Source organism: Cupressus sempervirens, chromosome 1, assembly GCF_028749045.1.
Source record: "Cupressus sempervirens isolate cs-2001-9-10 chromosome 1, ASM2874904v1, whole genome shotgun sequence".
NCBI lineage: Eukaryota > Viridiplantae > Streptophyta > Pinopsida > Cupressales > Cupressaceae > Cupressus > Cupressus sempervirens.
Genome location: NC_143118.1, coordinates 508,232,581 through 508,303,827, shown reverse-complemented (window position 1 = coordinate 508,303,827; position 71,247 = coordinate 508,232,581). Strand labels below are relative to the sequence as shown.

The following is a 71,247-nucleotide window of genomic DNA, read 5'->3' as shown; positions in this document are numbered from 1 at the left end:
ACTCATTATACATGGCACTCTCACATTTTCATGAGGATGAGCAAGTATCAAACAAAAAAAATGAAATCCATTAGATGTGTGCAAGACATAAATAATAGGGGGAAAGAAGATCGAGTTAACATGCAATGTTAACACCCATCAAAAGAGATGTTAACCCCAAAAAAAAGTCATGTTATCTCTCAAAAAGATTCCAGCCCACTAAAGATCACTCAGATCAAATATCACTATTGGGTTCAATGGGGGAAAAAATAGGTCAATATTCTTAGCGACTCAGAGGGGATTCTTTCCTGCTAAGAATGGATCAATGACCTTAAGCAATCCATTGGGCATGGAGTCACCAAAAGAACAAAATGACATCCCACCTGCAACTCCACAAAATTCTACCTTTACAGCCAGCAAACTATAAAAGTTTCTATATCTAGGAGGGAATAGTTGTGCTTGTACAGTTCTTGGAAAGTAGAAAAAACACCTACTCTAATATGTACAATCATTTAAAAAATAGAAATCAAACAAAGCCATTGACTGGTTTGTTGAAGTAGTTGCCCCTTCACAAGTTGGTTTCTACTTTCGTGCATGTGGGAAACTAAATGAATCAGCAAGTGTGAAAAGCATACTATTGCATGGGACACCTTCTTCCCAATGATGAAAACAATGAAGCTTTCTAGCACCAGGACACCTTGATCTTGAGAAAGACCAATTTTCTCGCCCTCGTAGAACTACTCCTCATACTCAGAAATAAGCATGACTAGGGGCAACTTGCATTGTTGTAGAGCTAGATGCCTTATAGGACATCCTCTTGATGGTGCTAGGTATAATTAGTTAGCCTTGATCATGTTTTTCTCTACAACCATGGTATCTAGTTGGTTTGTAAGTGGCTCCTCCTCTTGTGAAGAAATAAACTCCACCTTTTACTCATGAGCCACCTCCTCGAAAGCTACTAGTATAGTGTGGATCTCCACTTGCTGAGCAATTGTAGAACATGTTCTTCATATATGGGAGATGATGGCTCAAAATCTATGAAAGAGAAGATAGCATCACATTCATCCAAAAGGTCATCCTCGTCATCAATCTCCTCCATAATAGTTGTAACAATATGCATAGGTTGATGGAAAACTTCATGCATATCAGCATGTTCCTCCTCAAGCACAGAACTATCCTTGAGGTCCTCTTTCTCATACTCCACATCATGAAGGATTTTCTACTACAACAAATGATTCTCTTCCTTCCCTAGCAGCAAATCCTCATTTTCTTGTCAAGGCTCAAAAGCCATAATTTGTTCCTCAAGAAAAGGAAAAACCTTTTGTTCTTCTTCTTCCTCAAAATAGGAGGGGATTTCTTCAAATAAGAGGACTGGATCCTCTTCTTTATGTTCACCTACTACCTCCACCTCTTTGAACACCTCAGAAGGCTGCAAAAAATGTTCCTCATACAAGGAAGAGGGCTTGTAAGATAGACATGAGACCTCAAGCTCATAGAAATCAATCTTCCCCATCCATTGTGATGTCCCCATGTCACAATAGTCTCTATGATGGCTTGAAGAAGAAATAAACTATTCTTCTAGGATTGTCTTCTCTATTGTGACATTATATGCAAGCTAAGGAGTAGCCTCATGCACATTAATGTGTATCTCCTCAAAGATAAGGATGTCTTTGTGAAGCTCTTTTCCCTCAACCTCCTACTACAACACATGTTTTTCAATTGGTGACTGCTCCATTTTTGTATTTGATATGGGAAAGGATCTATCTACCTCTTCATGAACCACAAAGAAGAGACATAAATCAACTAGGGGCTCACAATCATCAACATGGGGAGGTTTCTGAAGTGTAGGCTAAGATTTAGGGAAGCTTGAAATAGAGGTCTAGGAAGGTATACTTTTTATGAAGCTAGAAAATCTATGCCTTGGAGGTTCTTGTGTTTTAGCCTCTTGCACTTGGGCAAGCTTTAACCTTGCCTCCTCCTCATATCTCTTTTGTTTGAATTCTTCCTCTTGTTGTAAATGGAAGAGAGCCTCCTGGGCCTCTTTGAAAACATCAATTATCTTAGACACTACTTGACATGCATAAGGGTAAGATATTTTCATCTCCTTGTCGCTACACATCACATCAATCCAAGAACTCTTGAGGAGCATAATGAAGGAAAAGTTCCCACTATTTGAAAACTCATAAGGATTATGAACTTCATCAAAAAGTCTTCCCAAGTTAGAAAATCCAAGGCATAAGCCATCTATATGGTTGTAGAGCTCCTCTACCTTGGCCTTAGGATCATTATAAGGCTCTATGGGAAACTAAGTAGGCTGGTCATTTGATGTTGCAGGGGAGACCAAACCTAAGGAGGAATCAACATATGGGCCTAATTTTTTTTTCTCTCTTGCTACTCTTGGAACTCTTGTACTAATATGAACTTATAGGGGGAAATATCAACACATTCATGGCCAAAAATAATATGAAGGTTTCGAGTAAAATTGGACTCTTCATCATATGGGGGGAAATGGGAAGAGTCTCTATTTAGTGGGTTCATGATAAAGCATTTAAGAAAACAACTTCATAGAAATCCCAAGGAAACATAAAAATTGAAAATCATACTAGCACTTGGTTTTTTGATACTGATAGATGCATAGAGTCACCATAGTGTTATATGAATTCCTCCAAAGGCTGATTGCATTGAGAAAAGCACCCATTTTCTCAATGAATAGGTCATATATTGGCTGACTAGTGAACTTTTGAAGCTGAAATCTATGTCCCACCAAGCGTGCTAAAAATTGTTGACACAAAAGTTTGCACCCCTCCTTGAGGTATGACCCTCAAATGACCTTTTGTAACATGGAAAAAATCTCAAAAGTGTGGGAATTTGCAATTAGAGATTGAAGCTCTGGAGAAGGTCAGCTTCCTCACAATATGGGATACACCTAACTAAGGCTTAGAAGGAAAGAGGATAGAGATTGCAAAAAGTAAATTACTAAAGGGAAATGGGGGTGATGCACCGAGATTGATTTTTGTTACAAATCTACCTACAGCTAAACAAAACATGAATAAATCACCTAAACGCACAGATCTTGACTCAAATCTACTTGTTCAGAATCCACATGAAGGTAAAACTAATGTAATGTTACAAGGAAAAAAGTTCACCAAACAATATTTAGGAGCAACCTACACATGACATGCAAACATGAGAGAGAAGAGAAGAAAATAAACCATACAATGCAAGAGATTTGCACAATGCATCAAATTAGCAAGATGAGGTAAAACTAAATTTTCTATTCATGAAAGGCAAAAGAGTTTACAATGAAAAAACTGAAGGCTACTATTATGAGCTAGAGAAGATAGAGAAGAACCCTCAAAATTGATTGTAAACTTTATTTTAAAGAGTTTATGCATAAATTAGATGTCTCATTGAAAACCCTAGGCCTAACCACCTAACTAACTTGCATAGAAAGCGATAATTAAATTAGAAAGAAATTTTATTGTGGAGTGCCTTGCTGCTAGAAGTGACAGGAAGAGAAGAGAACAATGCACCAAGTCATAAGAGGTCAAATCCCCAAATATTTGATCATTTCATGCATTGAGGTGTGGAGGGCATTGACACTGTACAAACAAGGCCCAAGAAGTTGCTTAGCATTGAAGAACAGGCCCTGATAGCGTGCCATGGCCACAAGAAGCTAATTCACACCACTAGAGAAAAATGTGGGGAGAGATAACACGATGTGTTATCTGCCTACGAAATGCAAGGTTGATTGCGGAGAGGGGCGATCTAATTTTCCCTGAAAAAATTCAATCATCAATGTAGATCCTCTCTTCAAGATGAACGACCTAGATGCAGAAAGGATCTCCCCCCAAAGAAATATTAAGATGCATCTTTTGATCAAGATCTTCCTTTCAAAATAGACACCTAAAATGTCGTGGAAAATATCCAAGATGTGCCTGATCTAATGGTTGCCGCATCTTTGCAAAGGGAAATAGTGGATATGCAAAAATAGAAGAGTCATCAGATCAAGGTGATACTCCACCATGTAGCACAATTATGGGCTCTAGGGCATCAAGGAAACATTGTAGCATGAAGAAACATTAGAATGGAGATGTATGGCAACATCTTGTATCTTCGTGGAACCACGTTGAGCCAAACATGAAGACACATAAACCATTGATCTCGTATGCATGCATATGAAACCCTAGACCCTACTAGCTACTAACATGGAAGTACATTGACCAATAGTGAACAACAAAACTTTGTCACCCATGGACCCACAGAAGTTGAGCTAGCACACATTAATGAATCAACATCAACATAACTTTGCTAACCATGGACCCACCAGAGCCAACTCATTTGGAGCACTCATTATACATGGCACAATCTCATATTTTCATGAGGATGAGAAGGTATCACGCAAAAACATGAGAGACATTAGATGTCTGCAAGCCATAGCCAATATTGGGAAAGAAGAACGGTTTAACACATGATGTTAACACCCATCAAACATGATGTTAACTACCAAAAAAAAGTTGTGTAATCCCTCAAAAAGAATCTAGCCCACTGAAGATCTCTCAGATTGGATATCATTATTGGGATGAATGGGGGGAAAATAGGTCAGTATTTACCTTTCCAATGGTGTAAGTAGCATACATTTTTGAGCTATGTACTGAAAGTTATGACTTCTAGAAGTAGACATAAAATTTGAAATAGTTTTCATAGTTTTAATATTTTGTTATGTAATAAATATTATGTGAATTATTCATTTATTTTTGAAGGGATGTTGATGGCCCTTCAAATTCATCAAACTTTGTATAAACTTGAGTTTTGAATGAAATGAACCACTTTTTGCTTGCATAATATGTTGTACTGAAATTGTTCTATTTTCATTAGAATTAACAATACCATAGGTATCACACTAGGTGTTGTAATAAAAATATTTTACAAATGCTATGTATGATTGATAATTGCAATGAAAACCTAGCTTCAACATATGCTCCAATTGAAAACATACAATGTGATATAGAAGGTGACTCCCAATATTCAACATAATTTATGATGAGCCTACCAAACAAGCATCTTTAGCTATAGATCATTAAAGATTATTTACAAATAGAACAAGAGCCTAATGACATGGTTTTTCCAACCATAAATTCAACACCCATTAATGAGTACACTACTAAGGATTTGTTTGACATGCTCTTTCCCACATTTTCCCCAAATGTACTACACTACCCATGAAACCTTAGGCTAGAGAAGTTAAAATGCATTAATATGCAGTGCATCTTATGAATTTCTATGATAATAGGTTTGGCTAACATCTGTTAACTGGGAGCAAAGATCTTATGCAACTAGCTCTTATGCAAAGATCTTATGCAACTTATTAAAGATCTTTGCTCCCACTTAATTAACCTACCGTACAACCAACTAGCAGAAGAACTAGCGCATGTTTGGTCTACCTCATGAGGAATAAGAGAATTTTGGAATATGTATCACATGAAGTTGACAAATTTGATTACCCAAATAGGTTCCCCAACATATTTCTTTACATTGAGTGTAGAAGACACTAAATGGCCTAGATTTCATAGTGTTCTTTCCCCAAACATGACATGTTGGTTGGTTTTCAACATATAAGGCATTGGTAATGTGATTAATAACCTCCATACAACATCACTATATCTACACCAATAATTTATAATTTTCTATTAAGAGATAATTGAGAAGCTCATGTAGGTAACTAATTATTGGTATCACTCAAAATGGTAGGGAACAAGGCATGCACATGTACATGCTGTCATTTGGATGAAAATTGCTCCAAATATGGATGCACTTGATTGGGAAGACCCTGACAAAGTAGAATAAGCAAAAAAAATATTTTAAAAATGTCTTTTCTATGAACACTTGCTCAAAATATGAAATAGACAACATGCAACATAAAGCTCCAACAGAAGATCCATGCCTTTTAAATATAGCTGAAATAGTATCTACTGATCCTTTTGTTGATTATGAAGAGGTGTGAATTATGTGCAAAGTCACACTCAATGTATAGAGAGGATGTTCCTACGTAATAAAGGTAAAAACATGAAATGTACATATAAAACTCCTTGGAAAGAATGTGAACAATCATCATTACACCTTGATGAATCAAGATACACATGCTTTGAACCAACTAAAAATGATGATAAGTTGAACATTCATAACCCACATATGCTATCAATATGGAGAGAAAATATAGATTGTCAACCTATTACATCTCAAGCTCTAGCTCTCAAATACATTGCCAAGTATGCATCCAAAGCTGAAAAAAAATAAAAATTGTGTTAAGATGTTAGCTAGAATTTGTTTAGAATTAAATCTAGACAACACAATCAAAGTATACCAAAAGTTTGTGGCCAAAATTGTTGTGGACAGAGACATTAGTGCACAAGAAACATGTCATATGCTTCAAAAATTGCCTCTTATGAATTTTAATCGCCATTTTATGTCTTTGAATGTGGGGAGTGTTGGTTAACATTTTGTCTTCTTGATGCAAATGTCATTATAAAACCCTTCAAGAACCCAAAAATAAGCCATTTTATTTCCTGCTTAAATACAATTTATTCAATAATATAAAGGCATCAATACATATTTCCCAATAGAATCATTCACCAAATCACCATTATCAAATAACAAATCAATCTTGAAAACATTGACTCAATTTTGTCATTCGAGATAGGCCTACATACATAAATTTATATATTTTTAACCAAATATTATTTCTTCAATCCAACCATCCACATTATGCAAAATTAGGTGTCCAACAACATATCCAAAAATTTAAAAACTCCAACAATTGAATCTAGCATTATGGTCTCTACACCAAGACCCATTTTTTGTGACTCTACTTAAGGTTGCAAAAAATCAATTTTCACTAAAATGGTCATAACTTATACAAAACGTAACAAAAATGTGCCAAATAAATTTCATTAGAACTATGATTCATTCCTCTTTCTATAAATATAATTATAATCCCTTGAAACAAATATTAACTATTCGTAAATATTGCTTCAATCTGACTGCAATTTGAAAATCTGAAGAAAAAAATGTCATCCATAAAATGCTCATAACTTTCTAAAATCTGCATGAAATAAACTCAAACCAAAAGAAATGGAAATTTTATTCATTTTTATACTCTAAAATATCAATAATACATCACTTTTATGCTATACATGGATGTAAGAATCCTAAAAACAACAAGAGATCTAAAAAGCCAATCAAAATAACAAGTTAGAATCACTCTAAATTTGCTTCAAATGTTACTAATTCCTTCTATTCTAATTTGGCTCGACCTTAAAGTTAATTTTATATGTTCTTGCTTATTTTAAACTTTACAAATACCACCCATGACCTTTGGACTTCTTTTTACAACTTTAATACAATTTTACATTATTGCATTTTTTACAACTCTTCACATTCTTGACAACTTTTGAAACTTTTTAAAAATGTGGTGTCATGACTTCACATAAACATCAAAGACATTTTGAAATGACCATTTACTAACCTTTTACATGGTTATTATCCTTTCAAAGTTCATTTTACAACTTTTGACATATTAATCCAATTTGGACCTTAACTATGACAATGTGGACAACATTACATTTTTCTTACAACTTTTCTTTTCAATTGAATTATATTACATAGAATGAAATTGAAACATATATGAATGAAAATAAATCATTAAATAATAAATTATGATCTCTTTTTATTATATGATGGCTAGGTACTCCTGCACCATACTCTCGAGCTTTAAAGATTTCCATGTCCCATGAAAATGTGGTGGTGATAACTTGCAAAAGAAACTTTGCCTCTTTGCCTCCATCTACCTTTGATACCTTTGTTGTTCTTTATATCCAAGAACTATTATTTTCATCAATGGAATTTAAGTGGCTTCCTCCAAGGTGCTATAACTACCAAAAGTTCACTCTTCCATGCTGCATCACACACAAACAACTTGCCTCACCAAGGAGTCCTCTCTTGCCTCTCTCCCTAGGTCTTTTGCAAACCAAATGAACCTTCTTCTAATTCCCTTGGACCATCTCCTATGTTCCTTTAGGTATACCTCCATGTCCACCTCTTCGTGGCGAGTGAACATGCACCTGCAACTAAAACTCAACAACAAGAATCAAATATCCATCTTCTTTCCAACAAGGTTTTGATGTGAATCCTTCACACTCTCAAGAGATTCTAGATATGATACCAATTTTATGCAAGGATTAAAGGACTCATAAATCACATAATTAAAACTCCATAACTTATCACAATAATATTTCACATTTTGCAAACTTATAACCGAATCAAACTAGGATAGATTCATACCTTCAATCACAAAAATGGCCATAACTTCTACAAAACTTAATGAAATTAAACCAAACCAAAACCAAAATAAAGATAACTCAAATAAATTTCCAAAAATATAAGTTTCAGATCTGTATCTTCTCATATGAATTTGTACCAATAGAAAAAATAGTCAAGTTTCTAGAAATTTACACAGAAAATTGTCATAAAACTCTCTTCTCTTTATTTCACCTCTTCTTTTAGCTTCTCCAACCATTACATTCTTGAAATCGTGGCCAATACATAATATTTCAAAGTATTTTAAAATTTTATAACTAACTAATTACCCTTCATGACTTTTCACCTTCTCCCTTACTTGATCTTTACATATTCTCAATAATTTATGACAATTTTATTACCTATTTGAGAATTTTCATCTATATTCACAATGTGACTCTAAACATAATAAATGGACATATTACATGTCAATTAGGATTAAATTAATCCTTTTGCATCAATAATTTTTTGTTTAATCATGCTTGAATTGTAAGACTCTAATTGACTTTACAACATGAAATATTTCTTGAATCTTCATCCAATGTGTGCTCTTGCACCACTTAGATTTTAGTTTATACCTTGACTCTTAATATGCCCAAAGAAATGGAAGACAAAAATAGTTAATGACAGAATAGGTCTATATAGTAATCTATAAGAGACCCCTAAATTGAAAGGTACAACTCCTTTATAGTGTAAAGATTTGCAAAGAATTTTTTTTAGTAGATCAGCTAATTTGGGGTATGCTCTTAACCAAAGAGCAGAAGAGGTATAACCAGATTACCTAATACTTCAAGCAATCTAGTCCAATTTTAGATTATAACTCACAACCTCCACATGTATGAATGTATTTAAGGCATTGTTAAGCTCATCTAACATCTAAAATGCAATCTATACTAACCTTGAATGCAAGATGTAACAATGTGAAACTATATACTAACGCACACTGTATAAGAAGAGAAAGTTTGGTCAACTAGACAACACCTAGATTACCCCAGTTTCTAAAATTTTACAATACTTGGATTGTTTCCCATTCTGTCCCTTTTATTAACCAAAATTTGGACTTTGCATACAACAAAAAAATCCATATGAACTAATTTGCATAGAATAGGGAAATCGAGATAATGTTCTAAATGAGGAAAGTAGAGATTACAATCATTGAAAAGAATGAAACAAAAGCTTTTTATTTTCAATATTATAGTTTCATTAAGAACATATTTCATCCCAAGAACAATACAAGAGTTAAATGAACAACAAGATAAAAATGTAGACACAGATTCTCACAGAGTAGTCCCAGCTACAAGGGTTTGCCCACATAATAGTTACATTTGATGATTACATCAAAGAGAATCTTTGAACAGATGAATGCTAAAAATGGATTGACTGAGTTGTCATCTCTTAAAAAGTCAAAGCCTGTTAGAAGAATGCCACATATGGCTACAATATGAATGAGAGAGAGAGAGAGAGAGAGTAACACTTGTCACATTATAGGGAGGACGTATGTAACACTTCTGACAGAGCATCATTTCTTCTTCGAATTTATGGATTTATCTTTGTAGGTTGTCATTGCTTTGATTGCATTATTCAACTCCATAAAACTTGGAATAAGGATGCATTTCTATCAGATCCTCCACTCTGAAAATCTTTGATTTGAGCTTCTTTGTTGCACGTTTCAAGACGTAGTCCACTGCTGTGGGTTTTGAAAGCTTTGCCACTTTGAAGTTCACTGGATTAGAAGTTTCTTCAATGAATGCAAGAAACTTAGTCTTCATTTTCTCAATATCCACCAGATGATGATTATTGGTGACATAAGATTCAGTATGTAGGACCTTTGAATATTCAAATATTTTATCCTTTTCCTTCTTTACCAAATCACAAACATGCTTCAATTCACTCTCAAACTTCACCAAGCTCTCATATTTGAGTTCCAAAGATTGCTTCCAATGAAGCTATGGCTCTTTTTCAGATTTAAGTATCCCATGATTCATAGCTGCATTGGTCTTCATGTCAATCACCTCTTGTAACAAAACCAATTTCTTTGTTGAGTCTTGGTACTTCGACACTACTTCTCTCAATCTATCCGTGTCTAACAACAAATTACCAAGATTCTCTATGAGGGGAGGACCTTGGGCCTTGAGTTCATCTATCCATGCACAACCAATTTGACCAAATTGTCTCTCTTGTTGTAGCTTAAGAAATAGGTTCTTATTCTCCTTTGTGTAATCACCTAAAAATGGTCATCTAGACTATTAGCCCCCTTCTCAGCATTTTGGCTAAATTAATTTAATCATTTATCTAGACCAAATTGCTAATAATCAATTTATTTGATTATAACCTATAGTTTGACTATGCTATCCTAAGTTCATTATTTGATTAACAGAACATGTCTCCTTTTAATTAAATAAAACACCCCATTCTTCTAACCCACTTAAAGTGCACACATAAAGTCCTTTTTCTATTTTTCAATTAAAAGAAAAGGCTTTGTGACTTTTGTCTTATATGACAAGTCAACTTATATTCTATTGGTTGACTTGTGTGTGCACATGGATCACTCCTCTTTTTGAATTCCACCGTTGATCATCCACCATCTTCATCTTGATCTCTATCGTCCATACATCTTTAAAAGGGAGAGAGCTTTCCCCCTCGATCCATCCCTCATTTGAATATTGTTATGCTGCAGGTTTTCTAACAGGTTTCTTTGGAGCTTTGTGGAGAACTTCTCTTTCTTGTCTACATTCTCTCATCCATGGCATTTTCGCTTAGCTTAGCTTTCATTTTTATATTTAGCTTAAATCATATAGTCTAATAGTTAGATTGTAACACTCTCATACATGCTTAGCATAGCTGCATTTTGTATTCTCATCTTAGCTTAGTTTCCATACTTGTATTGCATTCTTGAGGAACTCCTTGAGACATTTGCATTCTTGCATCTTGTCTTTAGAACCTCCCATTGCATGGTTTACTAGCAAGAAGACTATTCCTAAGGCTCAGCTGAGAGCCCTTGAACTTGAAATACACTCTCTTGCACTCTATGGATAAGGAGCTCTAAGTCGGCATCCGAACATTTCAAACTCATGGAATCATTTGGATAGAAGGGTTTAGAGTGGGACACTTTCGAGTGTACACTTTGCACGTGGATCAAATGTACTTGAAGGTGTGCTTCCAAGTATAGTTCTAATGTAATCCATCAATTCTTTGTTTGAGGCCTTCAATACCTCTTTTTCAGATCTTAACTCCTCCATTTTATCTTCTATATTTGTATTAGTTAATTTTCAAATGTTGACCATAGATTCATGCATTGGAATTCCCAAATCAATTTTTTTGATCTAAAAATCATTTGGAGTTACTTCATGAAACTTTCCCTCCTTCTAAGGTTTTGAAATATCTACTACCATATGACTAGTAGTTGATTTTGTTGCCAATGTTGTAATGGTCATCTGCTTCTTTGATTTCTTCAAAATTGGCTAGGAGTGAGTTGCTTGCACAATCAGGTCTTTAGATGGAGCACTCTCCTCATATCTCCTCTTCATTCTGTCAATGGTCTCTTCCAACGAAGACTTAATTGGAAGGACATTGAGTGCTAACTGTAGGGTTGTAGGATCAAAGATCTTCCTCACCACTAGGGGTATCTCCTTACTCTAGGTGGAAGTAAGAAAAGAAGTTACCTTAGTTACTAAGAGGGCTAGAGTGTTACCTTATTGAGATTCCTCTTTCTCTTGACCATCCAAGGGTTTACTATCATTGTCTAGGTTGATGACTTGCATAGGGGAGGAGGGCTTAGCCACTGACTTCTCCTGTTCCTCTTTGTTTGTCTCATCATCTCCAACCTTTCATGTGTTTGGAAGAGATCCTCCTCCACGAGTTGGAGTAATTTGGACATTCTTTTTAGGAGGTTGGTCTCCTCCACTGACAGACTATGATGGACCAGCTAATGTTGAAGTAGCAGTAGTCATAGATGTAGCAGCAGTTGATTGAGTTATTATGAAAGCTACTCCACCAGTAGAGCTTTCACTTCCAATTCTCTTCTTTCTCTCTTTGGTCCATTCAACCCACTTGTTTATCCTTTTGATGATTACATGCATCAAGACTTTCATTATGTACTACAAGACCTTCAGGCAGAGTTGACACAATGGGGGTCTTCTTGACTTGCTTATAGGTTGAGGGATGCATGTAGGAGCCATTATCTGCAAGATCAAAAACATTAATAAAATCATTATACAATTTAATTTCATTTATTGTTAGCCTATACCAATACCTCTCCCTGGTCCGGTATTCATCATAACATCAAACCCAATAATCTTCAATATTTAGGACATGTCTATGAGTGTATCCAAGCTTCTTTCATATGATCTTTCACAAAGTTTGTTGGGTCATACTGAGGGCTTATTACTTCATAATCAATTAGTTTAATCTTTCTCTCAAAGCTTTTGACTAGATTCTGGGCATCAAACCTGGAAGCACAGGAGTAAGGTCCTAACACTATTGGGAAGGAAATCCCAACTATATTTTTCACATTGGAACACAAGGTATTCACCTTCAGTATTTGTCTACATAGTTCAACAAGAACAATCTTGTCCTCAAGATACTTGGGAAACCTATTGGGGAAACCATCAAATGCACCAATCCTCAGGTAGGAGAAAGATGGGAATTAGATGAAACATTATTTGAATTGACCTATAGCTAATATATCCTTAGGTGAAAACCTTCACTCAGGACAACCTTGCAATTCTGAACACAACCTCATTGTAAAAGCATCATTAACCTTTACATATTCTTCAAAGCTCCTCTCCATCTGTAGGTGGGGATAGATTTCATATACCCTCCTATTTTCATCATAGTCTTCAATACTAGGAAGACACGATCAGATGTGATGTGTGGCTAAAGCATATATTAAATATGAAGACATATAGAGTTGCATGAATGCCTTAGCCGAACTTAGCCAAGAAGCAAGCTCTTCACATATGATCTAAGCCCAATCAATTTGCAGTCCCTTAGCACATATGGCATGTACTAAATAGAAGTGATGTTTGATGAAATATGAGATTTCCTCCCTTCCTTGTAATTATAGCAATAATGCCAAGATGTCGACAATCTCTCTTTTCAAATTGGTTCCAAAAAGGGTTCGTGACATTTTACTCTTTCTAGAACGAGTTTTATGGAACCAAGTTCTCTGCATGTCCTCTCTTCTTAGAGTCTTATTTTCATTGAACATCATAGAGGTTGAGAAATCGATGTCACAGTATTCTTCTCTCACTAGGATGCCAAATGCAAATTGCATCAATGCTTTGTTTATTTATAGAAAGTAGAATGGATTGGTTGAGTAGAAATATTTGCTTTGTCTCTAGGTTGTATCTTTCAATACATTCCTTTACCAGCTCTAGTGCTTGCATGACCATGGAGAACCCGACAACTTCAACCAATCTAATTTCCTTCAATTTCTGGATTATTGGGTGAATAGGCTAAGATTTGAGCCTTCTATCTTGATCGCCTAAATCATAAAATTTGTACACAGTATCTGAAAAGTTTTTCAATTCACTTTCCAAACCAATCAGACAATCATACCCTACTTCTCTGATTGCCATTAGCTTATACTTTCATAAAAGGAATAAATTGTTTAAAATAGTTATTAAAACATTGAACTATGTTTGGGAGAAATTCGATCATATAGATGTTGGAATCTGAATGTTGGCACCATACAAATGAAATAAATCACAACTAATGGTTGTAACGATAGGATTTGTAATAAATTTTATGGTTAACAACTAGTTAAAACTCTTCACTTTCACCCATATGATGATTCATAAATTCGATGATCATATCATTCACTTAAATCTTATGTAGTAGCGAGATTAGCCACTTACCACATTATTTGAATTTGGTTTAATGGAAACTCCCCTCTTTACTTCAGAATCTAGAGCAAGGGTTCATAACACAACTTCTTATGTATGGGGAAGGAAACATTGACTTATCTTTCTGCAAGCTTTCCTTTTCCTTTGATTCAAGATCATAGTGTGAGCAATACTCCTTCGGCACCTTAGGTACTTATTTCCTTCTTTTCTACACAAGGCTTTCTCCTATTTCTCAACTTTAGCTTGGACAAGCTGCAAAAAGAATTTTTTTTTGTGAACACTTTATTTTCCTTTTATTAGGACACGTCTTTGCAACTGATTTCATCAGAAGCATCTTTCTGGCATCTCCACAAAATATCTTCATATTCCACTTAGAATTCTTTACCTATCTTGTCCTCTGCAAAGGGAACCTTGAATGTTTCCATTAGATGGAAAAGCACCATTGAGACCTTTGGTTCCCAAAGAGAGAAGTAATTTCAAACATTTTCCCTTGCCTTGGCCACTTTTCCTTATATATCTTTGAGATGAATTGTTGACTGTAGATTCATCATCCAGTAATGCATATCAAGGGCTTGGATTGACTTCTTTAAAACATAGCTTTTTCATGTGTAAATAGTAGCCTTTGATTTTATTGGGATATGATCTTAATCTTTAGGAAAGTTTTTTCTTTGGAAACCCATTAGAAGATGTGTGCTTCTAAAGGATGAGCAACTGAAAGGAATTGTTTCTCTACACAAATCTAAATTATGACTTCAAAAGTTTGATCTGAAAGTTTCTTAGCTTTATATCTTCATTTTTCTTGGTCTTTTAAATCATGAATGGACTGGATGTATGTCTATAGATGCCATTGTTTTTCTATTCTTCAGACTATTGCTTAATGAATTTCTCTAAAGATAGATAGCTAGTGGAATGGGTCAGTATCCATAGGAAGCATTCTTACTTGAGGTAGGAACAAAATTGTACCATAAATAGGACTTTCTTCTCATCAAGAAGATGCTTAGACAACAACCTGCCTAAACCTAGATCACTGAAAACCTTAATGTAGTGAAATGACAAGAATCTCACATGGAGGCATAAGGGGAAGTGGAGTAAGGAAAAGCTAAAAAGGAAATGATAGGAAAGCCTTGGGATGTTTGATGAGAAGAGAGCCACCTAGGAGCTACCTAGACAAGAAATTGAACATAATTGCATTGAAAACACATCAAGTTAGAAGCTCAAAATGAATGGATTGAAAGTTTGGCAATGGGGAGAAAATTGTTGCACCACCTTAAACAAACAATAGATGATGGTAGAATAGAATCTAGCTACATACAAGCCTACATGGAATGTCCAACTGGCCTAGAACTACTTAGACTAATTGAATCAAAGAGATTGTACACATTTGTTGCATCTCACAAGCAAAAAAAATGAAGAATAATAAAGGAAACAAAAATAGTATAAGTATTTCCAAAAAAAAACACAATTCCAAAGAAGACTCTGAATATTTTGAAATGTTTTGTTGGAGATAATTGCTCTTGTACAGACACTTTTGCAAGATCCACATAGTTATAGGTTTGGACAAAGAAGACATTATTAGATATTGGAATCAATTGGATATATAAATGTGTAATATTTGGCATGTGGATTGCACTAATTAGGTTGAAGATGTCCTAGATGAGGATAATGAATCAGATGGTGACATTGATATACATGATTGATTGCAAATAAATGAGTGGAAATTTTTGTCCCAGTTGGGCCTTGCCAATAGTTCTAATTTAAATGATCTTAACATGTTCAGAAAACACGACTTTAACAATAACCATTCATGGGAAGACCACAATGTTCCTTTGGATTTGCACAACCATGCCATTCAATTTATACGTAGAAACAAGATGGTTGGATTAGTTCTTCGCTCCTCCACATGTATCTCCACCAATAGCTACAATTTATCACATCATTAACCGATTGCACTTTCTATCATTACAAACCACTCTATATCTAACTTCTCCATGTGACCTTTATACATTGTTATACAAGGAACTGTTGAAACTAGGGAATCATTCCTTATTAGTTGCATAAGAAATGGACTACATAATTCAATTCTCAACATTCAATTCTCAATGCAATTAACCCACTCTTTGTTCTTGCACCAATAGGCATCGTAACTTTCAATATCCATGCATCAACCTACATGCAGCCCTCACATTTCCAATTTGGTAAATGAAATCACTACAGGAACAAGCATCGACAAAATACCAATACATGAAAAATATTCAATACATTTTAATAGATGAGATGGGCTTCATAGGTCCCAAACTACTACTAAAAAATGATTCTAGACTACGTGAAGCTATACCCCAAAAATAACACCTTTGCTTCGATGACATGATGATGATTCTTGTAGGAGATCTAGCCTAACTTCCACTTGCTGTGAATAAACCGATCTATTCATCTCACACTTAGGCAAAAAAATTGTGGCATGATTTTAATACAGTTGAAACATTGCAAATGATATTTAGATAGGAAGGTGATGATCCACTTCAAAATTAATTTCGCCAAGCACTAAAAAATATGTGCAACATAGAACCAATGCTACATGATTGGGAGTTGTTAATGACTTGCACAAACAAGTACCTCACTCCAAATGAACAGATTGAGTTTGACCAAGCAACACATTTGTTTGCTACCAATGAACAAGTTTCACTCCACAATAAAAAATGTTTAAAAAACTTAATCTCCCTATTGCACTTTGCACTATGATAAATGCACATCATAGTCTTGAGGAATCTATTGATGATGACCAACTATCTAGAGAAGTTTAATTAAGTAAACCTCAACATGTTATGCTTACAACAAACCTCTGGATCACTATTGGTCTTGTTAATGGATCTCTGGAAGAGCTAAAAGATATAGTGTATCCAATAGGCTCTAAACCTCCTTTTTTGCCTTCATATGTTACTGTAGAGTTCAATAGCTATATCGGTCCACCTTAGGATCCTAGAAATCCAAAAACCATTCCAATACAACCTATTTCCCAAGGAAGTCATACCCAAATACCCTTAACCACATCCAAGGATATCACTATACACAAATCACAAGGTCTTACCCTAGGTAGGGCTACACTTGATATAGGTAGAACTAAAAGACAAGGCCTCACCTTCACAACATTATCTAGAGTCAAATCCATCCAAGGCCTTCATATAGAGTCTTCCTTCTCTTTTGAACAACCCATACAATACTATTAGAGAGAAAGAAGAAGCATGTTTGCACTCAATCTCGCATATAAACCATATCTATGAAGTTACTTCTATAGAAAATGGTAATGTTTAACATTTTAAAACTCTTCTTTTTTCATTTATTGGTTTCTTTTTTTGGCTTTCTAAGTAATCCATTACTCTTTTGTACAAGTTGACATTTGTTGAATTCAAAGATGGTGTTCACACGCAAAAAAGGCTCAACACAATTTCAAGTATGTCAACTTACTTTTTCAATGTTGAAATTTTGTTAATTATAAATTTTAGAAAAATGACTCATATGTACTTCCTCTTATCAATTAATCTCATTTTTTGTTTACGTATAGATTTTTGTTGTCTGACCATGAATAGGACTCCAATTACTTTTGTATTTACACTAAAAAAATATTTCAAAAATTGTATAGTTCAAATTAACTCTTGAATTGGGGTGTCGAACAGTAAATAAAATATTGAAGTTGTACAATTTCTTGACCAAAGAGGTTAGTCATGTGTATATGCCTCAATTCTATATAAAAAATTCTATATTATCAATTTGAAATCCTTCCTTTAAGTTTACATCTCTTCAATTTTTATTTTTTAATAAAATCTATCAGTGTATCCCTTGCACCTCCTTCTAGTGCAAGTGCTAGTTAATAGCATGCATGTGTGACACCTGATTTCCTCCCTTGTCTGATTTGGCTAAGGTACTTGCCTTCTATGTAGCACACTAATCTCCAATTCATCCAACATGGCGCTTTTGCACTCATGTCTGTGGATGGTGTTTCTCACTAATCAAGGTAAGCATTTTTGTTTTGTTCTTTTACACTTTTTTCGCTAGTGTGACCAATGTTTATTTATATCACTTTGACTCTCTATCCTATGCTCAGTCATTGAGTAGGTCTTCCCTTAAGTAGGGTGGCATGACTCATGGGGAGGGTTGTGTCCCATCAAGTATGCATATGAGCAATATATTTAGATTAGTGTGATCATTGTTATTAGTTAGAAACTTATAAAGTTTTACAAGTCCTTTATTATTTGATGTAAAACTAGATATTAAATGACTAATATATTATTGATATCAATGATATTTTCTTATTCTTTAATTATAATAGAGATATCTTATGTTGAATAATTATTTATTTTATTTATATAATAATTATTTGGGTTGCATTAGTTATATTGCTTATTAACAATATTTATTATTTTATAATTTTTACTTTTTAGTCAATATTGACAAAAAATATTAGTAACATCAAATCAATTTTAGTAATGCATTGAATTCAATGTATCTATTATCAAAATTTGTATATACATCATTAGGGTTCGTGACAAATTACTATGTTAGTGTTTATGATTTAGATTAAATTGGCAATATAGGATGTAGTGCATTCATCTAATGATTGATTATTAAACTTATTTTGACATCCCAATGCATGCATCCTGACTAGTTAAGTATTTTTATGCATCTGATTCTATTGCACGTACCTCCTGGTGATAAGTGAATATTATAAGTGATTTCATGATGGTTAATTGATCTTAAAGGATATTATGTAGTTTAAGGCCCAATATCAAATCATCATAACATTTGATACATTTTCATATTAGACTCATTCTGTTGATATATCATGTTGATGTTTCATGGATTGCATCCCGATTAGCTAGCTTAATTTATTTACTGGTTATGCACCTCCTTTTATTATGTTTCATCTCATGATGATAATTGAATATTTAGTGTTGCATTATGGTTAATGGATTCAGATATATATTATGATGTGATGAATATGCACTATATGGAAGAATTTTTAAAGTGATAATTTAGTTCATGTTATGTGATTTTTGTTCAAATGTGAATTATTTATGTTGTGCTTTGTGTATTGGAAAGAATTGGATTAAATTGAATTGATCAAATGGTGGATTAAGTTAATGTAAGGTGATTATGGTTTTAATCTGAATCATTTATGTTGTATATCATATATTGGAAAATATTGAATTGAATTGATTTGATTGAATGGTAATTTGAATTATGTGATGATGTTATGTTTGCACATTGTGTGTGTGTGTGTGTGTGTGTGTGGCACTATTGATATTTGCATTTAGATGTGCAAAAAAGTCCATGGAAAAAAATTTGGACAACTAGGACCAAACATTTGTGAAACAATCAACCAAGTTTGCATCTATTGAAGAGAAAAAAACCTTGTTTGTAACAATATTTTTATTCATAATGTGATGCTTGTATGAGTGTTTAATTGTTATTTATAAATTGCTAATGTGTTGTTCTTGAGTGAGCATGTCATGTGTGATAGGATGTACTTTTTGTGCTGCCAATTGACATTTGTGTTGTAAATATGTAACAATGACATGTGCACTTGGAGATGCACGTGTCTTAACCTTACCATAGTACCATTTTCCCCATGTGACCCACTTGTTTAGAGAGCCTTAGGTTGGGTCAAATCACTTTGAACCCATATGCAAACTTTAGGTGGGTTTTTGCGGGGTTAAAAAACTCTTGCAGTTGAGTTTAGGTAAATGTTTTAAGGTTTTGATATACCTATGGGTAAGGAACACTCTTAGGCATGTGACCACTCCCATGTGAGCGTAGGATCACCTCAAAAGTTGGTTTTCCAAGATGGACGAAAATCTTGGTTAGACAATCATCCCTTCTATGATCAACTTGTTCCTTTTTCAAAGCCACCTTTGTTAAGACCCATTTTTAGGAAGCTTGTAAGAGATTGGGAAGACCAACCAATTGGATCTCTTGCTTTCTTCCAAGAAGAGAGTTGAGGGAAGTGTATGGAACCTTTTTAGAGGGGTCTCCAAAAGTTAGAGATTGTTCACTCGCTCTCCATCTTGGAGACATTCTAGGAGTTGGAGATTTTCGGTGGTTTTGGAAGGTGGCTCTTCATCATCTCTTGTCATAGCTTGGACCAAGGTTGGACTCCCTCCCACCTAATGCATTTTATGTTCTTGTTGAGAATTGGTTTAGTAAGATGTGTTTTGTATCTTGTTGTTTTGAGAAGATGTAGTATTGCAAGAATTTCTTGGAAGTTCTCTTCTTCTTGTTTTTATTTCTCTTATTGTTTTATGTTGTTATGGGTGTGTCAAGACTCATCTCTTCCTTGGGAGGTTGAGATGGCCTTCGGGGTGAAGGAAGGTGACTTCATTAGAGTGTAAAGTCTCTCCTCAAGGAGGAGAGGGATGCAACAAGGATGTTATGGGATCCTTGTGTCACTTTGCAAATGAGAGGCATAACAGGAGTTTATGGCTAGTAAGTCTTGTTGAGGGTCACGAGGGTTTTGGGAAAGTTACGAGATGACGTTGTGATATTGGTGTCTTGAGAAAGCATGTTTCTTCTTGGTATTATGTGGCATTCTCCTTTAATGAGATGTTTGCCTTCACCCCTCTTTTGGGCTACTTTGTGGCCTATTGTGTGAGCTTTGGAATGGGCAAGTTTACGTGATAATATATTGAATTTGAGACTACATGTATGTTTATGTGTAGAAGGAAAGATGCAGATTTGTAAGTGTTGTTTTGTGGTTGTTTGTACATGTTTGGTACATACTTCTCCTAGCTCAAGGGTGGCCTTGAAAAAGGCCTATAGCTGGGAGGTGAGCTTTTCATGACATTGTGTTTCTTATATTATATGCAAGGTTTATGTGGGACTATTAAAGCTTGGGAGTGAAGTCTTGTTGTTGTTCATGCATCCCCTTGTTCAAAAATAAATATGTTATTGTGTGGGATGTCACCCATCAAGATGTATCGTTTTGTCTTGTGTACTTTGTTAATGAAAAGTTCAAAGTTTAAGAGATGTTGTAAGGAAAGAAGAGAAGTGTGGAAATAGATCCAATCATATGTTATAAGAGAAGAAAAGAAAATTAATAGATGGAAATTTGCAGTTTTAAATATGTTTATAAAAGTTTGGCCAAATTTTCCTATGTTGCATTGTATTTTTTTACCAAGCTGATTTAAGATGGGTTATTTAAAATCTGATTATTAATTTTCTTATATTTTTTTTCAACTCATAGTCTAGAAAAGAATGGTTTATCATTATTACCAAAAAACAAGAGTATATTAGAAGATTTTAAATGTTATTATAAAGAAGGAAAAAAAGGGAGATTAGTTTTCAATTTTGTGAAATGAATATGGTGCATTGCATCTTATATCTTTCATTTAAATGTAATATTTAAATTTTTTTGTGAATGTCCATGTATTTTGCAAATTATCAAGTGTAGTTAAACAATAAATAAAAAGAAAAATATTTTTACTATTAACATAATTGAAGTGATTAAATGTAATTTAGTAATTTATAAAAAAAAATGTTTTATCTGGTTAGCTCGTCTAGTTATTTTTAATTTTATTTGTGAGACTATTTTTCTCTATTGCTTCTTGTACCTTTGTATTATTTGTGAGACTATATTTCTCTATCGCTTCTTGTACCTTTGTATTATTTGTGAGACTATTTTCTCTATTGCTTCTTGTACCTTTGTATTATTTGTAAGACTATTTTCTCTATTGCTTCTTGAACCTTTGTAGAATTTTGGTACAGGAACAATTATTATGAACACATAGGATTACATTGTACTACATTGTTTTTTTCAATTCAATATTTAAAGGTATTTATACAGTAAACGTCCTGATTACTAGGAAATATTTCTCCCATTCCACCCAACTCTCAAGTATTTCCCATTCTCTCCATGGGTATCGTTACATCCTCTTAATGACCAACAATATAACCTTTGATTAACTTAACAAACCTTATTATATTATAGCCTATGTTTAATCCTTAGCAACCTTGATGTCCAGCTTAGGCCATTTTTAACATCACTGGCATCCAAGTGCAGTAGATTACTCAAGGAAATTCTTTACAAAAACGATTATATGTTCAATGAAAAAATTCTTATGCAATTAACAGCCGAAATAAATTACATGCGAGTCTTTTTTTAACTCACTACACAGTTCAAATAATTTGTACACAAATTCCTAATACCAATGGCATTGCAAACAATTCCAGACAAGTATCTCCATATGGGATACAAGCCTATGCCATGTGATGGTGTAGATCATTTACACACTTGTCTCTTTCTATGTAGATTAGCTTAGGCGTGACCGAGAGAAAAAAGGTAAGGAAATTCAATGGATTAAAAATTAGAGCCTCTTTGAAATACAATACCGATGAAGACGTTATGAAATTGAAACAGTACACTTCCAGAGGGCAATATCACTATTACAAGGACCTAATCATATGACCATTAAAATATTGACTTGGATTTTCTGTGATATCTGGTACACTTGCACGCTATTTCATTTGTAATAACTTATTGCCAATTTGCCGTAACTCTGTCAATGCAGTCAGTGCTGCACTATCCTTTCTTAACGTGGTGTCTTGCAACATAGATGATTCAAGAACCTGCAAATGAAACAAACAGAAAAGTACTTTTGAAAACAATTTTTGCTTCTTTCCCTACTGAATTTTACAATATGAACAAAACTCGATATCTTTTTCAACGAGTCAAAATAGATCCAAGTCAATCTGAAGTGATGCTCATACCTGAATTTTTTGAATTATAGATTGTCCCATGATTCCCAAATTAATAGATGTGTTCTCACGACCTGATTCAGTGCTTAATTCTGCAGGGCTGTGTGATGTGTTTAGGACAGAACCATTAAGCACTTTTGTATCCTTAACATCATTGCCACAAGTGGTACCATCAATGTCTTCAAGAACAAGTTTCAAACAAGGTGTGGAAGAAACTTCTATATTTGAGGGTATGATCGATTCCTGAGTTGATTGCTTACCATCACAAGCAGGGGCACTCATCCCTGGAGGCTCATACCCCTCAAACAATTTCTTCCCACAGACCATATCAGCACTTGAAGTACAGGATTCATCTTTAAAACAGTCATCAATACTTTTCTCCTCTGGAACCAGGTTGTTTCCTTCAGTCTTCCTACAATCTATATCAGAATTTGGCTTTGAGAAATCACCATGAAGTGTGTTTTCCTTGGTTATTGCTGCCCCATTAACTTTATCTCCTTGAGGTACTTTTTCATTTTCAGATACACCTGTCCCATTAACTTTATCTTCTTGAGGCACTTTATCACCTCCAGTTGAACCATTACTATTTCCTGCTAATCCATCTTTAGAAGGTTCCTTAAGTTTTGCCCCAGGAATATTCTTAACAAAATTCCACATCCATCGGGGCCTACCAGTGTGTGCTACTGCTGAAGGCTTTTGTTTTCTCCAAAAAGTCAAAATGCCGCCCCCCTGGGAAGCATTACCTGTTGTGAATTTTCCTGATACTTCCTTTAACTCGGCATGTGCTTCTTTGCATTGATTTGATTGACATAATCCATTACTTGCACCTTTACTCTGATTTGGTAATTCTGCTTGAATTGTCACTTGTAATTTACTTACATCATTGATGTCACAATCCAAACACTTCTTCTCCACAGATTCAGTCACTGGATTTCCCTGTACCGATTGAACTGAAACAAGTTGCTCATTTGTAGTAGGCATCAACAATTTATCAACATTAAATTCAGCCTGTGAGTCTACTTCCACCTGATCATTAAACAACTTGTGCCCAGATGTTTTCCCAAATGTTTCAATATTAGAGTCATGAGTTCCACTTGAAATAGCATCTATTTCAATACTTTTGTTACTTGATATATGTTGCTCTGTTGCTTCATTTGAATCTAAAGCAAGGTGTTGTGGGTTCAAAGAATCTATTGAAACGATTTCACCACCATGCCCAACTGAGCCCATGCCATTATCATCCTGAACTTCATTGCTGTTAGATTTTTCAGGCATCACTTTTTGTAGTATTGAAGTTATCCATTTTTCTTCCCAGTAACTCTCTGGTAATGTTATTCTTGATCCATCAGGTGAGCATGGACTGGAATTTTGGTTTTTAATGTTACTTGTATAAGAAATTACAGGTATCTGAGACATAGGAGAAACACTTGTACTTCTCGAGTGTTTACCGATCCTAGTGTAGTTCAAATTGCAGCCCATCTTTGTAACATAAGGAGTGATGCAAACAGAATTCATGGCAAGAGGTTGGATTAACACAGCATTTTCAATCAACTTTCTAACATCAGAATTATGTGGAAAATTAAGCAGTTTCTTAAGGCAAGTTGTAGCATCTGGACAAGCTAGCAATGATGATCTTAAATGCAAGAGCATTGATACTGCCATTGCTGAAATAAATGCACCACGGTCGCAATATGCAATACTAGTTACATAGTTAGCATCTTCAGATAAAAGAGATGAAATGTTTTGTGCTGAGAATATTGCATCCCAAACGAGCAAGAGCTCGTGGAGCACAAACTCTCGACCAAAAAGCACACGCAACCACCTCAAAGCAAAAAACTGGGGCTCAACATGCAGCTCAACAAGATGACTGTATAAGGAGCTATCAATGACTGAAAGCAAATTATATAAATGTGCAGATGCTTCAATAACAGGAGACAATCCTGACACCAAACCAACTTCAGGGTAGTTCATGAAATAGTCTGCCATAGCAATTGGTCCACCTTGTCCACTCAATAATGCATCAAACATGCAATATGCATCATGTTCGATGAATCTTCCAGACAGAAGAGCCCCTAATTCCCCTTCTGCACCATATGCATCACTTCCTGAAAATATAGATCTAACCTCCGGGTCAAGTTCATCAATGCTGCTAATCCTCATCCTATCTGCTTGGCACTTAAGAATGTCCACCTCCCCATAATCACTCAATCTCCTATCATCCTCTAGATTGCCTGATAAATTAGTACCAATAGGAGACATTTTTGTTTGTTTCTCAAAGTTCCTTCTTGGACTTGAATTATTTTCTAAGAGTGGTAGACCATCAAATCTCTCATCAGAAAGATTTTCAAACAGGTGTTTCACATTAGAGAGGTGTGTGACATCAACATGAAGAACATACAAAAGAGGAGCAAGAAGCTCGTGCATTCCTGAAAAGTAATAAAATGATATTAACAGATAAGTTTCTTTGAAATAAAGAAAAATTCTCCTTTGAACATGTTATTAGATGTCTATAGTGATAAGTAGGAGATAATTTCCATAGCAAGTCAAAATGTGATATTGCTATCAGGATTTAACTGTATGATTTTGAGTCAAACTCATTGACCCATATTTCATGAGTAGTGATTTGACATGAATCCATCTCTCATGAGAATAAATGGAACACTTAGCACTCACTGGATCTAGGTGATGCTCACAGGGGTGAAGCATTGAGACTTCCCGGGAGGTCACCCATCCCAGTACTACTCCAACCTAAGCACGCTTAACTACGGAGTTTCCTCCATGGTTAAACTCAAAGCTTGCAACTAGATCCAATGAGTGCTAAGTGTTCCATTTATTCTCATGAGAGATGGATTCATGTCGAATCACTACTCGTGACATATGGGTCAATGAGTTTGACTCAAAATCACACAGTTAAATCCTGATAACAATATCACAATGTCTATAGTGACCGTGACATTGTTTCTAGCAACAAAAAGTTCCCTACAATTTTATTCTCTGACTTGCAAATGACAATTTACCTTGTCGATAACTATATTCTGGATGTCTCAATGACCATACCAGCAAGATTCGTCTCAACATAGCCTGGCATGCAGAGGTTTGGAAATAGCTCCCATGTTCTGGATATAACCTTGACAAATCTTTGTCAATATTCTTTTCCAATTCAGCATTTCTGAAGAAACGTCCCCATATGCTTTCTGTAGTAGAGCAGTTGATAATCATCTGTTCAGAAAGAGAGACAGAATGTCCCTATAAAAAACTCAACCTTCTACATGGAATACAGTCATACGAACACTAATTAAACTTTCACTCACCTGGGTCTTGAGATAATGGATTGTCCATGTTAAGATGAGCAGTTTTCTGCCCTTCTTCCATCATGTGGGGATCAACAAGAAATCTCCTCCTTAAGTCAGCATACCTGCCAATAGTATAATCCTGATATTTTACTTGCAACAAAGAGTTACAATGTGTTTGTTAAATCGCTCCTCCAAATCTAGTTGTGTGCATATTATAATAGCATAAAAAGTCATCATCAATTAAATGTTGTACTGCACTGGTATTCTATAAAAGTTTATATGTAGGATACAAATATGACCCTAAATTATCCTAAAATTGTTAACCACATATGTAACAATTAACCACACACCCATTCTATATGCCTTAAAAAATAGAAAATTAGCCCATATTTTTTAAACCATTGTCATCCCTTTATTGGGAGACTTTATGCAGGATATAGCCTATTAGCCTCCACTCAACTGCTACGATTGTCAAATTCCTACTCCCATCTCCCTTGATCTAATTTACTATTCTAGTGCTGTCCGCAACCTTTAAAAACCATGGCTTCCTCTACTTATCAAGCTTCAAAGATGTAGCTTTTGGCAATCAGAAAATTTGCCAAATTTCTTCATGTTATATGCACACAAAATCATAATGAACCTTTTTTTGACAAAGGTGTATAGTTGTTGCCTTAATATATACCCTCCATCACATGTTTTTCCCAAAGAGGATATGAAGAACAAGTTATGACATTGCAAAGGGAAATCCTTCGTATGCAAATAAATCAGGTGACATCCAAGACCTAAAACTCTGAAATTTGCAATAATCAATTATGTTGAGGAAAGTAAAGGACTACAAGGAGGAGGAACAGCAAAGGATTCCCTACTAGGTACACTACCTCATGAGAATGTTTAAGGATCGCATGAGGCCAAAGGTTACAGAGTTTCCACTTTCCACTCTTGGGCCTAGGTTTGAGGATCATTTGAAGGGCACCCGATTGCAATGTCCCTTATGAACCCCATATTGATCAATTGCTGAAATAAACTAGAGAGGATCCTCAACCATAATAGGAGAGGATGGCATGCTAGGGGGGAATGGCATATAGGGCTCACTAGGTACACCGACTCATGAGAATGGTTGAGGACTGCATGAGACACAGTGGGATAGAGTTTCTTCTCTTGTGCCCAGGGCAGAGGATATTTGGGGCACATTATCATGTCTGCCATGTCAACCCTCGTTGTTGAACCCCCACATAATCACTTAGATTTATTATGTAGATATACATATTTCTTAACCCTAGAAAACGATGTATCTCAGAATTATATCTACATTATTATCTAACTCGGTTGCAGGGTTCCTAACTAGACTTATCTCATCTTATGCTTGAGAAAGGATTACATCTCTAACTATATTACGCTCTTTATTTAGTTGGATCTGTGAATATAGGGAAAAGTACAAGGTGATCCAAGAAGGGGGCAATGCACAAAAGAAGAAAATAATTGAAACAAGCAATCTGACAAGGTATTTCAAATTGATTGTGATGCAAGTGGCAATGCAATGGGAAAGCTATTAAGCTAGGAAGGAAAACCAGTAGTTTGTTTCAATGAGAAGTTGAATTATGCAAGGGGGAGATATTCAATTTATGATCAAGAATTTCATACCGTAATCCAAGCTTTAAACCATTGTGAGGCTATTTGTCTCCAAAAGATGAACTATGGACAAATCATGCATAGCAATACTTGGTCCATAAATTTAAGTTGAATCAAAGACATGTGAAGTGGGTAAAGTTAAAGCAAATTTATTCTTATCTATAGCCAGGTTCTTCAAAAACCAGACTTGCGCTTGCTCTAAAACCTACGTTACTGGATTCGCACATCTGGCCCACAGACCAGATCTGGATTTGCGAACCAATGTGTACTAGATTTGTGCAGGTTCCGGATTTGACCCTGTGGGTTTGTCTAGATTTGCAGTACATAAATTTGGAAAAGTCCATAAGGTCAATTTCGGACCCTCTACAAACCCAGCACTAATCCACGTGGACCCGGGAGAATCCGGTGCAAATCTGCGCAAATCCCCAAAGACCTACAGGCCAAATTTGGAATAAGTACACACGAATCCATATAGATATAAACACGCACACACAAATCCATACGAATCATAATGGGGAAAAAATTCACAAATCCACGAATCGGATTCTTGTACCTGAACCTGTCCCCAAATCCTAATCGGCAACTTAGTCCAAAACACTCCAGCTCAACAATAGGAGCACCCTAGGAGCATCCCAACTACCCACATAAAACCTAAGGTGGCTGGGATGCTCCAAAAGATCCACTGTGCTTATTTGATCCACTTTATTGGTATTCTGAGCAAGGCCTATTGTTGATCAAAAGTATGCTCTGTTGACAATATTTGTGGCTGCAATCTTTATGTTGACTAGAATTCCTTGTAATTTGACCTGGCAGTCTGCTGTTTTACCTAGAAGTTTAAGATAAGTTGACTAATTTAAATTGCTACTGATTCTTTTATAGGTGCTTTGATATTCTTTAACTAACTGAAGTAGCAAGTGAAATGCCTATATCTAGGTTTAAAAAGGAATGTCTCTAAAACAGATCTTGTGGGTGGGAAATGCCCCTTGATTGGCCCAAGAACAGCTAGACATCCCCTTGATTGCTTTAAAAACAAAAGAAAAATGGCAACAAAAAGAAAACAAAAGAAAAATGATCTTCAACAGATGGGATAATTATAAGGGCAGGCTGCAAACCATGAACGATCATTTTAGTTAGAATCATGTAAAATGATCTCAAAATGAAATGGGCTTATATTATTCAGACATCTAAGCCATATCATTTCGGAAACCATCCAATCTTTGGTTCTTGTCAACTTGCAATAAGAAAAGAGGTTCCTTCATTTTGGCTTGTGTGACGGGGTTATAAAAACTCAATTCTATAGTATTTGAAGAAACAGCCTCCAAGGATGCAAAATAAGATCGCTGTGATGACATGGCAGCTGATGAACACCAAACGTGCACAGACTGAGAATCTAAGTTGCTTGCTGGTGGACATGGAACAAGTGATATTTTAGTTCTCTTATGTATAAAATCTTCTTTAAAATGTCATTAATGACAAAATAACTATGCTCCATGGAGTTTCTGGGACGGGGACGTTTTAGGGGATGGGGACGTGTTTTTGGTACAGGTACAGGTCGAAGCCAAAATTTAGGGGACAGGACCTCAAGGGACGGCAACTAAAAACATAGGGGATTATTTATATATAGAGAGACAAAATTCAAATATGCATATCATAACATTAATAAACCATTCACCATAGATATTTTAGAAGATCAATACAGGGAATATAATCAAATGGCAAATACTAAGTACGTCCATTATAACAATATCACATACATATATAGCAAAAATCAAAATGCCTAAAGGCTCCAAGTATGATGCTGAAATCAAAATGAAATAAAGATAAGTCCAACTAAAATAGTTAGTAAATACTAAACACAATCTTTCCTCACTAAACACAATCTTTCATCATTGCTGCTCTTGCTCTTATGCTTTTTTCTTCCTCTTAACAAGCATGTCAAATCTAAAAATGAGTAGAGGAGTTAGTGTTTTAATGGACCAAATATGGGTTGCATATATTTATTATGTCTTTAAGATGACTAGGAGCCACGTGGACAACGAAAATTAGAACATTTTGATTTTTTGGGGGTGTTTTACCTTTATCAGATTGGCTAGAAAAAAGGGGATGGCCAGCAGTTTCGGGAACAAATAGGGGACGGCAAAACCGTCCCCAGTAATGCTGGCCGTCCTCAAGTTTCTTGCCAAAAAAAAATGGCCATTGCAAAGACGTTTCCAAATTTGCTAAAAAGGGGGCAACTCAGGGGACGGCCAAAATCCATCTTCACATCCCGATTTTGTCCCCGATATAGGTACGACCCCAAAACCATAGGGTACACATCCCCGTGGAACATAGAGGAACTATCACTAACTATTACAAATACCAAATTTGCAATAAATGATAATAAGTGACATTTAAAACACCCCATCCCCAATCCACCCCCTTTCAAAAAAATTAAATAGTTAAATGAATTAATTTAATGCATGTTAAGTACAAAAGTAAACCATTGTTGTAGAATTCAAGATGGTCAGCCCATTGCAACATGATTGCTAATGTAGACTTGATAAAGTGTGCATTTAAATGTCATAAAGGAAGCAATGAAATTTAAAATTTTCTCACAAAGATAATCACACAACATACAAGATGTTGGTTACGCACATGAAGTCTCCAATAGACATGCATTAAGATTGCATGATCAAAGTTCCTAGGATGTGATGCTTACAAACACATCAAGCTCGAACTCTAAAGAACACCATACAATCTGCTTCAATAAATATGTATTGTGGAATCAGACTGAACCTTGACAAATGCAACATGCAAGTCTACTATAAATGATTCTCAATCCATGTGCAAGCTTGTACCTACAAATAGTCAAATAAGCACATTTTTTGTGATAAAAAGATAGTTAAATTTAGAATCAAAATCCATTTCATGGACCTCATAAGTGCAATTCTATTGTCACTAAAAATTCAAAATGCTTCAAAAAAAAATTTGTGCGAAAAAAATAATAATCCCTCATGCCTATTGTCCAGCTCTCGCTTGTCAGATCTACACAAACCAATAGCTGTTCCTAGCTAAGTTGACTGCTTTCAACAATTGTGAGCTCAAAATTGCTCCTGCCCATTCACCACATATTTTTTAACTTACATCTGCATGTTCCCATTACCCAAAACAAGACAAGTCCTATAACATCACAACTCTAATGCCACGTTAGAATTTTGTCATAAACAATAATTAAACCAAAGATCCAATGCTTATGAACTAACCACAAATTTAGAAGTAGAGAAAGTATTCAATCACTTGGAGCATAATTACAAATACATAGGACTCTTATATCATCAATCAAAGAGATGACATTGCCAAGAAGAGTTTCGATCCAAATCACTACCGAGTAGGAGGGAGTTAACCTAGGACAAAGGGAGTTAACCTAAGTACTACTCTGCCATCAACCCTCATGTTAACTTTTCTTTTGGTGAGATTCCCATGAATAAATATCATGGGACTCTGTATATTGAAGCTATAGTTATTGATAATATCAGTTGTGAATTTCTTGTAAACCTAAACTATTGTGTTAATACTTAGTACAACAGTGGCAACTTAGGGTGTGTTATTCTAACCATCAAAGTCGGTAGAAAGGCTTTATAGGTTCTGTCCTTAAGTTGTCGGTTCAGAATCTGGTACAGATGCAGATTCAAGATTCAGGTTCAAAATTTGTCCAATTTTTTTGGGGGTTCGGTGGGGGTTCATCTATATATATATATATATATGCTTCAGTAAAAAAGTCCATATACCACTATGCTAAGTCTGCTCCAAACAATCTTAAAAAAGAAAAGAAAATAGAAAACTATTTATTAATGAATCCAATCCAATATTATAAATAAGAAAAAAACTTCCACTTTCCAATCCCAGTTGTAAAGATATTTTTTAGCTTGGTTTTAAATATTATATTATTAAAGATATTTAAATTATTTGAGTTGTGTGCGTGCGTGAATGCCTCACGACTCAAGTACTATGAATTTGTTCGTTCATGAAGTGGTATTGAAGAAACTTTATGAAAATTGTCATGTCTTGGCTCTATTGTTGGCTTGAAATAAACTAACCATATTCGGAATCAATAGAAGTTGGTCAGGTTGGGAGGATTAGAAGAGATTCATCACAACTCAGTTGGGGGATGTCTTGTCTTGGAGGGGACATTACTCTGATTGGTCTTTGCTGAAATTTGGAGACACCATGGGGGAGCAGTATCATCTGATTCTATTTGAATGGAGGATTTAGCCTTTTCTGGAGATTGAAATAGAAGGATGTATGCCAAACAGTGGAGATTGTAGTTTGAGTCGTCCCTACATATCTTTGTGGCCAGTTAATGAAGTCACCTCTAAGCTGCTTCTTTGGACCAGTATAACCTTGATTTGGTCCATCACATGTCAGTCATGTGCACTTACTATGACTCCACAATCTGCATGCATGTATATTTTTTCGTATTCAATCAAGGACGTCATGAATGGCCTCCAAACAATGTGTTCATTACCAGAAAATGCCCTACGATACCTAAATAATGATGTGTGTTGTGCAATTACAAACTAATGTTGTGTGATAACAATGTCCTCATTATCAATCATTCACTGGTTATACGCTTCTCAATAAAAATAGACATTCGCTTCTCAATCGCTTTGGGTTCGTTTTATATTTTCCTCATTTGACAGAATTCAACCCAAAGTCAACCAGGGTCCTTCACAACAAATTTTGACCAAATGACACAGTGTGATGCGGACTTTGGATCCAATTCAAACTGAATTCAAATAACTGACAAATCTGTTAAGGAATATAGTATCTGTGATAGAGTAATCTGATAATTTGTTTCTGATATATCAACTTGATTATCTTATCGATTTCTCTCCCTAGTACTGTAGTTTGAATCTACAGAACTTATGACTGATATTGTTTCTCTGAATTGTGTTTGCAGAATTACTAATGCTTACAGTGTATATGCAGTATTCAATGGCTGAAGGAGATCACAGTAATATGTTATACAATTTCTGAATAAATCGCTGAGGATAGCAGATACAATGAATAGTAATATTTCCTTGTTATTGATATGTTCTTCATTGCATTTGTATCAATAAAAATATGAGATGGAGTGGACATGTCACCGTACAGACATTACTCTATGTGGCATGAGCCACATAGGGTCATGTCCCTATGCGGACATGATTTATCCATAACTAAACATATGTTGAAATCACCATATTTGTTAAGGCCCGATTACAACCTGGGCGATAATAAGACAGACCATATATTAATCAAGGCACTCACATTTGATACAGACCCAATTACGATCTAGGTGATTGTAATGTCCCCGTTTTGGCTGGCATCGTTTTGCGTGCCAGATCAGTCTATCACAGACTCTCATAGACGGGTGGTTGTGATGAGAGAGTCATTCTGGCGTTTATTTGGGAATTGGATGGGTTTATTATGCTCTTGGAGATATTATTTATATTTTATCATTACTTCTTATATTGGGCCTACATGTTATAATTCTAAGTTGAGTTGCACTTTTTATTTTTATAAAGTTATTTTATTATAAAAGTGCATTATAATGGGATTTTATAATGGATGTTTCTAAAAGTTCTTAGTAACTTCTTAGAAAATGATGCTTCTAGAAGTCCTTAGTAACTTCTTAGAAAAGTAAATAAAATAAGGACTTGGCCTCTCATTTGGATATACGGGATTTAGTAACTCAACTACATCTTCTATGAGCATTTGTGGAGCTTGATAGTCTGCAAATATTCAGCATAATCCTTGAGAACGATACCTCTCAAGAGATTGCATAACTGAAGAAGTGAAAGACCTTCTGAAGGGTTGCACTTTGGAAGTGGTATTCAGCCATTTCAAGTTGAGCTTAATTTGTATACTTAGACTACCTGAGGGTTTGAGCTTTTGGAAGCAAATCCGAAAAAGCAGTCCAAAAAAGCAGGTCCAAAAAAAAATCCAAAAAAGCAGATCCGAAAAAAGTAGTTCGAAAAAGCAAAGCGAAAAAGTAGATCCGAAAAAGGCAAGTGAAAAAGCAGAACAGAAAAAAAAAACAAAGTAGAAACATAGCATTGGAAAAAATTATTACAGCCATCTACAACTAGGTTCCTTTGTTAGCATTGCATTTTAGGTGTTATAAGTTTCAGCTGTAGGTGTGCATTATACCAACATTTTTGTAATCTATGTAAATGCCAAAAGTCTTGGCCATATTTCATACTAACATTGTAGTTGACATTTTATGTGCAATGAATGAGACATAAGTTGCTGGTCTGATATAGTGTAATTGAATATGTATTTATCATTCATGATAAGCATATTAATTTGCATGCCAATTGTTTGACAAAATGTCAATTCGCTGTAGGTTCTCTTTTTTGGCATAAATAATGTTATAATTTTGCATCCCAAGTGTTTGTCAAAATTATTAGTTGTTGTAGCTGCATATTGCAAGTAGTTTCAGTAACATATATGCATTGAATATTGTCAAAATAAGTTGCAGATTCATGTTAGGTCATTGTTTAATCAATTCAGAGTCTTCTTACAAGCACTCTTATTGATGCTAAGTGAAGGAAAAAGCCATAAAAGCAAACTGAAATTTTATCAGTCATATGACCCTTGTATGCAAAGTGTTTTCTTAAACCTTTATCAGCATTTTGGGATCAAATTTGAGCAAGGTCATGACAATAGTATCAGAGCTATAAGTCCTGCCATCCTGTGGAGGTCTTATTGGGAATTTGGAATAGCTAGATAGAGAGAAAAATGTTTGACAAAATGTATATCAGTCCAGATCAGGAAAATATAATGTTCAGGTTACTGGATATATTAGAGGAGCAAAATAGGCGAATGGATGTGACGCAACATGAGCAGAATAGTCGAATGGATATGATGTTGTAGCTTATGGCTAGATAGATGGGCATCAATACTGATGATTTGTATGTTGCTCCAATGCAGGAGGTAGTTGATTCCTCAAGTGGGATCAAGACACGTATAGAGCCACCCAACTATGATGTTGGTGTTTCAGCGGAGTCAGTCAATGTGGGTTTATGCTCTAGTATAATTGATTCACAATTTGGCATTGAGTCATATGTGCTGAGTCAGGAGTCCACGTATGAAGCTTTGTCAGCAGATGACGATGCAGCAATAGTGAGATTAGGAGAATGCGAGGATACTGTCATATCAGCAGCCACTTCTATGTCAATTGAACCATCCAATGAGGAGTTTAGTAGTATGCATGCAGTGGTTGATGTGTGTTCTAATGATGACACACATGTTGATTATGAGATTTCATCAACTCCAGATTCAGTTAAGTTTTCTATTGCAGTTGCTAGTGTTGTTCCTATGTCCATGTATTTTGATACAACTACACCTATTGTTGATACAATTAGCATGAGTGCATATGGTTCACCTGTAGCTACATCTTTTTCAATGCATGTTGGTGATGACTAGGATTCCAATTCAATATATATTATGTGGGTGGATACAAAGAAGAAGAGATTTCTTAGATCTTCTACGGAGTTGCTTTTCGGTGTCATTCTGACTTCTACATCACCCGCACAAGTTTTGGGTGCTATGTTACAGGACATCCGGTTGGTCTTGATGATGTTGATTGCAGTTGGTTTAATGTCCACAAGGATGTCACATACTACTTCATTTGGGATCCAGGTGGATTAATTGGTTTATTGTTCGGCCATTGTTTGGGGACAAGCAATTTCAGGAAGGGCGGACTGTACTGTCCCCATTTTGGATGGCATCATTTTGCGTGTCGGATCAGTCTATCACGGACTCTCGTAGACGGGTGGTTGTGATGAGAGTCATTCTGGCGTTTATTTGGGAATTGGATGGTTTATTATGCTCTTGGAGATATTATTTATATTTTATCATTACTTCTTATATTGGGCCTACATGTTATAATTCTAAGTTGAGTTGCACTTTTTATTTTTATAAAGTTATTTTATTAGAAAAGTGCATTATAATGAGATTTTATAATGGATGTTTCTAGAAGTTCTTAGTAACTTCTTAGAAAAGGATGCTTCTAGAAGTCCTTAGTAACTTCTTAGAAAAGTAAATAAATAGAGGGCTTGACCTCTCATTTGGATATACGAGATTTGGTAACTCAACTACATCTTCTATGAGCATTTTTGGGGCTTGATAGTCTGCAAATATTCAGCATAATCCTTGAGAGCGATACCTCTCAAGAGATTGCATAACTGAGGAAGTGAAAGACCTTCTGAAGGGTTACACTTTGGAAGTGGTATTCAGCCATTTCAAGTTGCGCTTTATTTGTATACTCAGACTACCTGAGGGTTTGAGTTTTTGGAAGCAGATCCGAAAAAGCAGTCTGGAAAAGCAGATCCGAAAAAGCAGGTCCGAAAAAAGCAGGTCCAAAAAAGCAATCCGAAAAAACAGATCCAAAAAAAAGTAGTTCGAAAAACCAAAGCGAAAAAGCAGATCCAAAAAAGGCAAGTGAAAAAGCAGAACAGAAAAAAAAACAAAGCAGAAAGACAGCATTGGAAAAAATTATTACAGCCATCTACAACCAGGTTCCTTTGTTAGCATTGTATTTTAGGTGTTATAAGTTTCAGTTGTAGGTGTGCATTATAACATCATTTTTGTAATCCATGTAAATGCCAAAAGTCTTGGCCATATTCCATACTAGCATTGTAGTTGACATTTTATGTGCAATGAATGAGACATAAGTTGCTGGTCTGATATAGTGTAATTGAATATGTATTTATCATTCATGATAAGCATATTAATTTGCATGCCAATTGTTTGACAAAATGTCAATTCGCTGTAGGTTCTCTTTTTTGGCATAAATAATGTTATAATTTTGCATCCCAAGTGTTTGTCAAAATTACTAGTTGTTGTAGCTGCATATTGCAAGTAGTTTCAGTCACATATATGCATTGAATATTGTCAAAATAAGTTGCACATTCATGTTAGGTCATTGTTTAGTCAATTCAGAGTCTTCTTGCAAGCACTCTTATTGATGCTAAGTGAAGGAAAGAGCCATAAAAGCAAACTGAAATTTTATATCAGTCATATGACCCTTGTATGCAAAGTGTTTTCTTGAACCTTTATCAGCATTTTGGAATCAGATTTGAGCAAGGTCATTACAGTGGTATCAAAGCTATAAGTCCTGCCATCCTGTGAAGGTCTTATTGGGAATTTGGAATAGCCAGATAGAGAGAAAAATGTTTGACAAAATGTATATCAGTCCAGATCAGGAAAATATAATGTTCAGGTTACTGGATACATTAAAGGAGCAAAATAGGCGAATGGATATGATGCAACATGAGCAAAATAGGCAAATGGATATGATATTGCAGCTTATGGCTAGACAGATGGGCATCAATATTGATGATTTGTATGTTGCTCCAATGCAAAAGGTAGTTGATTCCTCAGGTCGGATCAAGACACGTATAGAGCCACCCAACTATGATGTTGGTGTTTCAACGAAGTCAGTCAATGTGGGTTTATGCTCTAGTATAATTGATTCACAATTTGGCATTGAGTCATATGTGCAAAGTCAAGAGTCCACGTATGAAGATTTGTCAGCAGATGACGATGCAGCAATAGTGGGATTAGGAGAATGCAATGATACTGTCATATCAGCAACCACTTCTATGTCAATTGAACCATCCAATGAGGAGTTTAGTAGTATGCATGCAATGGTTGATGTGTGTTCTAATGATGACACACATGTTGATTATGAGATTTCATCAACTCCAGATTCGGTTAAGTTTTCTATTGCAGCTGCTAGTGTTGTTCCTATGTCCATATATTTTGATACAGCTACACCTATTTTTGATACAATTAGCATGAGTGCATATGGTTCGCCTGTAGCTACATCTTTTTCAATGCATGTTGGTGATGACCAGGATTCCAGTTCAATATATATTATGTGGGTGGATACAGAAAAGAAGATTTCTTAGATCTTCTACGGAGTTGCTTTTTGGTATCATTCCGACTTCTACATCACCCGCACAAGTTTTGGGTGCTATGTTACAGAACATGTGGTTGGTCTTGATGATGTTGATTGCAGTTGGTTTAATGTCCACAAGGATGTCACATACTACTTCATTTGGGATCCAGGTGGATTGATTGGTTTGTTGTTAGGCCATTGCTTAGGGACAAGCAATTTCAGGAAGGGCGGACTGTAATGTCCCAATTTTGGTTGGCATCGTTTTGCATGCCGAATCAGTCTATCACGGACTCTCGTAGACGGGTGGTTGTGATGAGAGAGTCATTCTAGCATTTATTTGGGAATTGGATGGTTTATTATGCTCTTGAAGATATTATTTATATTTTATCATTACTTCTTATATTGGGCCTACATGTTATAATTCTAAGTTGAGTTGCACTTTTTATTTTTACAAAGTTATTTTATTATAAAAGTGCATTATAATGAGATTTTATAATGGATGTTTCTAGAAGTTCTTAGTAACTTCTTAGAAAAGGATGCTTCTAGAAGTCCTTAGTAACTTCTTAGAAAAGTAAATAAATAGAGGGCTTGGCCTCTCATTTGGATATACGAGATTTGATAACTCAACTACATCTTCTATGAGCATTTGTGGAGCTTGATAGTCTGCAAATATTTAACATAATCCTTGAGAGCGATACCTCTCAAGAGATTGCATAACTGAGGAAGTGAAAGACCTTCTAAAGGGTTGCACTTTGGAAGTGGTATTCAGTCATTTCAAGTTGAACTTAATTTGTATACTCAGACTACCTGAGGGTTTGAATTTTTGGAAGCAAATCCGAAAAAGCAGTCTGAAAAAGCAGATCCGAAAAAGCAAGTCCGGAAAAAGCAGTCCGAAAAAACAGATCCGAAAAAAGCAGTTCGGAAAAACAAAGCGAAAAAGCAGATCCGAAAAAGGCAAGTGAAAAAGCAGAACAGAAAAAAAAACAAAGTAGAAAGACAGCATTGGAGAAAATTATTACAGCCATCTACAACCAGGTTCCTTTGTTAGCATTGCATTTTAGGTGTTATAAGTTTCAGTTGTAGGTGTGCATTATACCAACATTTTTGTTATAGCTCAACTACATCTTCTATGAGCATTTGTGGAGCTTGATAGTCTGCAAATATTCAGCATAATCCTTGAGAGCGATACCTCTCAAGAGATTGCATAACTGAGGAAGTGAAAGACCTTCTGAAGGGTTGCACTTTGGAAGTGGTATTCAGCCATTTCAAGTTGAGCTTAATTTGTATACTCAGACTACCTGAGGGTTTGAGTTTTCGGAAGCAGATCCAAAAAAGCAGTCTAAAAAAGCAGATCCGAAAAAGCAGGTCCGAAAAAAGCAATCCGAAAAAGCAGGTCCAAAAAAGCTGTCCAAAAAAACAGATCCGAAAAAAGCAGTTCGAAAAAGCAAATCCGATAAAGGCAAGTGAAAACGCAGAACAAAAAAAAAACAAAGCAAAAAGGCAGCATTGGAGAAAATTATTATAGCCATCTACAACCAGGTTCCTTTGTTAGCATTGCATTTTAGGTGTTATAAGTTTCAGCTGTAAGTGTGCATTATACCAACATTTTTGTAATCCATGTAAATGCCAAAAATCTTGGCCATATTTCATACTAGCATTGTAGTTGACATTTTATGTGCAATGAAGGAGACATAAGTTGCTGGTTTGATATAGTGTAATTGAATATGTATTTATCATTCATGATAAGCGTATTAGTTTGCATGCCAATTGTTTGACAAAATGTCAATTGGCTGTAGGTTCTCTTTTTTGGAATAAATAATGTTATAATTTTGCATCCCAAGTGTTTGTCAAAATTACTAGTTGTTGTAGCTGCATATTGCAAGTAGTTTTAGTCACATATATGCATTAAATATTGTCAAAATAAGTTGCACATTCATATTAGGTCATTGTTTAGTCAATTCAGAGTCTTCTTGCAAGCATTCTTATTGATGCTAAGTGACGGAAAGAGCCATAAAAGCAAACTGAAATTTTATATCAGTCATATGACCCTTGTATGCAAAGTGTTTTATTGAACCTTTATCAGCATTTTGGGATCAAATTTGAGCAAGTTTATTACAGTGATTATGATAGCATCAACTCAATATGAGTTTGGATGACAATACAAATGTAATCTGGATGAGAACACATTCTTTCAACGCTTGATAATATGAGACAATCGCAGAATATATATACAGTCCGATTTGGACATGAGTATGATATCAATCTTGATCTGATCATGTATCTTTGATTTCAGTAACCACAGATGTAAAACATCATATTAGTTACACACACACACACACACACACACACACACATATATATATTCAATATGATTATATACTGGCATTAGTTTAGCAGATCCAACTAAAGCTATACTTTAACACTCCCTCTTAACGAGGGAGGATATGATCAATTTCACAATTTGTGATTAGGTTCTGAATAACCTCATCAACCTCAATACACACACACACACACACATATATATTCAATATGATTATATACTGGCATTAGTTTATCAGATCCAACTGAAGCTATACTTTAACACTCCCTCTTAACGAGGGAGGATATGATCAATTTCACAATTTGTGATTAGGTTTTGAATAACCTCATCAACCTCAATAAGTGTTAGCATCAACAAAATGCTTATCAACAAGTATATCCTCGAAGGATATAAGTTATCTGATTTTTGGCACACTCCGGGACAATAATTTAATATAGTCTATTAAATACTCAGTCTTGATCTCAAAGCAAAATATTTACCAATTACCATGACTTCCGGCTCACTCTGGGACAACAAATTAATGTAGTCTATCATGATAATAGATCAAGAACTCAAAGAAATTAACAACACAAGTAGTATCATGATTTACGACTCTCTCTGGAACAACTTAGTGAAGTCAATCATGATGCTTTTGTTATCATAATTTATGGCACATTCCGTGACAACTTAGTGAAGTCTTATGATAACAGGTCAATCTATTGTTAATGTCGTCACCTTACAATAGAGACCTTACATCCAATTCAATGAAAGATCATCACCTTTCATAAATTAATACACGTGCACAATAGTAACTCTTACATAAAAAATATATTATATATATACATATATTAAACAAAACCGAGACTTAATCTCAGGAATTACATTTACATCTTAGTCATACCAAGTTTACCTCTAAAATATTCCACTTATAAATTGGCAAGAGGTTTGGTAAATATGTCGGCAGTCTACTCTTTAGTGTTGATATATACGAACTTGATAACATTTATGTCCACCATATCTCCAATGTAGTGATAGAGAATTTCTAAGTGCTTGGATCTATTATGGAAGACTGGATTTAATGAGAGTTTAATGCAGCTTTGATTATTGCAATCTATAACTGTGAGATCCAGGGGCTTCCCAAATAGTCCAACTAGTAACTTCCTTAACCACAGTGCTTCTCAAGCTCCCATAGATATTGCTATGTACTCTGCTTTAGTAGAACTTTGAGCAACTACAAATTGCTTCGTACTAAATCAAGATATCATAGCAGACCCAAGACTAAAACAACATCTTGTAGTGCTTTCCGATCATAGAACTGTCGACCTAGTCAAAATCTAAATAACCTTGAAGCTATAACTCAACATTGTCATATTTTAGACCAAGTCCAATAGTGCCTTGTAAGTATCTCAAAATGTGCTTGGCTGCCATGAGGTGGATCTTCCTAGGTTCACGCATAAATTGACTTAATGTGTTTGTAGCATAACAAATATCAAGGCGGGTATTCACCAAGTACATTAGAGATCCAATTATATGTTTGTAGTATGTAGGATCTGTGGTTTCAGATGTAGATGCTTCACTATTAAACTTATGAAGATTTGTATCCATAAGTGTGGACAATGGTTTACAACCCATCATGCCAAATTTGTTCAGTATGTCAATAGTATACTTGCCTTGGTTCAGGAAAATATAGTCTTCCTTCTGCCATACTTCTAATCCCAAAAAATAGTGTAAGAGACCTAAATCTTTCATTTCAAATTCAGATGTAAGGTCTTGTTTACACTTTTCAATAAGGTGATCTCCCCCTGTTATTAAAAGATCAACGTAGAGAACAAGTATTAGCATATCACTGTCTAATTCTTTAAAGTATATATTAGGTACTGCTTCATTTCTTGAGTTCCCTAGTTTGATAAGGTAGCTGTCTATTTTCTCATACCATGCCCTCAAGGCTTGTTTAAGGCCATAGAGAGTTTTCCTTGGTTAGATACATGTATATTCCTGTCATGGATAACAACCCTTATGGTTGTTCCAGGTATACTTCTTCATCAACGACACCATTTAGAAATGTCGTCTTTACATCCATCTAATGTATCTTCCACCCTTTGGATGCAGCAATTCTAGTGATGGTTCTGACAGATGTATATCGGGCAACAGGGGCAAATGTTGCTTCATAATCAATTCCAACCTTCTAAGAGAATCCTCTGGCCACAAATCTAGCTATGTTTTTCAATACTACTATCAGGTGCCTGTTTAATTTTGAATAGCTATTTTGACAAGACAATGGATTTGTCTTTGAGTCTTGGTACAATTTCCCAAACATCATTTTTTAATATGGATTGGTATTCCTCAATCATGTCATCTTTCCAAGCTCAGGATTTTAGATGCCTCTTCAACATCTAAAGGTTCTAATTGAGTGGGCTCATTTATACGAGTAACATAACATGATTGACTTCTTGTTTTCTTATTTTCTCTACAGATTTCATCCGGAGCCACATTGTTTTCTTCAATCATTTTCCTTTCCCATAATTGTCTTTTCTTGTTGGGTGGATTTAAGTCATACTTAGATGTTGTGGGTCCATGATCTTCTATATGACTCTCCCTCTCAATCGTAGAACTTCCATCTAACTCGGGGATGTGATCATCATTTGGTTCTTCTATATTTTTAAAAGTTCTATATGCAACATCTTCTTCAAACTTAACATCTCTACTAATTTCAATTGTCCTTGACCTTGGTATATATACTCTGTAAGCTTTGGAAGATTCATTAGAAGCAAAAAATATGCCTTTCTTTCTTGAGGGCTCTAGTTTAATCCTTTTCTCTTTAGGAATATGAATGTATACAAGGTACCCAAAGATTCTTAGGTGACTTAGATCAGATTTGTTTCCTAAATAGACTTCTTCAAGAGATCAAGTTTGTTTCCTAAATAGACTTCTTCAAGTGTTATATTATCTAGAATTGAATGAGGGCATCTGTTCTGAATGTACACTATTGTACTGGAGGCTTCAGCCCAGAATGTTATGTGAAGATTTTGATCATGCATCATGGCTTTAGTTGCTTCAATAATGGTTATGTTCTTCCTTTCTGCTACTCCATTATGTTGAGGATTATATGGTACTGTATATTTCCTCTTAATCCCAAAAGATATGCAGAACTCTTTAAAGTTTTTAGAAATGCATTCTCCTCCATTGTTAGATCTTAGAATTTTAAATTTCCTCCCAATTTGATTTTCGACTAAGGCTTTAAACTCTTTGAATTTAAATAGAACTTCATTTCATTCTTTCAATTTCAAGAAATAGAACCAGGTTTCTTGGAATAATCATTGACAAAGATGATATAATAGAAGTATCCCTATCCCCCTAGGGAAGGTACTGACATAGGTCCACACAAGTCAATGTGAATAAGTTCAAGTACAATCTTTGATTTGTGTTCACTATGAGGGAAATATGTTTTGGAGTTCTTTCCTAATGCACAACCTTTACATGTTCCATCATGTTCAGTTTTTAGGTTGGGTATGCCTTTCACAATCTTCTCTATGGAGCGTAGAGCATGGAAATGCAGGTGACCTCGTCTTCTATGTCAAATCTCATTGTTTTTAACAAATTCGTGATTTAAGGCTAGGTTTTGAGAGTCACACAGTTTATATAGGCTTCCATATCTTAATCCAATAGAGATTGCATTTTTAATATTTGAATTATTAGGCCAAGATAGGACCATATCTTCTTGAAAGGTGATTCGATGCCCTATCTGCTTGGCCCAAAATAGAGACTAGGTTTCTCTTGATACCTAATACAAATAGAACATCTTTTAGTTGTAGAGTAATTCCATATTTCAATTTTGAACTGAACAGGTCTCAGTTCCTTTCATAGGATAAGTGGAGTTATCCCCTATTGTGACTTATTCAGTTGAGTGTCCTTCGAAGGTTTCAAACTGATCTCTAAATCTAGTTATGTGTCTAGACACTCCGCTATCAATTATCCAGGTATTCTTATTAGAGTTTAACTCACTTGATAAGACAAGGAAGAATAGTGAGTTTTCAAATTCCTTGACTTCAAACATGTTGGCAAGGGCTTTCTTTCTTTCTGGACAATAAATGTGAGTATGGTCCAAATTTGTCACATTAGTAGCATTGAATTTTTTATAAATCTCTTTTCTTATAGTTTTGACTTTTCTTTCCTCTTTTCTTCTTGAAATGTCTCTTCCTTTTATTGTTTGAGTTCACATGTAAAACTTGAATTTCCTCCTCTTTATTAGGAATGACTCCTCTTCTAATCAATCGCAATTCTTGTTTTGATTTTTCTTTCCTCTTTTCTTCTTGAAATGTCTCTTCCTTTTATTGTTTAAGTTCGCATGTAACGCTTGAATTTCCTCCTCTTTATTAAGAATGATTCCTCTTGTAATCAATCGTGATTCTTCCTGAGTGCAGTCATTCTTGAGTTGCTCAAATTTTGTTAAAGCAAGATGTGCACTAATCCCTTGAATGAAGGATTCCCATGTAGTTGGCAACCTTTTAAGAGCTATCAATGATAATTCTTGATCATCTACAATATTTCAAGTGTAGAAAATTGATCTCTTAATTCTGATATTCTCATTAAATATGATGTGACAGTTTCTCCTTTATTCATCTTAATATGCAGGAGTTGTGTTTTTAAGGTAAGCAACTGGCTTGTGTTATTGACTTTATATAAATTTTGAATAGTCATGACTATCTCATATTCGGTTGTAGATTTTGCTATAAATGGAAGAATGTGATCTTTTATAGAATCAATTATAATTTTCACAGCTTTATTGTTATGTCTTTTCCATATTGTTTTATCTAGCTCATTTTCAAGCATAGTTTTGTTTTCTTCCACATGTTCTAATTCAAGTTCTCCAAGAACGATCATGATTCAAACTCTCTAGGATACAAAGTTTGATGCTCCATCAAGTCTGTCTTCTAACTTGACTCTGATCACCATGTTTGCACTTTTGAATAATTTTTAAATAATTCAGAGAACTTGGGAGATGATTTCACAATTTGTTTAAAACTCTATCTACCAGCCTCACTCTAATACCATGTTAAGGAATATAGGATCTGTAATAGAGTAATCTAATAATTTATTTCTGATATATCAACTAGATTATCTTATTGATTTCTCTCCTTGGTACTGTACTTTGAATCTTCAAAACCTATGATTGATATTGTTTCTCTGAATTTTGTTTGCAGAATTACTAATGCTTTACAATGTATATGCAGTATTCAATGGTTGAAGGAGATCACAATAATATGTTATACAATTTTTGAATAAATCGCTAAGGATAGCAAATACGATGAATAGTAATATTTCCTTGTTATTGATGTGTTCTTCATTGCATTTGTATCAATATAACTATGAGATGGAATGGACATGTCACCGTAGTGACATTACTCTATGTGGCATGAGCCACGTAGGGTCATGTCCCTACATGGACATAATCTGTCCATAACTAAACATATGTTGAGATCACCATATTTGTTAAGGCTCAACTACAACCTGGACGATAATAAGACATGCCCAATATTAATCCGGGCACTCACATTTGATACAAACCCGATTATGATCTGGGTGCTTATGATAGCATCAACTCAATATGAGTTTGGGCAACAATACAGATGTAATCTGGATGATAACACAATCTATCAAGGCTCGATAATATGATGCAATCACCGAATATATATACAATCCGATTTGGACATGAGTATTATATCAATCTTGATTTGATCATTATCTTCGATGTCAATAACCACATATGTAAAACATCATATCAGATATATATATATTTTTTTTTTTATTTTTTTTTATTTTTTTTTTTAATTATTATTATTATTATTATTATTATTTTATTTTTTTTATTTTTTTTTTGGGTTCGATTTGCAGCAATGGGGAGGAGATAGATGATCATGTCATGATATGCTCTAATAAGTTTGGTTTGGAACAACTTTCTTCTTTTCATTCAATACTATTTGTTTGGATGTTGACGTTGTTTTTGAGTTCTTCTTCGATGAACCTAAGTTGACTACTCCTTTCAATAATTTGGTTCGATGGCTGTTCTCCACTAACCAATATAGGGACTCTCCATCTGCATCTAAGCTATTATTTACCCAAGCTCACCCTACGATTATAAAGGGGGTGTCAAAATGTCAAATAGTCTTTCACCCATCTAACAATTATTGTCTGCACTAACCCTTAGAATGGTAGGGCCATCACTCTACGACTATTGTTGGATATGCCTTAGGTATACTACTAATGCAATTGTCGATGGACCTGTATCTACGACTGGAAGGTATATATATACTAATATTAGTTTATCAGATCCGACTGAAGCTATACTTTTACAGAATTGACTAGCAAATTCAAGATCTAGGGAACGAATATGGCAACTTAGCTTTTGTCCCATGTCATACCATTTTCAAACAAATTTAGCATTCTCTTCAATCATTCTTGGGTTGAGAAGGTCCAAGCTATACATTACATGATTCAATGGTGCCTTAAGTTTGTCCATGATGATAAGGTGATCATAATAACACATCACAAGTATCAATCTCCCCCAAAGCTTGGAACTTCTCTATTGAATATTTTGTTACCAAGACTATACATACTCCCTAGACATGCCATAACATATTTGTTTATGTGTTACTAGGGCCAAAAGGCCTAGATTCTTTCCCACAAATCCCTTCATGCTCTTTTGCAAGTATTTTTATGAAACCTATACTCTTTATGTTCATTTCCTATGCCCTACTTGTATCCTTTTCATTTGTGTCAAGTTCTCAATTAAAATATTATTCTACTTATTCTCTTAACACTTTTTCTCACTTATCACATGTCACTAGATGGTTGCTTGTCATTAATGTTCATCTTTCACTATCTCGCATGTGCAGTAGCATAATGAAAACTACTAGCACGTACACTTTGTAATTATGCTTGGTATTACATGCTCTACTATATGAACATCTCTTGTTCTAGCCTCTTATCTACTACGGTAATAGGAAATCTATGCACAACAAGAATTTTAAACTAAAGTGGTTACAAAATAACCACACATTTGCTAAGGTGAATCCTACTCTATATCTCTCAACTAATTCATTTTGATCTATCAGCTCATCCCTAGGCTCCTTTTTCCTTGCTTTTTTTTGTATGCAATATGTTGGTTCCCAAAACCGCAAATTGGAATCCTACAAGTCTTGCCAACTCGATGCTGGGATATCCAATTGGTTATGGCCAACTTGACAGGACTGATTGATGCGATCCAAATCCCCGCGCTTCTAGCTGTGCAAAACCAAGGCGGGTGTACCAAATCCTAAACAAAACACTTAAGCCCAAGATGCTTATAGCGGATTGGTTAGAATACGAATGCAACGAAAGTTTTCCAAATGGCAAGAATTATAGAAAACTTCTAACCCGCAAATTATGAACTGAGAACAAAAGTAAATGATTGTATAAATGTGATAATGTTTTAAATAAAGAATACTTATAGATTAATGCAACAAAAGAATATATTAATTCCTCAAAAGAAAGAAATGAAATTATTGCCAGCATATGGATTATGAATCAAGAGAAATATAAAGATCAGTGCTTAATTAAATGGGCAAATAGAGTCAATATTATAAGTTGAAATGTACAACTTTATAAGGTTCAATGTACTTAAACTATACAACAAATCAATTATACGAATGCAATTTTAAACTAGTCTAGGATGCACTTTAACTCCTGTAATATGGAGACAAACTAGACCTAAATATGGAAATAATTAAATATTTCACAATATTTATGTTTATCAAGTTTAAAATGCAATAATGACCCAGTCCACTTGTCCGAACATTAAAATATTTATAGCATTTTTAAAATAATTATAAAGGACACAACTTAATAATATTTCAACTCCAAAATTATTAGGCAAGAGCCTACAACACAACGGTAAATTGTGAGCCTCTTATCCGAGAGGTCTTGGTGTCAACTCTACACAAGATTAATAATTAATCACATCACTTAATAATAATGAATCTTGGCTTCGGCCTCTTACCGACCAAAAATTTAAAAAAATATTTCAACTCCAAATTTTAAAAATAAATAATTATGTCGGAAATAAAATCGCAATAAAAGCACTCCTTACAGATGATCCATCTATTACAAATCTATCCGAACCGTATAAAATTCACCCAATAATTCAAATCCACGAGCTTTGTTCAATCGCTCATTCCTTTAGCAATGAAAGAATATAATATATCAAAGTGTGCAAGATATCCAAAAAAATTAATATGAATTGTATCGTTCCATTTGCATTCAATCTCCTATCTATAGAGAACAATGGGTTATATGGTTATTTCCAAATGACACACCGCTTCTAAACAAATAACTAATTACTTGTTTACAAAGCGTGAGCTTTTAATTTATAATTTGGTATTAATCTAAGGGATTAAAGCCAACATGGGCAATAAAATCACAAGCAATGATATAGGTGGCCTTCGAATCTCTCCGATTTTTCCAAGGAACAATTATAACATGCTCACAATATTCATACTCTAGGTCCGCAAGGAATCCCTCAACCTGTTTAGCATATTTGGGCTTCCATTTCTAACAACTCCTAGTAATAAAGATGGCCTCCAAGCAAACCCGTGTATGTCTCCAAATCCTTCAAGGCCCATTTGGTGAGCAGAATAGGAATACGTATTCCAAAAATTTTGAATTCCTTGTTTGGATGCACCAAAACGGGATTGGAATACGAAGTAAAATAGGAATACGTATTCCAATTTTGGCCCAAAAATGGGGTTTTGCAATTCCACCCAAATAGGTGGTATTGGAATACGTATTCCTATTCCATTTTTTTTTAATTTTAGAAAACATAAATTTTCGGGTCCGCGAATTCCCATCAAATATTGGCTGAACCAAACGGAGAATAGGAATACATTCTATTCCAAAATACGTATTCCTATTCCGCTCACCAAATGGGCCCTCATCGTACAGATTAAATAGGCAATCGCATATTGTAGGATAGCCAACAAAGTCTCCTGATATATTTTACATGCTCCAGACATTTCGTGACCATTCTCAAATATTTGCAACGCCGGTATAAAAATGGGCATGCCATTGCATGGTGCAAGTAGCGTCGAGGATGTATTGCTTTCAAATTTCTTCCTTTGTTATAAGGATGCATAGAACGCTGATTCAATCATTTTGTCTTCAAAAAAGTGATCATCATGTGCTAGCAGTATTCATACTCTTAAGTCTGAACAGGGCTCTTCCAACCTGCAACAAATATGCAATAACATTAGATACTAATAGTAAGATATTGTTTGGGAAAAGAAAACCCACGAAGTCCTATAGTTTCTTCCAGAAAATGTCTATGCTTTTCCAATGCTTCCAAGGCTCTCAACGTTTCATCTCTATGCATTTTTTACGGCCATTTCAATGTGATTCTGACTTGTAGATTTGCCACAATTTGTATCAGCAACATACAGGTATCATCGATAATGTTACCATGGAGTCCTCTTCTATGAACCCGAACAATCAACTTCTAGTGATGGAACCTCATCATCGGGTACCATGCCATTTGCAAAAGAAAATCTTTAATCTAACGAACTCCTCCTTCATCTGGGTTTTGACGCATAGTTCTGAAAAACATTTAACTGATCACTACAGAAAGGTTCCAAGATAGCATCTCTGTTTTATTTCAGTCTGAACATGATACATCTGAAACAAACTTTGAAGGCAAGAGAGTACTTATTTTACAGACCTCAACACAATATACTTTTGCCCAAACAATAAGCAGTTGCTGGTGTGTAGTCTTTAACGTCATCATCAGTATGGTGCATTATCTCAAGTTATATTACCGAATGCTTATCAATTGCCACATTTCAGTTCAACAACTATTTATTCTGTATTCAATGTAATAAACATCATTACCTCCCATCAACTGGAACTTGGTACTGCTGAAAGAAGTCATCTTTGATATAGTCTCTGCATCAATGTATGTTTGGGAAGAGAAATGCACATTCAGAACTCCTCTATACAGATTCTATTGCATTAGAATGAACTATTTATTCAAATCTTTGCAAACCAGTTCCATCATGTCAATGTAAAACTCTGTGCTGGGTGGGATGATTCCAATCTTGTACATCCATGTCTCCTTCCATAGCTGATGTGGTTTGTAAATTATCCTTGGCACTGTTGACTATCACTTGTGAAGTCATTGTCTTATACTTACTGATTGATGCTTATCTCTGAAACCATCATTGTTTTAAAAAATATACACAATATATACTGCCCTCATTGTATATACATACCACTGCTGCTTCTATAATGGTCAATTTCTATTCACTACTCTGTTCACTCTTATTACATCATTATTATCACTTCATTTAATTTAATCATGGACTTCAATATATATATATATATAAGTATCCCCATGTCATAATGCTTTGGACAATCTGAACCTGCAACCCTGATACTAATTTCTCAATGGGTAAAAGTGAATGATACATATATTTACATTGCTAACTTGTCATGATCAAAACGCTTCCTTGTTCCTAGTGAATATGAAGATTCTCCTCTTGGCATGGCATTTGGGACATCCGAGTTGTTACATGATCAGATCAGAGTGTTTGATAGAGGAAAGAAGAAATGTTCATTTTTTGGGAGGCCGGGGGCCACCCAATTTCGCCTTGCATCATGCGAAGCATGGATGCTCGGTCTGCTCCTCCAGAGATAACTGGAATCTTATTATGCACACAAAGAGCATATGTCCCCAACAAGAGCCACTGCTGGAGCTCAAAATTCTTTTGCCTCCATTTGACAAAAAATGTTAGATGATCCTAAATTCATAAAAGCATCTCATATCTTTTCACTAGATCCCAGCCAAGCCTTTAGTACTTTTTCCAATTAAATCCTACATTTGTTTATTACACATACTTCACTTATTTAATGTGCCTATTACAATAATAGATAAGACGTCTATTATTAGTTAATGGTTATCTTGTAAATATCTTTAGCTTTAGTTTGCTTTCATTTTTTGCTTTCTCTGGAATAGAATGTTTCTATTCTTTACGATCGTTTCCTAAGGAAACATCGTCTCTTCCTTTTGTATAAATTGACCTTTCGGTCTCTGTTATTAATAAGCAAGTATTTACCAATTACCTTGTAATATGGTATCAGAGCTAAATACTTAAATTTTTTCGAAAAAATTTATAATTTCTTCTTGAAATTATTTGTTTAAATTTTTCCAAAATTATTTCAGCTAATTTCTCCAAAACCCACCTAGGGTTTTTCTGCTTGGAGAAATTCCCGAATTACGGGTCTGCAAATCACATGGAAATCGTGGCCATTTTTTGGAGACTCGCGTTTTTGGGGTGAAAATCTGCATGTTTCTATATCAAATCTTCATGCTCTTAGCCGTCTCAGTCTGTCATCATGCTCTGGGAAGCAGATTCGACCATTTTTCATCAAGAAATCTGAAGTTTTTTCAAGCTTTTTTCAACTAGGGCCGTTTTTTTTTCGAAACCCTAATTTTTGGGGTCGAAAAAAAATTTTGTTTGCAGATTCTTGGTGGGTTTTTCGAGAGCTCAACTAGGTTGTCGTCCGTTTTTTCTGGGTGCTTCGATTTTTGTGCCTTGATTTTCGAGCCAGTGGATTCAGAAAACGACAGCAAATTCCTTCTGGGTTTTTCGGGCTCTCTTTTGGGTCATTCTCTGATCCTTCTGATTCTTCTGTATTTTTGCCTCGAAGAACATGCCTTCACAGATTTTCACAGTTTTCCATTGAAAAACATGCCATGGCATCTCTGACAAATATTCTGCTCGAGCATAATTCCAAATTCAATGGTCGCAATTATGGAACCTGGAAGCAGCGCATCATCACAATCTTCGAATATCGAAACACCGATCAACTTGTTCTGGGTGTTAAGCAGTGTCCGACTTCTCCAGGTCCTGATCAAGATACATGGGATCTGAACAATCGAGAGGCAGTAATGCTTCTCAAACTCTTTGTAGCCGATGACCAGCTTTCTCAGATTCCATCCGGCAAGACAACGGCCGAAATCTGGACACATCTAAAAAGTCTTCATGAGACTTCCGACAAGAGCAGAGCCTTCTTTCTGAAAAACACTCTGTTTTCTATTGTCATGGATGAGCGCACCTCGCTCCAGGCACACCTGAATCGGATTCAGGAAATCCGTGATCAGTTACTTGCCATCGGTCGCAAGATGGAGTAAGAGGATATTGTGGTAATCACTCTTCGGAGTTTACCAAATTCCTATGAGCATTTTATCGAGACTCTCAACATCACATCTACTGGTGTTGATCTAAAGTTCACTGATCTCTGCACCCTGCTACTTCAGCAAGATCTGTGGAAACAACAGTTCGGTAGCAGCTCCAGTTCCACCTCCACTGAGCAAGCCTTTGCTGCGAAATCCTTTCAGAAGGATAAGGGCAAGTTTCAGCAACCATCTCAGCAGAAGTCTTCTGCTCCAGCATCCGATGGTACCAAAAAGAAGAACATTCAATGCAACTATTGCCACAAGTATGGTCACATGAAGGTTGCATGTCGGAAACGCTTAGCTGCCCAGTCTAAGCAATCAGGTTCGCAACCCAAAGCGAACAGTGCAGAGCACACTGAGCAGGTGGAATCTGCCTTTTATGCCTTCATGGCTAAAAGACCCGCAGATCATGTACAGTCATCTGCCTGGTACATTGATTCAGGTGCCTCTCGACATTTCACTCACCGCAGAGACTGGTTTACTGACTACCAGCCTTATTCAGATTCTGTTATCTTTGTGGTGGAGAAGAGTACACGGTTGTTGGTAAAGGCAACATTCAAATTCAGTCTGTTGGGAGGAAGCTCATATTCCTTGATGTGTACTACGTTCCAGGGATGGAACTAAATCTACTCTCGGTCAGTCAGTTGCTGCGACATTCTCCACACTTGGCAGTCACCTTCAGTTCACATCAGTGCACCATCACTGATCGGGCGACTAAGTCTACTATTGCAGTTGGTCTTGAGGATCATGGTCTTTTCAGACTTACTGATTCTGGTGATTCTCAGGACTTAGCTATGGTTGCTCGGCGATCTTCCATCAGCACACTTTGGCATCAGCGATATGGGCACTTAAATGTGCATTATCTCTCACAACTTGCTCGGGATGAGCTTGTTCTTGGTTTGCCAGAGATTCAAACCCAACACCTTGGAGTTTGTGACGCATGTCAGGCTGGGAAGCAACATCGCACACCTTTCCCCAGTGGCGATTCTTGGCGAGCTTCTCAAGTACTTCAGCTTGTTCATGCTGATATCTGCGGCCCTATGGCCACTCCTTCTGTTCTTGGATACAGGTATTTTCTGTTGTTTGTAGATGATTTCAGTAGAAAAATGTGGGTGTATTTCCTTAAAAAGAAATCCGATGCATTTATTGTATTTCAGAAGTTTAAACCCTTAGTTGAAAAAGAGTCTGAGAAATCTATTATTACTCTTAGATCAGACAATGGGGGGGAATTTTGTTCTAATGTTTTCTCCAGCTTCTTGGATACACATGGCATCCAACGCCAGTTCACCACACCCCACACGCCACAACAGAACAGTGTAGTTGAACGTCGGAACAGGACAATCACCGAGATGGCTCGTTCCGTGCTCGAACACAGACATGTTCCGAAGCGTTTTTGGGCAGAAGCAATTAACACTGCAGTTTATCTGTTGAACCGGTCACCCACAGTAGCGGTCAAAGGTAAAACTCCGGAAGAGACCTGGTCAGGTCGCAAGCCCAGAATCAATCACCTGAAGGTTTTTGGCTCTCTTGCTTTTGTTTGGATCCCTGATGCTTCACGCACCAAGTTGGATGCCAAGAGTCAGAAATTGATGCTTGCTAGATATAGCAGTCTTCACAAAGCCTACCGCCTTATTGATGTTGAGACATCTCGTCTCATATACAGCCGCGATGTAGTCTTTGATGAGCAGCGAGGACCATTCATGCCTGTTTCTCCTGTTCCTGATCCAGTAGTCCAGCCTATGCAGGTTCATGATTTGGGAGTTCGGCTTCCATTAGGTCCACCTGATGGGAGGGCTCCAGTAGCTCCTACAGCTCCAGTCCTGCCAGTGATACCTGTATAGCCACCTCCGGCTTCTCCTGCAGGATCACCTCGTTTTGAAGATGCTTCACCTGAGTTTGATCCAGATTCTTCTGATCAGGATCCTGCTGATCAAGCATCTCCTAGTACTACTGTTGGTCATTCTCCTCTCCGGCCTAAGTGGTGGGCTAAGACACTTGCTGATCTTCATGATGATGAGCTCATTGATGGGAGAACTACTCGGAAAAAGAGCAAAACTATAGATTTTGTTAACTTTGCTCTTATGGCCAACATTCACAGTGTGTTTGAACCTCAAACATATTCCGAGGCTAAAGGAATTCCAGAGTGGGAACAGGCCATGCAATCTGAACACCAGAGCCTACTGAAGAACAACACTTGGGTCCTTTCTGATCTTCCCCCAGGGAAGAAACCCATTAGCTGCAAATGGGTCTACAAAATCAAATACAAATCAGATGGTACTTTGGATAAGTACAAAGCTCGTTTAGTGGCAAAGGGCTTTTCTCAGCGTCAGGGCATTGATTATGAGGAGACCTTTGCTCCTACTGCAAAGATGAGCACCATCAGATTAGTCTTAGCCATGGCAACACAGTTTGGCTGGAAGGTCCATCAGATGGACGTAAAGAGTGCTTTCCTGAATGGTGATCTCCATGAAGAGGTCTACATGACGCAGCCTCCTGGTTTCAAGGTTGTTGGTAAAGACCATCAGGTTCTCAGATTGGTAAAAGCTCTCTATGGTTTGAAGCAGGCCCCTCGGGCATGGTACATCAAGATTGATACGTACCTCAGTGATCAAGGCTTCAAGAGGAGTTCTTCAGACTCAAATCTGTACATAAAGACTACTGACAGTGACATCATCCTTCTGGTTATCTATGTGGATGATCTGATCATCACTGGCAATTCGGCATCTTTGATTCAGGGAATCAAACAACACTTATGCCAGTCTTTTGATATGACTGACCTTGGGCTCATGCATTATTGCTTAGGTGTTGAAGTTTGGCAACAGTCTTCTGGTATATTCATCTCTCAGTCCAAATATGTCAGAGCCTTGTTAGACAAATTCCGAATGCAGGATTGCAAACCTGCATCTACACCTATGGAGAAAGGTCTCAAGTTATCAGCCAAGTCTGATTCTCCTTCCGTTGATGATACTACGTATAGGAAACTAGTAGGCAGCCTCATCTACCTATCTGCTACTAGGCCTGATATCAGCTTCGCAGTTAGCTATATTTCGCGCTTTATGACAACTCCTAAGGCTGATCATTGGATGGCAGCAAAGCGTGTGCTTCGTTATGTGAAGAGCACTTCTGATTATGGACTTCTGTATTCTCGGAGTTCTAATCCTAAACTCAGTGGGTTCACAGATTCAGATTGGGCAGGCTCTGTTGATGATAAAAAGTCAACATCTGGATATGTGTTCAGTTTGGGATCCGGTGCAGTCACATGGACCAGCAAGAAGCAGCAGGCAGTTTCTCTCTCTTCTACAGAGGCTGAATACAGAGGGACTGTTAAGGCAGGATGTGAAGCTGTCTGGCTTCGTCGGATGCTTGGGGATATGCAGATGTCACCAGCAGGACCGACTACTCTGTTTGTTGATAACGAAGGCGTTATCAAGTTAGCACGGAATCCAGTCTTCCATGAACGAACCAAGCATGTGGATGTTCATTGTCATTACATACGACAGCTGGTTGAAGACGGGACTATAGATCTGCAGTATGTTCCTACCTCAGATCAGACTGCAGACATTCTCACCAAGCCTCTTGGTCCTGATAAGTTTGTCAAATTCAGAGGACAGCTTGGTGTGTTAGATAGATTAACCATTAAGGGAGGGTATTACAATAATAGATAAGACGTATATTATTAGTTAATGGTTATCTTGTAAATATCTTTAGCTTTAGTTTGCTTTCGTTTTTTGCTTTCTCTAGAATAGAATGTTTCTATTCTTTACGATCGTTTCCTAAGGAAACATCGTCTCTTCCTTTTGTATAAATTGACCTTTCGGTCTCTGTTATTAATAAGCAAGTATTTACCAATTACCTTGTAATAGTGCCTTTGTATCTTACATATCTCATCTCTTACATAATATGCATACACTTTCCTTGTATGTTCTGCATATTCATTATTCTGCCCACCTTTGTCAATTAACTTCTCATATTTCTACATTCTCTTGGCTACCTTCTACTACATATGCTTGTAATCACAAACACATCAGAGACGTAGCAGCATTAATAAGGAGGAGTGATCCCTAACTTTGATGACTTGAGCAATGAGCAAAATACAGTCCATATGAAGGCATACTGGAATAACAGCTCACAAACAATGAAGGTCATTATCGTGCCAGTAAAAATAAATATTTCAGAAGTATAAATATTAGCGTCGGGAGTGTGTATCAATTAGAAGACAAGATTTATGAAGAAACCCGATAGTATTATATAAGAGAAGCCATCAGGAAGCAAATGCGAGCACTACCAAATTGCATCACCTATTCTGCCGCAACTATGGCATAATCATTTCAATGATTCCTTTCCCATGATTCACCCTGGACGTGCAAATCATGTCTGATTCTGCCATGATGGTATGGATGGAACCGATTCTTCAGGAAGACGTAGGTGTAAGGAATTATACTATCATAGGAATCCATGCCCAATGACTCAGTTACAAAGCTTTACGCAAGGCCCAATCAAACAAAATAAAACATGGCATCCAATAAAACTAAATGAACCAGCAGATGAATCTTAGACAAATTCACGATGGCTCTGAGAAGTACTTGAAATCAAACTGATGACGCATATACCAAGCAGCAACTACAGACCATGTCAGATACCATGTGTGGGAGGAGATAGCAAATTGTGCAAGACATATAAGCCCGCAACCTAGTATTAAATATCATCAATTTATTTGAAAGCAGCAACTGAGATTGAATATTGAAGAAAAGATTAAAATAACTTAGCAGATAAAGACCACAGACAAGTTTGGTACATCAGTAAATTGATTGGTTATTAAGACTAGGGAAAACAGTAAAGTGGCAAAGGGAAATACGATGCAATATGAGAAGAATGAATAAATCAATAATAAACACCAAACATTGGGAGCAGCTTTGCCGGATCTTTGCCTAGTTACTAATAAAGTATATAAAAGATAGATATATTAAAAAGATTGAAATCAATTACGATTAAAGCAATTGTGCTATGAGAAGAGGCGATTCATTTTTGGAGACATGTCTTTTAAGTTTGGAAAGTCGCCTTCTCTTATTATTAAGATATAAATAGGAAGATAATCACAAAGAAGAAGACATATTCGACATTCACATATTCTCAACAAGAAGCATTTTATATTTATTTGTATGGAGGAATGAGGGCTATAATATGACTCTATCATATAAATTCAATTATTTTATTTTTATAATAAAATAAAATGTCTTTTGTTTATTACTAAATGGCATGGAGATTTAAACTGCAGATGAATTGTCCTTCGTAATTATTTTTTGGAATTATGTATAAAATTTAAATGTCGGATAAGTGGACATGGTCATTTAGCATTTTAAATTTGATCATCACAGATATTGTGAAATATTAAATCATTTCCGTATCTGTGTCTACTTTGTCTCCCTTCCAGAGAAGTTAAAGCTCAATTTGGACTAATTTAAGATTGCATAATATTTGGTCTGTCACATCTTGATTATTAAATTGTTGGCAGTTCAAGTGCGTAGAATATTATAAAGTTGTACATGAAAATTCGTTGAAGTTGACTCTATTGCCCGAATGAGCAAAGGCGTTGGTATTTATATTATTCAAGTCAGAAAATCTATATATTCCTTCCTACAAGCATCAAATTCATTATTAACAAACCTTATACAAAATATTCAATTATTTCAAGTACTCAGCATTTAGTTCAGTTTCATCGAGTTCAACGACCTTGCCAACCAAAGAACTCCAAAGCTTAAATTCGCTTTAGAAAAGCTCAAAACCAAGTGATCAAGTTCGAGAAGGTCTACCCGCCAAGGTGTAGTGGAGCCTGAAGTGCAAGGGAATTGAGAAGTATTCCCATTTGTTGGTCAGAACTGATTGCGGAATCCTATCAGAGAAGTGGCAAGCTCTTGGATTTCCAATCTGCAGTTTTGGGAACCAACACAATCCTCCATAGATCGCCAACTAGTTCATAAATATTCAATCAAACATTAGCTACTGAAATGAATATGGATGGTTTCCTTAAGCGTATTTCATTTATTACCTCTTAGCAAGCTTCTTCTATCACTCTGGCATATTTCTTCTTGGCAAATGGCAAATTTAATTGTCTTTTTTCTTACAGGTGTATACCAGAATTGGAGAGTATTGAAGTGAAGGAGAAAGTGGAGAGGACACAAAGCACGTGCTCTTGTATATCTATTTTATTGTATTTGACATTTGTACACATTTCAAGTTATTTGTGTAGTATATTTACTAAAGGACATTATTACACTTATTCTGCCAGCCCACCAAAGTAAAGTCAAGAAGCAAGCTCAGAAATTTACCTACTTATGTTAGTCTCCACTCCAAGGTATAGTCTAGGACTCATTTGCTTATCTTCTAAACTTATCTGTCACTGGACTTACTTGCATTTGTTCCTGCACACTCTCAATTTTCTTTAACCTACCCAACAAGTTCTAGACTCAACATCCAAAAAGACACCCATGCACCTAAAGCATTAGTGTCCTAGATATCTGTGCACTTAAAACACTGGTGTTGAGCTTATGATATGAATCTTGGAAATTCATACGAGCCTAAAAACCTAAACCTAAATGGAACTTAACACATTTTCTAATGGCTATGTTGATTAAGCACAAAATAAAGTTGTACTAATTTCTCATTTGAAAGGATTCACACATGCACATTTGCTACTTAGTTTTCCTACATTTTCTTTATTGCCACAAGGTTGTTGAAATTCCTCCACTCAATATTTGTTGTTGAAATCAGCCTTGTTACATTCCTCCACTCCACCACTATCGATCTCCCTTGGATCCCTAGTCTCAATAGTAAAACCTTTCCTATCAATTTTAATCACTGTACATCTTATCATTTCTCTATTGTCCTCCTGAATACTCCTTTATTGGCCCCCTAAAATCCCTAATCTATTGCATCCATATCCTTCATTATTCCCTCAATAGATTGGATCTCAAAGTCTGTGATTCCTTTGCCCAAATCAATTCAGTTGCTCTTTTCACCCTCTTGTCCTCCATTGCATTCACACATTTAACCTATAGTTTAGTTTCCTTCTTAAGTATTAGCTCTCCCACTAATATATACCCTTCACCATATATAGGATCACTCACTCAGAAATTTCCAAGGCTACTACTCGGGCGGAAAATGTCAACTCAAATGGCAAACAAAGGCAGTCTCCTGAATAACCAAATCCCTTTTCCTTTTTCCCCCAGTTTTAGAAATTACTAACAAATGATCATAGATTTTCATGAGATACCATGGGCAGAAATGGCTCAAGCTACCAAGGCAAGCAGTCCCTGAAAGTTTCGGCACCAAGACCAAAGACATTGGTGCCCCAACTTTACAGGTGTCGGGCAGGAAAGCCAAAATCAAATGCTGCTGACCCAGCTATTTCTTCTATCAGGTGTAACCCACCACCACTTCCGAGAATATGCATTCTTAATTCTTATTCTTCGTGTTCATTTGCTTGTTCCTTTACCAGTTTTTTATTAGTTTAGTTTAATTTGAAAAAATTCAGAATACATCTATGCTTACTTTTATATTTCTCAGACTTATGTTGGATAGGATAAGTATATTGAAAGAAAGAAACTTGGTGATTAGTAAATTTGCTTATAACACATTATTAAACTAGAAGTCATTGCTTTCCTTTTTCAATTCTAAATATATGTAATTGTAGAAGGACGCTTACACTTGAGTGTCATATGTTCATTGCCAAATTCATGTTCTTACATCTAGTCAAACAATTAAGGGCTATAAAATTCAGTCAGTGGCTATAACAAATTTTCCAAAACACCCTTATATCAACACAGAAAGAATAACTCTGCATGGATCGAAAATGTACCGAACAGCAGCTCGGGCTAGAGGTCCACCTGCCTCTGCAGAGCCCACCACTCTTCTAACAATCACATCACATTCATTTATGGCCAAAATCATTAGCAATATTGTTAAAACTAAAAATAGTAAATAGAAATTATATATTCCGATGTGGATAAATGAGAGGAGGCCAAAATAAATGATAAGAATCTCTATTTTGCACCTTGAAAAACCAAAAGCTTTTCCAAATGTACTTCTTAAGTGAAGTTCAGCCATGCAGAATTCTAGCCACAAGTCCGCCTACAAACTCTGTATTACACCATTCCCCCAAGAAAGAGAACCATGAATTCCAGCCCAAAAAAGTGGATGGCGCTCTCCTGTTAGGCTGTTACCCTTCTAATGGATGGAGAAAGCAATCCGCGTCCAAGAAATTCCAAACACAAAAGTTGACCAAGACTTTCCCATCCAAATCCTCATCTGGCGCAGCCGATTGTTGCGATAACATCATTTAAACATGCCTTGGAAGGCTTGAAATTGGCGCGTACTCACGGAAAACGCAACCCTGCCGATGGACTACAGCAAACCGATCCTCTCAGCCTCCAATATTACCCTAAAATGAAGTCACAAGGCAATTTATCGTACCTTCCCCCTCTATTGTTTATTCCTATAGATTATTATCTTTTCAAATGTAGTTAAAGTCCACACCGAGCCTGCTAGTGATCCAAGCAATGCACTACAGACACCCCCCGCTCCTTCAATCATAGTACTGACAATTGCGTTGACATATCGTGCCGCAACTATTCCGTTAACGTAAAATGCAATAAAATTAACCCGTCTAGCAATGCATTTGAATGAAAATAGCATACAGTTGGAAATCAATCCACTGAATGTTACGTTACAAACGATTGCCAATAAATGTAGTTCAAATCTCATTTGAAATGTGACATATCCATTAAATACAGATCCCTGACCTTCAAAGAGTAAATTTTCCATCGAATATCGTACGAGTTCTATTTTGAAAACACACTTAACAATGAGGAAAAGAGAATGGAAATACTGACTTCCGACGGCCATCGGCAGCAGCTCGTCGAAGTTGATCAACAGAGGAGGAGATGGGGGGCAGAATCCCCAACTTAATCCGCCACTGTATCCCCCTCAACCTGCAGCACTCGCTCTCCCGCCTATCTTCCGTCATTTTTACACCGACTAAAACGATTTCTGCATATATTTTCGAGTACCCGGTTTCACAGACGATCTTCAGATTGAACTAAAAGGAGGAAAGCGTCGCCCGTTACAATGCTCTCTGTGTCTCTGCTGCTCCTTTTTTCAAACCCGATATGTGCACTTGGGCGGTGGGGCTCAGAATGAGTTGTTCATTTGCGCTTTTACGAAATGTAAGGAAAAAGCAAAGGAAGAATAAGATTGTATTTGTATGGAAGAGTCGTATATATGAATCACATTTTAACGAGGGCCACGTACTTGCCTTTAGTAAAGTGACAATATAATTTAAATTGCCTTTAGTAAAGTAAAAATATAATTTAAATTTACTTTATGTATATGGAAAATGTTGTTTTTTAAAATTAAAATAAATTGAAAATTTTATTATAATTTTGAGTTAAATTATTTTAATCGAGTTAAAAATGGTAGTTTAATGTGTGAAGTGTAAATATTAATTTTAATTATATTTTTAAAATAAGATTCAAATTCTTTAAATTATAAACATTAAAAAATCTTTAAAACTAAATAACATTTTTTAATGTTAATTCTCTTAAAAATTATTTGGTTATTCTTATATAGCACATCTAATTGATTATAATTTTGTTTCACATTATATAATTATTATATAATGTTTTAATATATATAGAAGTGTGTTGTATTTAGGAGCAATATTGAGAGGGGTGTTCCTAGAAAAGCTAAGTCTTGGACTAGCCTCCCCTTTTGTGACCTCATTCTTGGTAATTTTATTGTCATGGTTCAAGGCTCTGTGGTTTTCAGGTCTATTTGGAAGGCTTGGGATCATGTTAGGAAATTCATCACTAACAAGGAGTTTCATTCCAATATTCAACTCAATGGTGAAAGATCCATTTGGTGGAATCTCCACCTAAATGGTAAACCTTTGGCCCTTACCCAAGGGTGTTCTGCCAGGCAGTGGGCTAATAAAGGTATTAAACAATTTATGGATCTCTTTGAGTATGATCAAATTATGCCTTGGGATGTTCTTAAGGATAAATATGCTATCCCGGATTCCCATAGAAGAACTTATAACATGATTGTGCAAGCTTATGTTGGTCTTCCCACTATTTGTCACATTGATTCTCTCAGGTTCCTGAAGTGCAAATGGCCTGGTGGTATCATTACTACTCTGCTCAAAGCTAAGAATATTTATAAAATCATTGATTGTAATATTGATATTATCAATCATATTAATGTTGTTTGGTACTCTTCTTATGATGTTGATGCTTTGAAAAAGTATTTTGATATCTTGTGGAAGAATCCTGTGGAACCCAAGATTAGATGTTTCAAATGGTTAGTTTTGTTGGACAAGCTACCTATAAAGAGAGATTTTGTTAATTCTGATATTTGTAACTTGTGTAGAGTTCCTGAAACTGGTAGACATATCCTTCTTGATTGTATTTTTGCTAAAGAAATATGGAAAATGTTTGGCATTGTTTATCCTATTAATGTTAATATTTTTGATATTATTTATGGTCATATTAATGGTCTTCCTAAAGATATCAATTTATTTTGGAATATATTGCCGTCTAACATTCTCTGGCAGATCTGGAAGTGCAGGAACGAGGAAAGGTATCAAGGTAAGCATAGGGATCTTACTGAGTTTTTTAGAAAACTCACTTACTTTAAAATCTTCTTGCAGGAGCAGACTACTATGATGATTGAACGAGACAAAATGAGGAGGTTCCTTCGTGATGGGCATGCTACTCTTTACTACCTTGAGCTTAAGTGTGGGTACCAGTGGCGTAATACTTTGGATGATCTGCATGTTTTTGAGCAAGCTTGCAATAGATTGAACAAAGATATTAGAGAAAAAGGGAATGCCAGAAAAGAAGAGTTATTTATGTTGGTGCAGATTCAAGGGCATAAAAGTATAGTTTGGATGGAAGGTCTCTTAGGCTGGACTATCTGGGTTGACAATCACTATGATCTTCTCGGCTAGATAGTTTTGATTTTCCTCCTTTTGTTACTTTGTATGTTCAGCTGATACTTTCTCTTCTCGGTGAGGCTTGGCCTCATTGTGTATATTCGTATTGATACTCTGGTGTTTTTTTTGGTTCTAAAACTCTTATTTCTAATATTAAAAAAAGTGTGTTGTATTTTAATATGAAAATTATTTGTAATTATTTTTTTTTTAAAATCAAATATAAAGATAGAGAAAATAGTGATGATAAATAAAGCTTAGAAATCATATCTCTCAACTAAGACCCCAACCCCAATTCGTTCAACTAAGGCAAGAGCCTACAACACAACGGTAAATTGTGAGCCTTTATAAGGGAGGTCTTGGGTTTGAATCCACTCGAGTTAAATGAATAATAATAATAAATTAAAAAATACATAATAATAAATCTTGGCTCCGACCTCTTATCAATCAAAAAAAAATTGTTCAACCAATTAAAACATAGAAAAAATAAAAATCAATATGTATATCGATGTATTTGTATAATATAAAATATTTTATAATATATGTAGATGATCAATTTAAGAGATTGATTGTTCTAATTTAATTTGGTGTACATTTTTTACACATCTTATATATAATAGTTGCAATTTGGGAAGAATGTAAAATTTTGTTTTTTTTTTTTCAAAGATATTGATTTTAATTTTGAGTATGATGTCATGTAAGCTATATTCATCAACTATGGTTTATCCAAGCATAATAATATGAGTACACACAAATTTGAAAAAAAATCAACTCTTAACATGAGATATATAGGTAAAAGGTCATAAGGCCCAAAGTTAGAAATAAGTTTGATATCCATTTTTGTAAGGTATCCAAGATTAGGGATGAATATTTATCTTTGATTAAAGGTTAACTAATTTAATCATTTCACACCAACTTTTTAACTTCCATATTTGTAATTCTACTTTGTTTATCCTTATTGAAGTTACTATCAAAATGAAATAAACTAAGATCAAGTTATAAAAAAATGCAATAAATACATTATCAAATAGAAGATAACATTTTCTAATCATTCTACAATTGAAATATGCTTTAGAAAATTATTTTGATTAGTCATATTCATATTTTATTTTATTTGTGTTTTGATTGTTTTAGAACATCTATATTTAATCTTTATTAGATTATATCCCAAATAAATTTTCGTCCCTCTACAGTTATTACTGTCTAAGCGTGATTGTCTATCTAATGGTTAACTTATCAATTTTATCTCATTAATATATCTTCTCCATCCGCTTTGCTCCTTTATTAGCTAGGTTATATGCTTCTTTATATTGCATTCTCTATAAATATGTTTGATGATTATTTCTTCGAAATTATCGACTATATCTAAGGCATGCTCAAGTTTAGAATTTAGGATCCAATTATGGGTTTCCCTTTTTCTTAACACATTTAAAATAACTTGTGAATTTTCCTCTATAATTAGTTTCTAAATTCCGATATCTCAATTAAGTCTTAAGCTTTCTATCAAGGCTTATAATTCTGGTAGATTGTTAGACATTAATCCTAAGGGTTTGGCACGTTTAATTAGACATAGTCCCTTATCTGAATAAATTGTACATCTTAGGCCTGTTGATCTTGGATTACCTCTAGAAGCCCCATAATAATTTAATTTTGACATTTCCCATTTACATTCTTTCTTAGCAATCTTATTTGTTTTAGTATAAATCATTGATCCGAGGGATATTTTTGTCAAAAATTCAAGTATCTCCAAAATTCCAACAATCAGCATCACATTAAACTCCTTGAAATTCTGTACCCAACGCAATTTGAACGGGCGAGAAAGGAGTCCATACACAAAAGTTACGACCAGTCAAAGGTTGGTCAAATTCAAGTACAGAGGCTATTAAAAAGGAAAAAAAATCAAACTCTCCAAATTTGGTCAAATTCGACATCAAATCGAAGGTCTCATCAAGAGCTCTCCAATGACGTTCGTTTTGTCAAAAATGGAGATCGTATGTGAAAATGGCGCCCGATTGAAGTCTGAGGTGGTGTGGCATTAAAAATATATATATATTTAAAAATAAATAAATAAACAAAAGTAAAATAAAATAAAAATGCCATGCAAAAATCTAATTGATGGTCGGCAGGGTCGAACCCGCGACCACTTGGTACTAAAGCCCGACTCATCACCGTTAGGCCATTTGTTTCGTTTAAAATGTAAAGGGCGCAGATTTTATATAAACATTGTTTTCGCGGAAAATGGACACAGAGAAGGCCGCCGACAGGGTTGGAACCCCCGACTGGTGCCTCTTCAAAACAGTTAACTACCAACGCGCTATTTTACCGCTTTAAGCACAATCTATATTTATCCTTTAAACCATGAACCTGCCAACCTTAGCAAACTAAGGTTATTTGTTGTTTTCTTACCCTAAAATTGACATGAGCCAAATCTGTTAAAAATGGCTAACAGGTTATTCCGAGAGGGCAGTTAATTGAAGGGGTTATTTTTTAAAATTTTGTCATAGCCCTATTTTGGCTAATTTCATGTATAAAAAGGGGGTTTAGGAGACTCTTAGGGGCATTCAAAAAAAGGAGAGAACGTTGAAGTGCTGAGAGTAAGGGAGATTTTTGAAGTGTTTATTCCTGTACTTTGAAACAGCGTGATGTTGTTGTACTTCAAAGGAATGACTTTGTAAACATTTGTACCTAATTTTTGGAGATAATTGGATCGGTCCCCCTATTGGAGCTGGACCCAGAGATGTAGTCCATACGGATGAACTCTGAGATCAAATTATTTGTGTCTTCTTTCTCTCATTGTCTCTTTTATCAGTTTAATCTTGTTGTTCTCTTATTTCATTTACGTTAATTTGATTCGTTAAAAGTTTTAAATTAATTCTATGTAATAAATTAGCATTCCTCTGTAATAGTCCTAGATCCTAATCAGATCAAATTTGGTATCAGAGCCTTTGTTGGACTAGTATTGCATATTTGAATGCTAACAAGATCTAGGATTGAGAAAGGCGAAGGAAAGCTTGAGGAATACAATCCTGAGATTGGAAAATGAAGGACTAAACTATCATCACAAATGGCAGACGAAGGTGAACAAGCTTTTCAAGATAAGAGTATTCAAAAGACTCTTCAGAATTTGCAAATAATGGTAGAAGTTTTGGTACGAGAAAGAGAAGAGAAGATGCAAAGACGTGCAGCTCGAAAGGATAAAGGGAAAAAGAAAGGTATTGATCGTGATCCACCAAAGACACCTCCTTCTTCTCCTTCTTCTCCCTCTTCTCCTTCTTCCCCCTCTTCTCCTTCTTCTACCCATTATGAGTCTTCTAATATTTTCAAAGGAGGACATAAGCCTCGAATTAAGTTGGATGTAAAGTTTGACTTGCCAAAATATTGTGGGGAGTTAAATGCCGAGAAACTAGATGACTGGATTCAGCAAGTAGAACTCTACTGTAGAGTTCAAAACCTTGTAGATGATGTTGACAGAATTCAGTTAGCCACTCTTCGTTTAGGTGGTGTAGCCTTAACTTGGTGGGAGAGTAGGTCTCGGGATGAAACTTCACAACATGGTAAGTTTAGTTTGTCTTGGTCAGAATTTGTTACTGCTTTAAAAAAGCAATTCTACCCCCCTAGGCCATATGCAGTAGTTAATGATGAACTGGCAACATTTTAGGCAAGGGAAAGGTCAGTCTGTCCAGGATTACACCCATGAATTTTGCAAAAAGGCTATTTCATTAAATGTCCCATTGTATACCCAGGACACCTTACTCAAGTATATAGGTGGTCTTCATTCTTACCTAAGGCATTCTATTCTTGTCCTGAATCCTTGTAATTTGGATGAAGTATGTGTCCAAGCAACACATTTAGAGTCAAGAAGTAATGGTACTTTCATTGATAAGTCTGATAAAAAGCCATCTAAGTCTGAGGAAAAACCCAAAGGAAAATGGAAGGGTAAAAAGAAAGCAACAGTAAAGAAAGAGGGTGAGAAACCCACATGCTCACATTGCAAGAAAGAAGGGCATGATGATTCTAAGTGCTGGAAGTTGCATCCTGAAAAGAGGCCAAAGCGATATGGTGGAAACAAAGCTAAACAGAAAACTGTTGCTGTAATTCAACAAGATCTTGGATCTGACTCCGGAGATGAGACAAAGATTGTTGCTACCGGGATTCAAGGTAAAGGAAAAGGTATATCTCTTTCATCAGTTGCAAGTTCTTCTAGTATAAGTGCAAGTACAAATAAAGAATCTTCTCCTAAGAATGATAAGCAAAGGAATGAATTATTTCACATTCGAGTTGTTATCAAGAATAATAAGGTCGATACATTATTTGATACGGGTTCCCAAGTTAATTTGATATCTGAGGAAGTTGTTAAAAAGCTTAACTTGACTACAACACCTCATCCAAAACCATACCCTCTTGGATGGGTTTGCGATGATGCACAGTTACAGGTAACTAAACAATGCAAGTTAAGATTTGCTATCACTGCAAACTTTGTAGATGAGGTAGAAGCTGATGTAGTCCCTTTAGATATATGTGGTCTCGTACTTGGGAGTCCCTATTTGTTTGATCGTCAAGCTATCTTTTATAGGGGGGAAAATAAATATCATTTGTTTAAAGACAAGATTGAATACATTGTATGGGCACATAAGGTTAAGACTAATCTGGCATTAGTCAATGCTGGTGAAATGAAAAGGTTAGTCAACTCTAGTAAGAATTTTGTGTTGATGCTTGTAAAAGCCAAAGAAGATGAAACATTTGAGGCATTTAAGGGATGCGATCCAAAACATAAGGCTGAAATAGTCAAATTTGTTTCCGATTATGATGACTTGTTTCAGGAACCGAAAGGATTGCCTCCTAAGAGAGAGATACAACATGAGATCCAATTGCAGCAAGATGCACCACTTCCTAATATTGGCATGTACCGCTTATCAGTGTTGCAGAATGAAGAAATCAAGAAGCAAGTTCAAGAGTTGGTCGAGAAAGGAGTTATCCGTCCTAGTACTTCTCCTTGTGGTTCTCCTATTGTGTTGGTTCCAAAGAAAGATGGGACTTGGAGAATGTGTATTGACTACAGGGCTCTGAACAAGATAACGATAAAGAATAGGTACCCTCTTCCTAGAATTGATGATTTACTTGATCAGTTGAAACATGCAATTTATTTCACTAAGCTAGACTTACGTAGTGGATATCATCAAATAAGAATTGCAGAAAGTGATATTTGAAAAACTGCTTTTAAGACAAAACAAAGACTTTTTGAGTGGTTGGTCATGCCATTTGGGCTTTGTAATGCACCAACTACATTCATGAGAGTCATGAATGATGTCTTTTGTCCCTTTAATGATGATTTTGTCATAGTCTATTTAGATGATATTCTTGTATTTAGTAAGTCTTGGGATGATCATGTAATTCATGTAAAGAAAGTATTTGAAATACTGAGAAAAGAAAAACTATATGTAAAGATGTCAAAATGCGAATTTGCAAAGACATCCTTAGTGTACTTAGGCTATGTCATAGGGAATGGTCAATTGAAAGTAGACCTTGCGAAGGTCGAATGTATTGTAAAATGGCCTAAGCCAAGTACAGTCACAGAAGTCAGGAGTTTTTTAGGTGTAGTTCAATATTGGAGGAAGTTCATTGCAAACTTCTCTTACATTGCATCACCATTGCATGCATTAACCAGTACAAAGGCAACTTTTCAGTGGGGAGGTCCGCAACAAAAGGCTTTCAACACTTTAAAAGAAAAGTTGAGCACTGCACCAGTTCTGGCTTTACCAGACTTACATCAACCATTTGAGATCGAGACAGATGCGAGTGGGTTTGCCATGGGAGCTGTACTCATGCAAGGAGGTAAACCAGTATGCTACCACTCTGAAACTTTTTTAGGAGCAGTAAGTAACTATCCTACATATGATAAAGAACTTTATGCTTTAGTTCAGAGTGTTAAAAAATGGAAACATTACTTAATGGGAAAAGAAACTATAATCCACACCGATCACCAGCCACTACAATATTTGCATTCACAATCCAAGTTGCAACAAAGTAGGCACTTTAGGTGGATGGGTTTTCTACAACAGTTTCATTTGGTGATTAAGCATAAGAAGGGTTCCCATAACAAAGTAGCAGATATGCTGTCTAGACCTCCTGTTAAGAATGCTTTGATAATCCTTCGGAATAGTTCTATGGTTCATGAAAGTTTTCAGGGATAATATGCTAATGATGAGAACTTTAAGGATATCTATGCAGCTTTAATCCAGGGTAAACATGTGGAAGAGAAAGATTACTATGTGCAGGATAATTTGTTGTACCACTTGGGAAAACTATGCATTCCTAAGGATGAACATGCACATGTAATCCAAGAAGCACACACCTCTTTGATTGCAGGACATTTTGGGGTAAGTAAGACACTAGCTCAATTACAAAAGTATTGTTACTGGCCTCGTATGCAGGAAACTATCACCAAGTATATAAAAGGATGTGTAATGTGTGCAACCAGCAAACCAAGTAACAGGAAATTGGGTTTGTACACACCATTACCTGTACCATCCTGTCCATGGGAAAGTGTGTCTATGGACTTTGTGGGAGGTTTACCTATGTCTAGGAAGGGTCATGATTATTTGTATGTAGTAGTTGATCGGTTTAGCAAAATGTGTATTTTAATGCCTTGTAAAAAGCAAATTACTGCTGAACTGATAGCTCATTTGTACTTTTAATTTGTATGGGTTCATTTTGGGTTACCTACTTCTATTGTATCGGATCAAGATTCTTGATTCTTAGGGGAATTTTGGTCATCTTTGTGGGGACTCATGGACACTAAGCTGAAGAAGAGTAAAACCTTCTATCCACAAACCGATGGACAAACAGAGGTAGTGAACAGGACAATTGTACATCTACTTAGAGGTTATTGCAGCAAGCATCCTAAGTTGTGGGATGAAAGTATTCACTATGTGCAACATGCTTACAACCATGTGACACACTCTTCTACAAAGAGGTCTCTTTTTGAGACCTGCTTTGGTTACTTGCCTAAGACACCAATGGATTTTGCTTTTGGAAAGGACGATGTTGTAGATGGACGCCATGATGCAGAAAAGGCTTTAAAGTTCATCCAGAAGGTCCAAGCAATCCATCAGGCAGTAGAAGCACAATTAGAGCAGAGCCAAACAAAATACAAGGCTCGCCATGATAAGCATCGCATTGATCACCAATTCCAAGTTGGTGACAGAGTTTGGTTACATATCAGCAAGGAAAGAATGCAAGGTGAAGGAAGGAAGCTCAAGCCTATCAGGTATGGTCCTTTTGAAATCTTAGAGAAGATTGGTACCAATGCTTTCCGCCTCAATCTTCCTCCATACATGCAAATTTACTCAGTTGTCAATGTTGAGAATCTAAAGTTATATGAACCTCCAATGATCTTGGATGAAGACATCAGTGTTCAGGTTCCATCAGTTGATGATCTTTCACCAGAGTATATGTCAGAATTGCTAGAAGATGTTATCCTAGACAGGAATGTTAGAACTTCACGAAGAGGACTAGTTGAATACCTCCAAGTGGGATTGAAGGGAATGCATCCAAGCAAGGCAAGATGGATGGATATTGGTAAAGTGAGGGAACTATACCCTCACCTTTTTTTTGAGTAATCCAAACTTTCGGTGGTCTGAAAGCTTCTCAGTGGGGAGGCTTGATCTGGGGGATATTTTTGTCAAAAATTCAAGTATCTCCAAAACTCCAACAATCAGCATCAGATTAAACTCCTTGAAATTCTGTACCCAACGCAATTTGAATGGGCGAGAAAGGAATCCATACACAAAAGTTACGACCAGTCAAAGGTTGGTCAAATTCAGGTACGGAGGCTATTAAAAAGGCAAAAAATCAAACTCTCCAAATTTGGTCAAATTCGACATCAAATCAAAGGTCTTGTCAAGAGCTCTCCAACGATGTTTGTTTT

At 35.7% G+C, this 71,247-nt stretch overlaps 1 protein-coding gene across 3 annotated transcripts; it reads right to left on the bottom strand.

Annotated features, from left to right (window-relative positions):
* Window positions 1–22,263: 22,263 nt before the first annotated feature.
* On the bottom strand, window positions 22,264–61,581 carry LOC149578459 (uncharacterized). Of its 3 annotated transcripts, none has more exons than XM_089829243.1 (5): window positions 61,225–61,581; window positions 26,237–26,340; window positions 25,943–26,119; window positions 22,938–25,351; window positions 22,264–22,796 (listed from the first exon to the last, which is right to left on the bottom strand). In XM_089829243.1, exons 1-5 carry the CDS (start codon window positions 61,356–61,358, stop codon window positions 22,686–22,688), a joined length of 2,940 nt encoding a protein of 979 aa, XP_089685369.1. In that variant the 5' UTR covers window positions 61,359–61,581; the 3' UTR covers window positions 22,264–22,685. The 3 variants fall into 3 exon arrangements, with proteins under 3 accessions (XP_089685369.1, XP_089685382.1, XP_089685374.1); XM_089829256.1 differs by having other exon boundaries at window positions 25,943–26,144; window positions 26,237–26,357; window positions 61,225–61,399; XM_089829248.1 differs by having other exon boundaries at window positions 26,237–26,357; window positions 61,225–61,360.
* Between the last annotated feature and the right edge of the window lie 9,666 nt (window positions 61,582–71,247).

What these genes read in the sequence shown, in the direction of transcription:
- LOC149578459 (XM_089829243.1), bottom strand. Translation starts at nt 61,358, where the DNA reads ATGACGGAAGATAGGCGGGAGAGCGAGTGCTGCAGGTTGAGGGGGATA. An exon ending in AGAATATAGTTATCGACAAG is followed by an intron (nt 25,352 to 25,942) that starts GTAAATTGTCAT and finishes ATTACTTTTCAG; the next exon opens with GAATGCACGAGCTTCTTGCT. An exon ending in CTATAATTCAAAAAATTCAG is followed by an intron (nt 22,797 to 22,937) that starts GTATGAGCATCA and finishes TTTCATTTGCAG; the next exon opens with GTTCTTGAATCATCTATGTT.